Source organism: Aedes albopictus, chromosome 2 (genome assembly GCF_035046485.1).
Source record: "Aedes albopictus strain Foshan chromosome 2, AalbF5, whole genome shotgun sequence".
In the NCBI taxonomy this organism is placed as follows: Eukaryota; Metazoa; Arthropoda; class Insecta; order Diptera; family Culicidae; genus Aedes; species Aedes albopictus.
Window position 1 is genome coordinate 292,441,847 of NC_085137.1, and position 72,089 is coordinate 292,513,935.

Here is a 72,089-nt window from a genome sequence, read left to right on the forward strand (position 1 = left end):
TACGTTTATTTCACAATGAGATTGTTGTGGGTTCAATTTGTTCTAACAAATTTTCGCCAAGTTGTTTCATTTCGATTCGATTTGTGCCCTAACAACTATTCGACAAATTGAAGTTTTCAGGTGTTCAGTCGTCCAGTTTAGAAAAGTTGTCCTTTTCGGCAATTAGTTGATGACTGAGACGCTGTGTTATCTATTGTATGTTTGACAAATTATGTATCATTCAAATTACTTTATTTTTGATGGCCTTTCCACTTATTACAATATGTGTGGAACGCCTTTATGTTTAGCAAAATCACTAGACTTTCACACTTCCTATGGAGCGTTACGTAATTTATACATGGTGACTTACGTCATGGGATAGTTAATAAATATACGTTTTGCGTAACATTTTTTATGAAACATCATACTACAATGCGTAAAAACTGGCAATAGCAACAAAATTTCATCTTTTTTTACCGTTACGTAATTTTTAAACGTTCCCTGCCTCAAAAAATGAATAGAAAAGATGTAATCGTCACGTAGTTTTAACTATGTTTAAATTTTTGCTGAGGTGGCTTTCATTTCATCAATAAATTGAAGCTTAATTTGGTGGGCCAAAATATGTGCACTTGGTGGTCCAAAATAAAGTCAGGTGGTCCAAAATAGAAGCCCGAGATCCTTCAGGAGTTTTGATATTTCTTGTATTTACTACAACAATTTTGAGTTCTGTTTGGCCTTTTTCGACAGAAAACATGTTGCTCTACGTAATGCCTACTGAAATTATCCGTGTTCAAAAGTGGGGACCTTCTTTTTTCGCTGAATTGTTCATCCACTTCCTAAAGCGGTCCAAAATACCTCCCTTACCCTATGTGGTCACTCAGTCTCTGTTGTGAATATCACTACAGTTAACTACAGCTTTTTTCCGCATAGATAATCTGTGTGTGTATGCATTCTGCCGATCGAAATAGTTATGTACTAGCAAATTTTGTTAAAGTTAATAAAATATTCAGTTCAACAGCGAAACGAAGTGTTTTGATATCCCTTTGGATTTCCTGAACGCTCTGTGTTTGAAAACAAATTACTTCAAGTATTTATCAAAAGGTTTCTTTACAAATTTTATCGACAATTACACCAATGACTCATTATGGAAATGCTTTTTTCTATCCTTTTAAATATTCCTTCATAAATTCCTCTCCAAGGGAATATTCCTGCAAGAATTTGCGGTGGATATTGCTACTGAAACATTCACCACTTAAGCGCTAAAATACTACTGAAAAACTTTGCAGAAGGAATATCATTAATTAAAATAATAATGAAATAAAACATGCCAAATAACGCTTTAAACATTTAAATAAACGCTGGCGCAACTATTGCTTAGTTACACACTTTTCACTATATGGAAGTCATTAGCTATCTGTTCAACTTAGTTAATAACACGAAGATATAATTGCTATCAACTGTATTAAAACAGTTTCGTGTGACGTCCATTCGCGTAGGTACAGCGATGTGGGCTCCAGCTCCGAAGTAGTGAACGCTGGCTCTAGTGCACAACGAGCGCACACGACATTGAAGCTGAGGGACTAAATGGGCTGTAGTAACGCGCATGATGACGTCATAACTAGGTATGATGACGTCATAACTGGGTATGATGACGTCATACTTTCCCTCTCCGGTAAGTTGGATCAGCGAGTCTATTTATAGAGGAGCTACCAATATGAAGAACCATTTCAGCATATATCGCCCCTCACTACAAGTGCTGTGATGGCCTCACTGGTAAAAACGACGAGCTCCTGTTCTAGGTTCTAGTCGTCGTAGGTTCGAACCCCTGGGTTTTATGTATACTATATGGAGAAGTTTTTTGATGCCAGTTACTTTTTACTAAAAATAAAATTTCACTCTAAAAATTGATTACCCAAAAATGAGTTAATTTTTACACTATTTAATTTTTACCCAATATATTTATAACTGCTTTATAACAACATGTGATATAATTTAATTGATTTTTTATATCTCATTTTGTTATAAGCTTGTTATAATTGTATCAAGACCTGTTATAATTATGTTATGACTAGAGCAATTTCAGTTATAATTTTTGTTATGCGAATTTTATAACTCATTCTGTTATGAAAAATCTTTGAAATAAATAATTTAATCGGTTATAATTTTGTTATGCCTTTCTGATCGGGAATCTCCAGAAATTCCTTCTGAGATTTCTCCAATAATTTCTCCAGAGATTCCTCCAATAATTCCTCCGGAGATTCCTCCAAAAATTCTTCCAGAGATTCTTCCGTAGATTCCTGCGGCTGCAGTAATGTCTTCGGAGATTCCTCTAGACATTCCTTCAAAGATTCCTTCAGGAATTCCTACGGAGATTCCTCCAGAAATTCTTCCGGAGATTATTCCAGGAATTTCTCCCGAGATTCCTCCAGGAATTTCTCCGGAGATTCCTCCAGGAATTGCTTCGGAGATTCCTCCAGGAATTGCTTCGGAGATTCCTTCAGGAATTCCTTAGGCGGTTCCTCCGGAAATTCGTCCAGAGATTCCTCCAGGAATTCCCCCTAAGATTCCTGCAGTAAATTCTTCGGAGATTCTTGTTGGAAATCCTTCGTAGATTCCTTTAGGAATTCCCTCGGAGATCCCTCCGAGGAATCCTTGGAGGAATTCCTGTAAGAATCCTCAGAGGAGTTCCTGGAGGAATCCTCGGAGGAATTCCTCCGAGGAATTTCTGTAGGAATCTACGAAGAAACCTCCGGAGGAATTCTTGGAAGCATTTCTGAAGGAATCTCCGGAAGGTTTTCCCTGAGGAATTTCCGAAAAAGAATACTGCAGGAATCTCCGGAGGAATTTCTGGGGGAACTATTGGAGAAATCTCAGGAAGAATTTGGTAAAGTAAATCACGACCAGTCTTGTAAACATTCGACACTTTTTACTACCTTCATTTCGTTGCCGCAGTCGGGTGTCAGACGGCTTTGTTACATTCGTGCGCTATCGTTACCACCAGGGTGCCAGGCCGCCATTTTTAAGAATCCAACATCAGTATGTAAACATTTGTGTATCCACAATGGATTCCATTGTGGATACACGATAGATGTTGGCTCCTGTCAGATGCATTAGGTGGGATTAGGGTTGCCACATACGTGATCGTTACCTCTTACCTACACACAACACGAGCAGTAGAGCGAAGATCAATAAACATAAGAAAGGGTCAAATCAATGTCATCTGACACGATGACATGTGTCTAATTCTAGTTTTACGCATAGATTTTCAGATTATGAATGTTAATATTAGTTTATTATTGCATGTTGCATTGAATACGACACACAGATGGGCAACATAGCTCTTATTATGGAAGAAGACAGAAATAACAAAAGCCGAACCGTCTCCCGAAGCCGCTATCGTGGTGAAGTGCATTCGTTTGACATTTTTGTTTCGAACAGTAGTTTGATTGCTTGTGTTGCGAATGTCGGAGACAAAGGGGGCCGAATATTGACGAAAAGATTCAAATGACTGTGATCTCTAACAAGACTGATCACGACTTATCGACAACCTGATGGAAAAATAGGGTCAGACCACATTAGATTCCCGGTAGTGTTGCGGGTTCAGCTGTGGTTTCGAAAGTGGTTAGAAGTAAAAGTGAAGCAAACCCATTCATGCGATATATCAAATCGCGGTGATTAGGTAAAGGTGAATAAATAACAATAAAATATTCTCAGACCATAATTGGGACAACCGGTAGTGTCATGGTCCATGACTCATGGAATCAGATCCGGCTATCCCACTGGAAATTACCAAATATAAAAATTAACCAATGCACCGGGTCCTCAATGCGTTCTAGCACTGCTGTTTTATTGAAGTTGAACGAATGCCGTTCTTCCATATTGTGCACTGCTAAGCCAGATTTCGGATTCCGTTTTTTGCAATCGTTTTTGTGTTCGGCCATCCTCACCTCCAGCATTCGTTTCGTCTGGCCTACGTATACCTTCCCGTCTTTCGCGCCGCATGGTATGGAATACACCACATTTCTCTGCTTCCCTGGTGGTATTGGGTCCTTCATCTTGCTAAAGATTTTGTGTTTTATTTTATTTTTCCAATTGGAAGAAGTACTTACACTGAGTACAGCGCCTAAATTTATTCTATTCTAATTCTACTATATCGAACTGGTTAGTTGCCGTTGCGCTGCTTTCACTTTCTACCCACTTTCTACCCATGGTAGAATGATGAGCACGAGGATGTTGATGTGAGGATGTGGGTTGTTTCTTTTGCCAGATCGATCGGGGGATCCATTATGAGGTGCTGTTCGCCGATATCCGTGTATCCGGGTGCGTTTGAGCCATGGGCTCAGAAGAGGGTCAGTGTCAGCTGCTCTCAGGGAGAAAGAGCAACTGACGAAAGTGCCGATCCCATGACCATCTGCATACGAAGCAAACGTGTGACCGATTGCGCCACGGGCCCCGGGAAGTCTCATCATGACCTGCTTGAGTTCCTTACTGATGTTCGATTTCGAGGACACAGAGTTTATTAGGAGCCAAGCTGCTGCGTGTAAACAGTGTCCGTGATCAGTGGTGAAAACGTAGAAAATTAGTAGGAAACTAAAATCACCCCCAACTATTCACGCTAAAAATGTACGACAAGCCAACACACGATATATGTACCCAAACGTAAACGATAGACCTAATTTCCCTTAGAAGAAGGCTGCCAAGCCAAACACAACCGAAACGTCGGGCAGTTAACGCAAGGCTGAATAGCCGAAAATTGAGAATATCAGAATCTACATTAAAAAAAACATTTAACGTTTCAACCTACTTTTTTATTTTTTTTTCGGTCATCATTACAAAAATTCCGCCGCCCGTTCGTCTTCCAAGGCGGTGCTCTTAAAAGTAACGGTGTTTTTTCTTCAAAGAGGCTTGCCGTGTTTATGATTACGGCGCAACCAAAAGCACTGAAAAAAACATTAATAGAGGACCTTGTGGTGTCCTTGAACGATCGGGATAACCAAAAAAGTTTTATTTTGCATGAAAATTTTTACGAAAAATTTGGCGTACGATTTGAATAGGTCGTATTAACATAGGAATCCCAGCGAACCTACGACCTATTCAAATCGAACTCCAGAAATATTGATCGCTCAAGGACACTACACACATATAGCGAGCACTAAAAAAAAGGTTGAAATCGATTGAGAACTGATTTTGCAATCGTATCGACGTTTTTGAAAAAAATCTTGATTCCAAGATAATCAAGTTTGAAATTTCAAATATATACTGCGTGCCCATAAGGGAGTGAGGCGCTAAACGCTATATCTTTGCTTACTGCTTGAACGCAATTGCTGACAAATTTTGCACAGTTGTTTTGAACACTAGAAGGACTCGAAAAAGATTTGTGCTAAGAGATCTAACTTGTTGACCCAGTCTAGTACCTGAGATGTCCGTTCCCTTACTAAACATATTCGCTCTCATTTACTTCCTACTCAAAACAAAGCAATGAAGTGTTGTTTATTTTATTTTTGATTTTTTGTTGTTTATAAGTGAGCACAAATGATATTTTGGGCACTTTTCTGCAATTAATTTGAACCAATTTTGCCAAGCCAATTTTGAACCAATTGACATTGGAACGCGGTGAGTATAGTATCTAGCCGTGTACAAAATTTCAAGTCAATTGGTTTGGAATTGACTTAGTTATAGCGAAAAGTGCCCAAAATACCGGCCACTGCCCAAGTTGCACGCTACCCTACATTATGTATGTATTTCAGGTAAGGGAAGCGCGAAACAGCTGTGAATCTGTTATCTGCCTGGCGCCTCCATCAAACACCAGCAGTGATAGTGTAACAACACAAACAACCAGGCTGCCCCTTTAATAACAGTAGTGCTTGTGCGGTGCTCAGTACCTTTGGAGACATCTATGCGCAATAAGCGACGAACTCCATTGTTCGCTCCGGACTAAAGTCTGTTGGGCTATTGAGGGAAGGTCAGATTATTAATTTCTTCTAAACCTCATAAAGATTGGTGATGATTGACTGCTACTTTTTTGTGCGGATCTCAATCACGCTGAGTAAGCTGTTAGTTCACTCAACTAACGGTGTCGGCCTTGGGAGTAAGGAGCAAGAACTGTCCCATTGCGGACGCTCGATAATGAAAGAAACTCTTGAAATTTTGAAAATCTATCGAGTATCGTCCAAAATTTTGCATCTTACGTTGAGATTTATGAAACAGGAGTTTAATCCTGCGTTAAAAATAACAATGTTTCATGCAAAGTTTTCATGCAGTCATTTCCGACGGGTTCGTGACAGACAAGTTGGAGCCAATTATATACGACTTCGTCGAACAATATTGCCAAACAGCGAGCATTTCATCGACAGCGGAACGATAGGTACTTGTGTGGCCAACCATCACGCACCGGGTGGAAATCTTCTCCGAACGAGAAGCAGCTCCACTCCACATCCACATCCACAGTCAGAGTCCGCTCGTTCACACGCTGCGCCGTATGGCTAATGCTAATTGTGCCAACGAACGTTGTAAACATGCGAAAAGACTAATAGGGCACACGGTGCGCGCTGGAACCATCCCACGCCGCAACAATTACCGATAATTATGTTAAAATTGTGCAACATGCATACGCTTCAATTAACCCCATTCGATGATAGTGTGAATGGGTAAGGTTCAAGTGGGTTTGCTTGAGTAGGAGCCATATGTTGCTGATCCACGCTTTACACGTTCATTTTCCATAGTTTCCATACACTTTGATGAGTTTGCTGATTTTCTGATCAAAGCGGTTTTGTGTTTGGAGATTTTCTGACAGGATTCCTTGCATGGCGATCCAAAAGTATGGGAAACGTTTTCAGTACTGGAGCTGACTTCAACTCTACCGTCGATAGGGATGACATTGAGTCTGTGGGATGAGATTGCAGGTACACCACACTTGATTAGCACGAGCTCGATTTATAAAGTATGGTAACACTCAATTCAATATTGCATGCTATTAGAGATAAACTTTTCACAAAGCACGAGAATTTTGAAACTTTATTCTAGATTTCATATGCAATATTGACGATCCAGAATCTCCCTGGCCGAGATCACAGGGTTTGACGGTATTAAAGTGAAGGATGTTAATTGTAATTCTTGTAATGAAAATATCACCTTTAACACTTTAATGCGCCTCCAACGGTTCATTGCGAACCGGCTGCTACAGATGGAGTATGGCTGATTTATCAGAAATGCTCGATATACAGGAGGAACCTGCTGGGGCCTAGTAGTTTCTATACCCAGGAAACAGTTCCGGTCGATTGAGTCTAGGAGGGTACCGAGAGTCGTTGTGAATCATAATGAAAATATTTGTGTTTTGTGACGGGTCTCGGAATCTATTTTGAGTCAGCAGACTTTGAACTGTTGCATGGGCTTCCCACTATTTGGTTAATTTTAACAAATACACTAAAAAACTTCAATTCAAATATGAAATAATTAGTAGTATCTCGTGTATTCAATTTGCTAATACATAGGTCTCAACATTTGATGTGCTTTCGTGATTTAATTTTCTCTTTAATTATTTTTATATCTGATAGTTTTGTGAGTAAACCCTAATATGTTTCATGCCTAGTGCTTAATGATATTTTCAATTCAAAATAACTAAAAAACTAATAGTGGGAAGTGCAGCATTTAATAGTGCATGCTTATAGATTCGAAGCTAACGTGTGATCAAGACGAAATCGACAAAAACTGACTACTTAGACTTTGACTAACGTAGACTATTTATGACAAATTAGATTTTTTTTTACATTTTTCGGCTGTATGGAAGGTTTTCTTTAATTTTGACCTATTTGGACTTTTCTGATAGTGCTAGGGATGTGGACGAAATACAACTTGCAAAGATAAAAAAAAAAACAGTACTAAGATAAGGATCAACAAAAATGGACATAACAAACACATCGACCATCTAACAGATCATAGGCACACCAAATATTACTGAACTATATGGCAGACCATAAATTTGAACAATAACATTATTTATACCCAGACATGACAAAAAAACACAAATACAAAATCGACCAAATGACAATAAACCGAAACTTTCACACCTTCTACCGTAACCTTCTGAATCAGTACGCAACAGTGTCTTACTGGACGACATGTCCGTGCACGGCTGGTGAACTGCTTCTGAAGGAATACGTTCTCTATCCTATCCAAAGGCCTAGTGAACTGTCGTTGTCCGCGCAAACGCATCGTGCTCTTCCATATAGACGCGAGACGATTGTGCACACAGTGATGGGAGAGGTTTCTACGTCCCTCGGCGTCTCTCATTTTTATTCACACCATTTTTAACTCCGGAAAATTTTCACATGTTCCTGACCATATTGCTTGGATTGGGATCAAAAACTCTATAAAACTTGCAATATTGAATTGTACATCGCTATCTTGAATCATGAGCTCAAATCTGAGATTTTCTGATTATAACGTTTGATCTACGGATCAATGATCCAAATTGTACTATTAAAATTGTAGTTTGAACCCATGATAATCATGGGGGAATGATCTACTGGGGGTTTCAGAGGGTAACACACCTAAAACCCTCCGGAACCCCGAAAGCGTCTCTGAAACCCGCTGAAAATCATCCAGATCTTCTTAAAAATTCGGACCCCTTCTCACGCACCTGAGGCCCTCCGAAACCCCCGAAAACGTCTAAGTAACACCTTTGTAATATGTATATCTGAAACCCACCGAGAATTCTACAACTTATTTAAGGTTGAAGGATTCGTCATTGTCAATATCTTCTTCTTCTTCGTGGCGTAACGTCCTCACTGGGACAAAGCCTGCTTCTCAGCTTAGTGTTCTATGAGCACTTCCACAGTTATTAACTGAGAGCTTCCTCTGCCAATGACCATTTTGCATGTGTATATCGTGTGGCAGGCACGAAGATACTCTATGCCCAAGGAAGTCAAGGAAATTTCCTTTACGAAAAGATCCTGGACCGACCGGGAATCGAACCCGTCACCCTCAGCATGGTCATGCTGAATACCCGTGCGTTTACCGCCTCGGCTATATGGGCCCTCAATATCAATGTCAATATCGTCATCATTGAAAATGCAAAAGCAGTTTTCGCGCTCAAAACATAAATGTTTGCATTGAAAATGTATTCACTGTGCTCCATTCTCCACTCGAAACACAGTGAATACATTTCCACTGCGGAAATTTCAGATTTGAACGAGAAAACGGCTTACAAATTTTCGATGATGATGGTTATGTCAATGACGAATCCTCTCTCTCTCTCTCTCTTCTTGGCGTAACGTCCTCGTTGGGACAAAGCATGCTTCTCAGCTTAGTGTTCTATGAGCACTTCCACAGTTATTAACTGAGAGCTTCCTCTGCCAATGACCATTTTGCATGCGTATATCGTGGGGCAGGCACGAAGATACTCTATGCCCAAGGAAGTCAAGAATGACGAATCCTTCAACCTTAAATGCCTCTTAAAATAGAAAATCTTGCAAACCCCTTTCTGATTCCGTGTAACGTACCTGGGACCCTACAAACCCCGAAAACGATTCTGTAACGCCTCTGTACTGCCCATAATCGCATAGTTGACGTAAGTGCCACTATACTGCCGGTGGAAGCATAATTGTCCCATGTGCATTTTTGGCAATATTGAGATTTTGCAGCCCATGACCATGTGTCATGGGGTACTATCATATGGGGAAATAAAAATTGTTAGTTTGTTCCGAAAATTGTTGAAAAAATGCAAGGCCGATTTGTAACATTCTTAAAAGTGGACGCATAAGCGTCACGTTCCATTGGAAATCCTATGGAACTATAAAATCGCTCTAAAACAAAAATTAGTGCTCAAATTCAAAATTGGTTGATGTTAGAACACGATTCAGCACTTATACTTTATATTTGAGAGCATTTACTTTTTTCGAACTTTGGACGCGATTTTCTCGATTGTCTCTTTTTGCACATGGGACATTTATGCGTCCACCGGCAGTATAGTTTTCAACACAGTTTTGAAATTTTAACAATGATTAATGAAAAGTTTATGATTTTTTTCACGTTGATATCTAGCTAGTGATTAGATCTTGTGCTCTATTGAATAAAACTGGACACAATTATGCACATTTGATAGATATAAGCTTGTGAGTGCTGTCATTGTCAATGGTGGTTACGTCAACTATGCGATTATGGGCAGTGTAACGTCTCTGGAATCCGCCGAAAATCCTTTGAAGCATTTTGAAATGCCTCCGAAATCCCCTTTCGTGATCAATTGTCAAAGTTTCACAAATTTCCATTGAAAAACCGACTGAAATCCTAAAATTACGGATTTGAAATTGGATTCATAATGATAGTCATACGCATACTTATTTATGACTCCCTCAATGCAGAAAATTCTCGCTTTTCTGAGGTTGTGTCAATCATTTGCTACAAGCAAAACAATTTGGCATTGAGCGGTTTCACCGATATCGCAACTCCGGTAAGGTAGGTAATTGATGACCAAACCGTATCCGCAAAGCACATACTTCGGCACGGAGAATCGAACATCAGGCCAATGCACTTCCACTGCAGTCCGTCAGAGTAAAGGTAGCACAGTAGTTAGATATTGAATGCTGCCGAACATTAGAGTGGTCCAACCATGCTAATGGTCCATCCATGAGTGAAAACCCCTTAAGTTCCAAAAAATAAGGTTTCGTGCTCATAATGATCTTCTGACACTGATTGAAGCATAGAATTTCAAATTTTCTCTATTTTAGCCCACCCTATTGCAGCAAGCATGAGCACTTTCGTCGCAACTGACTTATTATTTGTGAGCCCAACCAAGCTTATAGAAGTTGTACCACGTGGACTGGTCAGCACATAGCATTGGCTTTCGCGCGTATTTGGTTGGTCGGTCGGCCGCTCCGTCGTCCATTCATTGATGTTTCAACAATCGCCAAAACTATGTTCTGCTCTACGCGAGGTTTGACTCTCGGCCGGCTGGGACAGTCAATCAGAATTGAGTTGAGTGGGTAAAGCTGTTTGTGGCTACAGTTGCGCTCGAAGTTAGGCGGCCGATGTTTAACCTTTCACAGCGATTTTGTTCTTTTGGCATACGCTGATTGATGCATTTTCACGGATATGTGGACAGTAGGGATGTTTTTTTAGAACTTTTGAATTTGTAGCAATGCATTAACCAGCAGCTTGCTCTGTTTGTGGTAAACAAAATGTATTTTAAGCGGCTTTAGCACACCGGATTGATTGATAATTGGAGTCCAAAAGTATTCTATTGGGGAGCGTCCATAATTTACGTCAGGCTTTTAGGGGGGAGGGTTCTATAAAGTGTGACGATCCATACAAAAATTTTCGAGCCTTCATACAAAAAGTGTGACAAAGATGGGAAAGGGGGGAGGGGGGTTGAAAATGTGTAATTTTTGCGTGACATAATTTATGGACGTTCCCTTAATGAATCACAGACTAGTAAACTTATACTTGAAATGGTCAATAGCATGAGACTAGGGACACACTTTTACGGAAAACATAAATTTTCCAGTCGACTTTTTGGATCCCTTTTAGGTGCCATATGAACTGTGCAAAATTTCAGCGCAATCGGTGAAACTATAATTTAGCGCAAGCGATTCAAAGTTTGCATGGAATTTACTATGGAGAAAGAACGCGTTCTAACGCTTTCCGAAAAAAAAAAATAATGCGAGGAACATGTCGGCGTAGGTGAAGGAGATAGCTACATAGGGAGGTCTTTGGGATAGAAGATCGAAGGTCAAATGGTTGAAGGACAAAAGGTCGAAGGACAATAGGTCGAATGGACAAAAGGTCGAATGGTACAAAAGGTCCAGTGGGACAAAAGGTCGAATGGGACAAAAGCTCGGATGAGCAAAAAATTTAGTAGACCAATTTACCAGCTGGTATGTCTCGTTTTTTTTACTTATTTGTTTATTTGGAAGGCTCGGGCGCCAAATGGGCATAACTGAGCCGAAATCTTTTGTTTTTACATTGATTTTAAATTTTACAATTTATTACTGCCTTAATACTATGCTAGTTTGGGAAGCCGAAGTACTCGCGGCTGTTTCGAGGTTAAGGATTGAAAAAAAAATAAAATAAAATTGGGAAGGTGGGATTTATGGGTTTAAAACTAAATTATTTGCTAACTTACACTAAACACATTGATGGGACAAATTGTCCATATCTGTATCGGAACCAAAAAGAAAGGACTTTATCGGTAGATAACGACAAGAAGCGGACAAACGGAAGGGGGCGACGTCAGACAGGGGCGAACAACAAAACCAAAAGGCGTACAACGAAAACAAGGAACGTACTACATCAAACTCTGACATCAACACGTTTCAAAAACTGATAAATCAGGTTCAAAAACTGGTAAATCAGGTTCCAAATCAAGTCCTGCCAACACTTCTCTAACGGGTTTTTGTTGTTTTCCTCGGACCCGGAGAATTTCATGCAGCTCAGATCTGACCTCACGATACTCATTGCATCCCCACACGACATGTTCGATATTTCCTTTTTTACAGCTCTCGTCGTAATTATCCAAATCCGTAAGCCTCGTTGGATAAATGTACGACTCGTGCTGTAAAAATCTTCATTATGCACCTTTTTGCGTAAACTACTATTACATGTTTTTTTTACACGGACCAATCAATCATTACCTTGACCTGATAAACAGTGTAAACTAGCAGGCTACCGTTAATAAAGTTACAATTAAAATTACACAAAATTTTGTGTAATGAAACATACATTTCGATTGTACGATATCATCTAGTGATTGCTATGTGTTTACCAATATTTCAGTTTGGCTCATTATTCTGAGATGTTCTCCATTCTATCAAGTGTTTATCATTTACAGCTTATTGCCGTCATTAAGAGCCAGATTAATATTTGAACTTCCCAATTCTATTGCAAGTGCCCATTGAGATTTTTAGTACCATTAAAACATCCAAATCCAACTTGGTCATCCCCACAGCCACTAGAAAAACCATTTAGTCATATCATTTCCAGTGGCGGCGGTCGGTGGTGGCGTTTCGACACCGCAATTCGTTGAGCCCTGGCTTAACCCTTTGGAGCCGGAGGGGTCATATATGACCCCGGCGATGAAACCGAGCATAACAAACGTGTTCGACACCAGCGAGGTTGCGTCGACAGCGGCGAAACAAATCGGCTCCAAAAGGTTAAGTTGGCTGGTCAGCGCTCAGTGCTCACTGCTAGTTAGGTAGAGGTAATGGCTGTGCGGCACAGTTGCTGGAGGTTTCTTTGCGCGGCTCGGCGGCGGTACTGGTTTCATCTACAACATTCGCGCAAACCTTTCAACCGGCATCATAAGCCAGCTAGCCAGCCAACCAATGTCCAATGATGAATGATGATGAGGGAGGGGAGCTCTCGGTAACGTGTGCTTGCGTTCGTGGCTCTGAAATGGCCCTAAATTTAGCATTTCAACTGCGTAAGCTCGGTTCAGTTTGTGTTTTGATCTCAACTTATTTGCACGTTTGACTTCCGTCGCGCACTGATTCGGTGACACGAGTTGATATCTTGGTTTACTTTTGGTGAAGCAATCACGCAGCATTTGAACTGCAAATTTGCACAGTGTTGCTCCGGAGTTAAGAAGGACTTTTGTGCCCTCTGCTGAATACACAGTCAAGTGAAAGTTACTCTTTCGTTCCATTCGAGTACAAACAGGACTCACCGTCGTGTCGTTCTACGAAAAAGAGAAGATTGGCAGCAACAGATCCATTCATAATGGCTTTCAACGATTATGTGAGTAGCAAAAAGTTGAACGTGTGAAATGCAGATGTGATACAAGGTTGTGTTTGATCAAAAGATGCTGAGCTTGGGGCCGAGTGCTGAAGTCGTTCGTTCACATGACGGCGGCGGTTGGATCATGATAAGTTTTTAATTCGTCTCGTTCTGCATGATTCCACTGCTGGAATAGTTTTCATTTCATTTGTGTGATTTAGGGTGCAGAAAGTAGCAAAAAAAGCCGTTGAAGTTGTTGAAGGACGTAAGGTATCATGATGTACTAAATAGAAACTGGAATGTGTATGTATTATGTTCGTTCATAAAAAGAACTGATTTTGAAGTGGGAGACTCGGTTTCGATGTGTATGATAAATTCAAACTTTAAACATTATTGAAATATTTCACTGAAATATTAACAAAACAAACAAGAAATTTGAATTACATATTGAAGTACCTTACATAAATAAACGGGTATTTTATACAGATGAATTGAATACCAACAAAAAAAAAAAGAAATTTGGAAATGCTTGAAGGAGTGGCATCATGTTATACGAGTCCTCACTGTATCATACAATGGAAACAGTGAAGAGAATTGTCAGACAAAAGAGGCACAAAACAAGCAACAAAGAAGGTGCGATGATTACTCTTTATCCCTACTGGTAGAGTAAAGTGGGGCAAAAGTTCGAGTGGGGCAAGAGTTTATTTTGAAGTTTTTGAGCTCAATTCAAATTATTTCTTTCGGGTGTCAATGTTGTTCGAAGCCTTTTTGAAAAAGAGTTTTTCACTCCAAAAATTATGAAAATTGATCAATATTTCGAAAAGTTATGACAAAATGTTGGTTTTTGATCAAAAAATTGTAATATGCGATGGTCCTTCCAACGCATGGAATTGAATTGTAATAAAATCGAATTCGATATTTTACTTTGGGGCGTAACTAGGTATATTTTGAAGATTCTTTAGCATGTATAACTTTTTGCAAAAAAGATTTGGAAATCATATTTTATACATAGTGGGGCAACAGTTCGAATTGTGGGGCAAGAGTTCGAGTCATGTGGCAACTTTAGGTAAAACCCTAAAATTCTGCAAAATGTACATATTATCTCATAAAATGATGGAATCAGTGAGAAAATTCGATCAAAGTTGGAAAAAATGTGGTTTTATCTGAATTTGGCGGAAACTACTAATTTTTGGTTGAGTAAATTTAACCCTGATTTGGGTAATATCCAGATCTAACTTTAAAGTGTATTCCAGTTCCAACATCAATTAATAATTGGTTTTAGGTATTACCAAAGTGTCGAAATAGTGTGCGACGGTTAGCGAAGTACCACAAACACTAGATTCGAACTTTTGCCCCAGTGGTGGGGCAAGAGTTCGAATTAGACACACACATACAAAAAGTGTTGTAACTCAAAATTGAAAAGACATATGGCATAACTTTGTTCAGCAAAATGTTAGCTCATAGGTGGTAGAATCACCACACGGTACTCATTTATTTGTATCTGCTTCGATTTACTGGAAAAACTTGTAATTAGGAGGCACGAAATGTTGCTAAATTGACAAATTGAGAGATGAAATTTGTGAAAAAAATCGCGTATGTTTCAGACATACCAGCTAATCTGGTAAAATGCCAGTAAAATGGGCAATATGTATCATTGTACTGCTTCGATTTCTTGAAAAAAGTTGAATTTTCAACTAGGGTCGAACTTTTGCCCCACCTTACTCTAACAGACAAGTAAGTAACACAGTAACACAAGTAACACACTTGTCACCGAAGAGTCACGGCGGCGCAGGTTTTTTCTAGCAAGTCAGTGTTTATTTGTTAGAAGTAAGTCACAGTGACTTATGCGCAACAAAAACCTGCGCCGCCGTAACTCTTCGGTGACAAGTGTGTTACTTGGGATGATCTCGATTTTTTTTTGTTGCAGACAAAACGGAAACTGAATTTGTTGCGTACTTTTCAACTCGTGAATAATCAATTATTGCTAACCCAAAGTCGAAACTGGTTGATGATAGAGCTTCACCAGAGTTGCAGTGTTTACCGACTCGAAGTTACCGTTCGAAAATCGCAATGCAAGGCTCAACAATCTCTAAACTCGTGGTGTACGATGTTAATCCCATTATTTTCAAGTTGGGACAAACTTATGTCGCATGGGTTTGTTTGTCGCAACAAATACAGGTTGCGACATTGTCATTATTGTTGCGCGATGGTTGAGATTTGATTCACTGAATGAAAATAATAATATTCTACAAAAAAAAAACGAGATTTTTTTCATCTAGAAGAGGTTTTCAAATATTGCCAACTCAGGAACCCGTCTTCCGTAAAGCGCAGCAAGCTAGAGGATCATCCTTTGCGGACATACACATTCTTCATTGAGCATAGGCCAAGACTCATGTCTTTATACAAGTAAGTACTTAGGTTTTATGAGTGCTTTGTACATGGTGAGGCTAATCGATCGATGTTTTTTTTTTCGAAACCCCATAGTACAGAGACGGGTAGACATGACTAACACCGATGATGCTTCGTATTTCATGGCTATCAATCTTGTCGGTTGATAGGAAACTCCGGTGCATGTCATATTTGATTTATTAAAAAGTAATAAAAATAACATGTAACCATCATATATTTACCTTGATGTCTACGTGGCCCCCAGCGCCGAGCAAATGATTGAGCTCCTTCGTTTTGAGTCTTGAGCAAAGTTCTTCCAGTTTCCTCGAAAGTTTAAAGTCAACACATACAGTGATAGACATTCGTTTAGCCGAGGCCAAAAAATTTCAAAAAAGTATCAGGAAACTCATACAAATGATTTTATGATAAAACTTTTTTATAGTAGTGATAGTATATCTAGTACTGTTTTAAAAAAATGTTATGCATCATACTTACATATACACTGAAACAAAAGCGAGGGTAAAAACCCTTCAAATGTCATTTTTTGCCTAGACATTCGTTTAGCCGAATTGTACAATTTTTAGAATTCCATAATAAAAAATTAACAAATTTCGAAAAATATCCATCAAAACATTTTGTATGGTGACCTGCATAATAGATCGGCTTGTAAATCATGAATTTGATCGTTTTCGGAAGTGTTGCCATATTAATTTTACATGCATCTAATGAAAGTTCCATGGCGAGTGCAGGTTGAAAATTTACGAAAAACAAGGTTTTTTAACAGAAAAAATAACGCAAACCATCAAACCATTGTTTTGATGAAATATGATGGTTTCACTTGCATAAATCACAGCGTTTACTACTATTACGTCTTCTAATAGCTCCCAATATGCGGGCTTCGTGGCCGTGCGGTTAGCGGCGGCAGCCGTCTAGGCGTATCGTAAGCCTCGGAGTGTGGGTTCGTTTCCTGCTCCAGTCGGTGGAAACTTTTCGTCAAACGAAAAATTCATCACTGGGCCACTGGGTGTTCTGTGTGTTGTCCGTTGTCTAGTGTAAGTAATGTGTTCAGTCTGTGCAGCCTCTGGCTGAAGACGGTTTGATTTGTCTTTTAATATCATCTAAAACAGCGATTCTCAAACTATGGGTCGCGACCCACTGGTGGGTCGCGGGCTGAATTTTGGTGGGTCACGAAATCTTTATTAACTTATGTCAAATATTATTGCTAGCCATTTTCTGATTTTCAAATACTGTCTTCGAGAATTTCTAATTTTTTGGTTTCTCCTTAATTCTGTTCAAAATTTTGTACTATCTCTCTTGTATACTCTAGTATTGAATATTGAAACTACTGTCTGCGATCTGATATCAATTCTAAAAGCATGAGTTTTCAATCGGACGTTTCTAGATTAGATTTTACTTGTGTTCTGGAAAATACGAGTTCAAGTTGTTGCTTGCTGTAAGCATTTTCTATTAGACTTACACGCCTATTTTAGCAGTTAAAATATCAACAAATTTGGAAATCCCAAAAACCAGACAAAATATCAAACTTCGACAAGAAACCGTACCTTTACCGAACTTCAGTAAAGTAAAACTTCTGTGTAATTCAGTTCAATGTCGATAATCTGAGCTTTAATGGAATAACTGAAAAGTAATTTCAATAAAATGGATATAAAATAAGTGGGTATGAAGGATATCTTTAAAAATTTCAAGATGACTCATGTACTGCAGTACTGTAATTACAGCAGTACTGTAATCCTAAAAAAAAACTACTTGATGTTCACCCACTCGCTGTGAATATGTATAGCGCTTTTAACCGATATTTAAAGTAGACTTTAAAGTTCAGCAAAAGCATAAACTATATCTGAAGCCAGACTGGTTAAATATATTAGAAACTTATCTCAAATGTTTAAGACTAAGAGTTAACCTGATGCTGCAAAATTGGACACCTTAACCTTTCTTAGACTTTTCCCAAAAGCTAAAAAAGCAGTATGAATTTAAAAAAAAAACTTGCTTTTCAGTTTGAGGGCTACGTCATTTGAGTTTATCATAACCTATGAAAGTGATAAAATGTGTTTTATAATGTAAAAGGGAGTCCAAATTTGCAAAAAAAAAATATTTTATGAACTTTCGTGCTGGTGGGTCCCCAAATTCTTTGAAAATCAAAAATGGGTCACTAGCTGAAAAAGTTTGAGAACCCCTGATCTAAAATGTATTCTGTTTCTGGCTGAAATAACATACATTGGACGGCTCACATTTCGAGAAATGGCACCAAAAGTATTCAAATTTCAAGCATGAACTATTAGTTCCATAATTTAGACATTCTTTTCTAACAATAATTCTGTGCCATATTTTCAAAACTGCTAATCTTGCTTACGTTTGAGTGTTTAAAGAAGTCGTTTTTCTTAAATAAATTTGTTCATCATCGCTTCTCCTTATCGGGACATTTTTTTATAATGTTTATCTGAATTTCGGCTCCACCCCATTACCCCGAACGCCATTACCCCGAACGCCACTGCCCCGAATGCCATTACCCCGAATAGGCCACTACCCCGAAAGCCATTACCCCGAATGGGTCATTACCCCGAAAGCCATTTCCCCGAAAGCCATTACCCCGAAAGCCACTACCCCGAAAGGGCCATTACCCCGAATCGTTCAGGAGATCACCAAAAAAGTGGTGACCGATTAGAAGTTGATGAAGGTGGTTATAAGTTAGAAAAGGGTTATCAGTAACTAGTGTATGTATGAATACTCTTCTCCATCCTATGCCCCTATGTTAATTCTATTCTTAAACAGACGATTTAGGTACCGATTTTTTCCGTTTTCTTTTTGTAACGAGTAAAAACAAATATAAAAATAAAACACAAATCAAATAGCTCTTATTTACTTCGTTTTAGCTAGCATGACAATGGGAGCACGTTGTTTAAGATAGGTTCCGTTTCCCTTAGGTTTCCGTATGTTGTACTTCATGCAAAAGTAAGGTTCGTGAAAACGAAAGCAGCAAATGCAATGAAATTAAGAAGACAAGTAAAGACAAATTTTCCATATTTTAAACTAGCTGCTCTTTTGAACTTAAGGCTATGGATATAAAAACTACAAGTATTTCAAACTGACATTTTCCCTTCTTTTAAAAGTTGGTTGGCCTCAAGCACGATTGTAACTGGTGGCAAACGATTGTGCTGGTTATCAAACTACACTTCTTCAAATATTTGCCTTCTTTTAAAAATAGGCTGTTCTTTTGAGTTTGCAGTTTCCAACCGTGTACTATTGCAGAATTGTTTGGTAGCCAAACTGTTAATTTCGCTATAGAAATGTTTTCTTCTTTTCATCAGAAGCTGTTCTTTCGAGTTTGAGTGTTACGCAGTTTATTTGCAGACAAATAACTAACTCCATACCCAAGCAACACGACTTGTTGCTAACTCAGTAACAGCAACCTTAGTGCAATTTGTTCACTGTCCGTATTACGGACGACAGAACACAATTGCTTCTTCTTTGAAACCCAAAAAGCGCAGATTCTTAATTCTTATGCAACATAAACCAGGAGGAATGATAAAAAAGATGGGAAAAGATATTGTCCAAACTCGAACCATGGACACCAGGAGTATTATCTACTCACCTTACATACTACACCAAAAGCTCTGTGAGAGAATCGATGCTCAACACACCATAAAAGCTACTGAAGTTACTTGTTACTTTATTGCACCTTCTTTGTCACAAGTTAGAGAACTGTCAAAATGAAAAGACGTTCAAGTTTTCTGTAACGCAAATGGAACCTAATCTGAACAAACAAACTAGAGTTAGATGTTTTATGCATGTTACATAACACATTTAATGTAAGCTGACTGTATTATCACTTGCGAGCAATACGTAAGCTCCGCCTCCACAGATCGATGTCAAACACGTGGTAATTTGTGATTTCTATGAAACAAAGCCGCAACTTTACGGATTTCGGAGTTTAAATGCAACCCAATTGACAAGATGGAAGTTTCGTGTGCTTCTAGTGCAACTCATTTAGACCAAAGCATAGAAAGCCACAATCTGCATGATATTGCAGGTGCTGCTTGGGTAGCGGATTTGTTCTTCTTTGAATAATAGGCTGTTCTTTGAAGTATTTTTTTTTTTTCAGAATTGACTTGCGGCCAAACTGGCAACTAGATTTCTTTTGATTTTCTTTTGATTTTGATGATCAGTTTCCAGAACATCAAGCCTTAAAATTGTTTTCTGAATATTTTTTTCAAGGTAGTACTGGACTGGATTTTAGATACTCAGTTCAGTTCACTTAGCAAGGTTCCAGGATCGTTGGACCAAATTAACTATTTTTTTCTGGTGACTAAACTGTAGCTTTTCTTATCATGAAAGGCTGTTCTTCTAGCTGCACTTAAGTTTACTGGGAGTGTAAGCTGCTTACTGTATATGAGATTTGCCCTTCTTTAATTTATAGGCTGTTCTTTCTAGTTACGTCGTTACCGTGTTGATTGGCGACATATCTCTATTAATTCCATCTGGTGTTTTTCCTTCTTTTAAAGTTGGGCTGTTCTATCGACTTATATTGTTACAGAGTTGTTTGGTAGCCATGTTGCCCTTTGCAGATTTATGTATAGGGGCCGTGCATAAACTATGTAAGTAGCAGAGGGTCTATCCAAATTCTAAGCTCTATACAAATTTACAAATGTTTGTATGAACAAATCGTGGACTTCGTGGCCGAGCGGTTAGCGGCGTTAGTCGTTTAGGTATCCCGCATGCCTCGGAGTGTGGGTTCGATTCCCGCACCGGTCAAGGAAAACTTTTCGTCAAAACAGAAAATACTCCACTGGGCCACTGAGTGTTATACGTGTTGTCCTTTGTCTAATGTTAGTAATGTACAGTCTGTGCGGCCTCTGGCCGAAGACGGTGTAATTGTTGTGAGGAGGGGGAGAGGACCAAGGTGACCAAAATTCGGTCTACGTAGTTTATGAATGGTCCCATAGGAGATTTGCCCTTCTTTAATTTATATGCTGTTCTTTCTAGTTATATCCTTGCAGACCTTATTGGCGGCCAACCTATCAATCACATTTTTTCACATTTAAGGAATGTTTTTTTTTTAAGTTACACTGTTATTGAGTTTTATTACCAAATCGTCTATTCTTCCTTAAAAGATTTTTTCTTTTTCTAACTATAAAATGTTCTTTCCGGGCCTATTTTGCAATTTGTATTATTTGATCTCGCCTAATGATCAGTAGACTTATTAGTGATACTTTGACGAAATGTCTTTTCGGCCTAATGAGCCAATATCTATAGCCAGTATTTGAAGGACCTTTGCTGACAGCTCTATCTCATACAAGATCATCTCTAATACGTTTTATTCCATTATTTTGTTTTAAGGTTATTCTTTACAATGATATCTTCTGGTATTAAAGCTGTCAGTAATGTTATTAAATTAATAAAAATATAAAATACCCCCAGGGGGTGGAAGCTCAGGTAAAATATTATCTCCTGGGCGCCCATTAAAAACACCACCCCCGGCGAAGACTGGCGCTCGAGCCTAGCTATTTAGCACTGTAGTTGGAGGAAATGCCAATGCAGAACCCGTAGCTTCCGGGAAGGTAAGCCCAGCTCCCTGGGTTAGTGGGTTGGTGTCAGGCCCTGCGAGCCAGCCGTAAAAAAGACTAGCACCGGAAAATCAACAAGAGAAGAATGCGAACCGATACCAATGGCGACGACCACAGCGACGAAAAGGGACTTGCGATTGGAAGCTCGGTACGTGGAACTGCAGATCTTTCAACTTCATCGGGAGCACCCGCATACTCGCCGATATACTGAAGGACCGCGGGTTCGGAATCGTAGCGCTGCAGGAGGTGTGTTGGACAGGATCTATGGTGCGAACGTTTAGAGGTAATCATACCATCTACCAGAGTTGCGGCAACACACGTGAGCTGGGAACAGCTTTTATAGTGATGGGCGACATGCAGAGGTGCGTGATCGGTTGGTGGCCGATCGACGAAAGAATGTGCAGGTTGAGAATCAAGGGCCGATTCTTCAACATTAGCATAATAAACGTGCACAGCCCTCACTCCGGAAGCACTGATGATGACAAAGACGCATTTTACGCGCAGCTCGAACGCGAGTACGACCGCTGCCCAAACCACGACGTCAAGATCATCATAGGGGATCTAAACGCTCAGGTAGGCCAGGAGGAGGAATTCAGACCGACGATTGGAAAGTTCAGCGCCCACCAGCTGACGAACGAAAATGGCCTACGCCTCATCGATTTCGCCGCCTCCAAGAACATGGCCATTCGTAGCACCTTCTTCCAGCACAGCCTCCCGTATCGTTACACCTGGAGATCACCACAACAAACGGAATCGCAAATCGACCACGTTCTGATTGATGGACGGCACTTCTCCGACATTATCGACGTCAGGACCTATCGTGGCGCTAATATCGACTCCGATCACTACCTGGTGATGGTTAAACTGCGCCCAAAACTCTCCGTTATTAACAACGTACATTACCGGCGGCCGCCCCGGTACGATCTAGAGCGACTGAAGCAACCAGATGTCGCCACCGCATACGCGCAGAATCTCGAGGCAGCGTTGCCGGACGAGGGTGTGCTCGATGTGGCCCCTCTAGAGGACTGCTGGAGTACAGTGAAAGCAGCCATCAACAACGCAGCCGAGAGCACAATCGGGTACGTAGAACGGAGTCGACGAAACGATTGGTTCGACGAGGAGTGCAGAGCGGTTCTGGAGGAGAAGGATGCAGCGCGGGCGGTAATGCTGCAGCATGGAACCCGACAGAATGTGGAGCGATACAGACAGAAACGGAAGCAGCAGACCCGTCTCTTCCGGGAGAAAAAGCGCCGCCTGGAAGAAGCGGAGTGCGAGGAAATGGAACTGCTGTGCCGTTCACAGGAAACACGCAAGTTCTACTAGAAGCTCAACGCATCCCGCAAAGGCTACGTGCCGCAAGCCGAAATATGCAGGGATAAGGAAGGGAGCCTCCTGACGGACAAACGTGAGGTGATCGAAAGGTGGAAGCAGCACTTCGACGAGCACCTGAATGGCGAAGAGAATGTAGGCACGGAGGACCAAGGCAGCGGAGGAAATGACTATGTTGGTGCAGCAGAGGACGGGAACGAACCAACTCCCACGCTGAGGGAAGTTAAGGATGCCATCCACCAGCTCAAAAACAACAAAGCGGCTGGTAAGGACGGTATCGCAGCAGAACTCATCAAGATGGGCCCGGAAAAGTTGGCCACCTGTCTGCACCAGTTAGTAGCCAAGATCTGGGAAACCGAACAGCTACCGGAGGAGTGGAAGGAAGGGATAATCTGTCCCATCCACAAGAAAGGCGACAAGTTAATGTGTGAGAACTTTCGAGCGATCACCGTTTTGAATGCCGCCTACAAAGTGCTATCCCAGATCATCTTCCGTCGTCTTTCACCTAAAGTAAATGAGTTCGTGGGAAGTTACCAAGCCGGTTTCATCGACGGCCGGTCGACAACGGACCAGATCTTCACCGTACGGCAAATCCTCCAGAAATGCCGTGAATACCAGGTCCCAACGCACCACCTGTTCATCGACTTCAAAGCGGCATACGACAGTATCGACCGCACAGAGCTATGGAAAATTATGGACGAGAACAGCTTTCCCGGGAAGCTGACTAGACTGATAAGAGCAACGATGGACGGTGTGCAGAACAGCGTAAGGATTTCGGGTGAGCTATCCAGTTCATTTGAATCTCGACGGGGACTACGACAAGGTGATGGACTATCCTGCCTACTATTCAACATCGCCCTGGAAGGTGTTATGCGACGAGCCGGGCTCAACAGCCGGGGTACGATCTTCACGAAATCCAGCCAATTTGTCTGTTTTGCGGATGACATGGATATTATTGCCAGTACATTTGGAACGGTGGCAGAACTGTACACCCGCCTGAAACGTGAAGCAGCAAAGGTCGGACTGGTGGTGAATGCGGCTAAGACAAAGTACATGCTGGTAGGTGGGACTGAGCGAGACAGGACAAGCCTTGGCAGCAATGTTACGATAGACGGGGATACTTTCGAGGTGGTAGAAGAATTCGTCTACCTCGGTTCCTTGCTAACGGCTGACAATAACGTAAGCCGTGAAATACGAAGGCGCATCATCAGTGGAAGTCGTGCCTACTATGGGCTCCAGAAGAAACTGCGGTCAAAAAAGATTCACCCCCGCACCAAATGTACCATGTACAACACGTTAATAAGACCGGTGGTTCTCTACGGACACGAGACATGGACGATGCTCGAGGAGGACCTGCAAGCACTCGGAGTTTTCGAGCGACGGGTGCTAAGGACGATCTTCGGCGGTGTGCAGGAGAACGGTGTGTGGCGGAGAAGAATGAACCACGAGCTCGCTGCACTTTACGGCGAACCCAGCATCCAGAAGGTGGCCAAAGCCGGAAGGATACGGTGGGCAGGGCATGTTGCAAGAATTCCGGACAACAACCCTGCAAAGCTGGTGTTTGCAACTGATCCGGTTGGCACAAGAAGGCGTGGAGCGCAGAGAGCACGATGGGCGGACCAGGTGGAGCGTGATCTGGCGAGTGTTGGGCGTGACCGAGGATGGAGAGCTGCAGCTGCAAATCGAGTATTATGGCGGCAAATTGTTGATTCAGTATTATCATGAATTTGATGTGAACTAAATAAATGAATGAATAAAATACCCATCATCAGAATAACCCATCTAAAAATATGCTTTCGGGGTAATGGCGTTCGGGGTAGTGGCCCATTCGGGGTAGTGGCGTTCGGGGTAATGGCCCATTCGGGGTAACGGCTTTCGGGGTAATGGCCCATTCGGGGTAATGGCTTTCGGGGTAGTGGCGTTCGGGGTAATGGCGTTCGGGGTAGTGGCATTCGGGGTAATGGGGTAGAACCATCCTCGAAATATACTCACGAAATTGCAAAAAATCTATTGAAAACCAATTTTTCATTTAGCTCGGCTAAACGAATTTCTAGGCAAAAAATTACATTTGAAGGGTTTTCCCCCTCGTTTTGTTTCAGTGTATATGTAAGTGTGAGGTATCACATTTTTATAAAACAGTTCTAGATATACTATCACTACGATAATAGTTATTTATGTAACGAGTTGCAAAAAGTTGATTTTTTCAGCACGAGTCGTACATTTATAATAATACGAAGAGTGCTGAAAAAATTGAGTTTTGCAACGAGTTCCATACAAAATTTTATGCAATGATTTGCAAATGAGTTGCATTATGAACATTATACAACTATTTTTCATTATACAACTCATTTCAGTTGCATAATGAACCAGTTCGGAAAAGTTGGCCATTATGATACCAAAATGAGTTATATAAAATATAAATTATGATACTAAATTGCATAAAAAAGTTTTATCATAAAATCTTTTGTGTGAGTTTCCTGACACTTTTTTGAAAATTTTTTGGCCTCGGCTAAACGAATGTCTATATCACTGTATTCTCGCGAAGTTTTCCACATCTCTCTGATATCTTCGCGTCTGCGATATCTTTGCCAATACTTTACCGATTGTAATGAAATTTTCATGGCATCATCTACACATACTATAGGTACGGTAACTGTTCAAAAAATCAGCTGTTTAGATGCGTTCAATCAAAAGCTATACGCTATTTTCTGTGGTGCATTTTTTTTTTCGAGTACAGATCGTATTAGCCAGTGCAGTGTCTGCAGGCAACCACCTTTTCCGGACCGATCTTTATGAGTTCCAGCTCTGATGCCATCCTTACCAGCTGTATTATTGTTATTGAGTTGCTGGATAGCATCCTTAACTTCCCTTAAGCCTTGAGCAGACGCGTCTTCGACCACCTTCAGAGACACCACGCTCACGATGTGTGTCACAAAGCGTGCATTTTTCATGGTGCGTGTACTCAGTACACGACGCGATCGCTCCCACGTGGGAGTTGGCTCGTTGTTTTCCCCTGATGTACTGGCGTAGTCATTTCTTCCGTGACCTTCATGTCTGCGCTCTCCATGCAATTCAAGTGTTCGTCTTAGTACTGCTTCCACCTTTCGATCACGTCCCGTCTGTCAAGATGGTCCTGTCCTTATCCCACATTTCGGCTCGCGGCACGAAGTCTTCGTGAGATGCGTTGAGCTTCTGGTAGAGCTTTCGAGTTTCTTGTGAGCAGCACAGCAGTTCCATTTCATCGCACTCCGCTTCTTCCAGGCGACGCTTCCAGAGTCTGCTGTTTTTGTGTTCTTTTATATCGTTCCACGTTCTGCCGAGTCCTGAGCTGCAACATTATCGCTCTCGTTATCAATCTCGTATCAATCGTTCTTTCGGCTCCGTTCCGTATACTCAACGTTAGGGTCGACTGCGTTGTAGATAACTGTTTTTATCGTACTGTAGCAGTCCTCGAGAGGGGCTTCACTGAGCTTGACCTCGTCCGGCAACGCTGCTCCGAGATTCCATGCATATGTGGGGCGACACACGGTAGATCCTGACGTCGATAATGTTAGAGTGCGGAATTCTGCTGTGGCGATCTCCATGTGTAACAACAAGGGATTCTGTGCTGGAATTAGGTGCTACGTAAGACCATGTTCTTAAAGGCCACCAAGCAATCAATCGTAAGCCGTTCTCGCTGGTGGGCGCTGAACTTCTCAGTTGTCAGTCTCAATTCCGCCTCCTGAATAACCTGAATGTTTAAGTCTCCTAAGATGATCTTGACGTGGCATTTTGGGCAGCTATCGTACTCGCGTTCGAGCTGCGCATGGAATCCGTCTATGTCATCATCAGAGCTTCCAGTTTGGGCTGTGCATGCTGAAGTTGAAGAATCGACCCTTGCTCCTTAACTTATGCATGCTTTGGTTGATCGGGCACTGACCGATCACGCGCTCCTGAATATCACGCATCACTATAAAAGATGATTTCAACTCGCTTGTATTGCCGCAGCTCTGGTAGAAGGTAAGATTACCTCAAAAGTTCATACAGTTGGTCTTGTCAAACACACCTCCTGCAGCGCTACGATGCCGAACCCGCGGTCATTCAGTATATCGGCAAGTATGCGGATGCTCCCGATGAAACTAAGAGATCAGCAGTTCCACGTACCGAGTTTCCAACCGTTTTTTTTGTTCACTGCGGTTGTTGCCGTTGGTCTCGGTTGGAACTTATTCTCTTGTTGATTATTCGCTGTTTGTTTTTTACGGCCGGCTAACACCAACAATCCCTGGTTAACTGTCTGGAGCGACCCAGTTGGTTTGACAAAGCAAAATTGAAGTCCCTGTCCGCATTTGACCAAAGTTTCTACCAGGCTTGGTTACCCGATCTTCCCTAAGGTTACTCGTATACCGGCCAGTGCCACGCGAAGGTAGGGATCGTAGTTGTATGACAGACGCTGAAGGACTTTATAAGAGGTCTGAGTTACATTGCCGGCCTTTACCGAAGCCATTATATGGGCTTCGTGGCCGTACAGTTAGGGGCTTCAGTCGTCTTGCCGTTTCGTAAGCCTTGGAGTGTGGGTTCTCCACATGATCGCATTTCCTGTTGAACAAGATGCTAAAGTGGAGGAAATATGCGTACACATTACACGCGGTTAAATGGAAGTAAATATGTACGCCGTATGGCCTCCACTTTAGCATCCTTTTCAACATCATATGCGACTTCTTGTTGGCTAGGTCGATTCCCTGCTCCAGTTGATTAATGACACTTTTCGTCAAACGGTAAGGGAGCGTCCATAAATTACGTCACGCAAAAATTGCCCATTTCCAACCCCCCCTCCTTCCCCCGTGTCACACGTTTTGTATGAGACCTCTGAAATTTTTGTATGGATTGTCACACTTGACTGAAACCAACCACCCCCCACCCCCTAAAACCGTGACCGAATTCATGGACGTTCCTTACATGAATACCACAGTTATTAACTTAGAGCTTCCTCTGTCAATGGCATTTTGCATGTGTATATCGTGTGGCGGGCACGAAGACACTCTATGCTCAAGCAAGTCAAAGAAGTACCTGGACCGACCCGAAATCGAACCCGTCTCCCTCAGCCTTGATCGTACCGAATATCCATGCGCTTATCGCATCTGCCATATGGGCCCCATTTGCCATCGCTAGTACTAATTTGCACTGAATTATTATTATTTTTTAACTTAAGCATACTATTTTGGAGAATTTTTCGGTTTAAGGACAAACGTCTTGAAATCCCGCTTCGACAGTGCATCAGAACTTCAGACGCACAAATCTCAAGAAGCAAGCTTCAAACAACAGTGCGTTTTATTATTCTGTTCTTGCTCACTTGTAATTAGAAGAAGATCAGGTGCGCTGGTTTTGTTTACGAAGAGATTTGTGCCTTTAAAATCGTGAGTAGGTCCCAGAGTCGGCCATTGTGGCGGCCATATTGGGATTCTAACAAGTCTGTCCTTAAATGATATTTCGGTGGGTTTAATTACGTTAAAGAAAAAATGTATGCTTCAACAACCCGCTTTATTTATAATGAACGTCTGTTTATGATTCACGCTCTGCAAATGCCTGTTTTGTGTTTGTATTCACATCTGCCGATTTCCCAACCATATAAGACTTATATTTTAGGAACCACATCTCCTAGCTCATTAAAATAATTTCCATTCGTTTGTTTGGCTGTGCATTTCAGGCTTTCACCGGCTCGATTAATTTCCGTCTGACGTGTTTGGCGGTCTTTGTCACAGCGCTGTTGGTCACCCTTCCCGGATCGTCGCAGGCCGCAATAAACGATAATGAAGCGGTAATGGCTAATAGATCAGTATATTTAAATCAAGTTTACTCAGGCTGTCTGTCGTCTCATCGTGGGCTGCTTTGGCAGCGTTTGGCGCTAGGGGAACTGCGGCCATAACGCCCATAGGGGGCAAGTTGCGCCACCCTTGTTTTAGGCAAACCACGTTATGTTCAGTACTTTTTTTCAATTGCAATCGCTAAAATAAGAATAAAAATGTTTCTTTACATTTGAGTTTACATATTTTTACTAAAAAAATTGTACAAAAACTTCGAAAAAAGATTTTGGTTACTTTTAATGTAATTTTAGCCTGTCAAATGTTTGCACTTTTTTACATCATTTAAAAGATTTTTTTTCTCGCTATCCCCACAAGCTGTTTTGCACACTTCCAATTTTTGTGTACCAAGCGGAATAAGTATCGAATTTGATCCTTAGAACTTTTTACAAGGGTCCAAACTTCTGAGGCATGTGTGGGGTAAAATGCCCACCCCTAGTGATTTACATTAAAATAACGATTTAGATCCAAATTCTGGCACAAATTATGTAGAACACAAGTTGGAACCAAGCAACAGCACATTTTTACTATAAAGAAGTTCACTAATCACACGGCCATGCGTTATTTTGTAGCAATTACTGATAAAATAGCTCACTATGACGTTTACATGGAATTGACCCATAATTACAGGTGATCCATAATTATGTAATGACTGTATACCATTCACGAACAATAACAGTTGACAATAAACCAGGCGCGCAAGTATATGTACACAATTTGCCATCCTGACGTTAGCTGTGACTAGTGGCGCGTTTTACCCCGCATTAAGGCCGGACGGGACGGTGGTTAAATCGTCCGCCATTGCTCTGTTGTTAGTAAGATGCAAACCTCAACTGCTACTTCAAATTATTGACTAGAAATTTGATCGTTCATTTGCTCACTTGCGGTGCACAATCGACTAAAGTTTCATCTACGTCAGTGTAGTGGAAATTGATATTTGCATCTTCTAAATCGTGAGGCAAATTGTTAGAAAGAGAAGGAAGATAGGAAAAAATACACGTCGTCCCGTGCGGCCTTAAAACTAAAATTCTGAAAAACAAACTTTTTTCAAATTTGATTTTTTCAGTAGTAAAACATAAAACTAGTTTATGGTTTCTTCCATTTGGAAGAAAACATGTTGGTGCTTCATGTTAGTGCCAAAAAAATGAGTATTATAAAGTGTTTCGTGGTTAAAATTGGACTCTTCCTTAACGTGGGCGTCTTACCCCCAGTTCCCCTACACACTATGCTCAATTTCGTCCGAAACCGCAGCTGGAACCTAAGGGGCTGTCCATAAACCACGTGGTCATTTTTTTGGGACTTCTCAACCCCCCCCCCCCCCCCCGCGTGGTCATTAGTTCATACAAATTTTTTTATTCGTCCATACAAAACGGTCATTGGCCGAACCCCCCCCCCCCCCCCCTCATGACCACGTGGTTTATGGACAGCCCCTAAGCACCGTGGCGGCCGCGACGGATGGTTGCTACGCGCCGAGCCATGCAGTTCGGCAGACAGACAGACCTCGGTGGTCACCATTTCATGCCTTGTTTCAGGCTCCATACTGGTCCTATCTTTCCCATTCCATTTTAGTGCTGAATATTTCCTGCCATGTTTTGCTGTAGACAGTGGTCCTGAGGTTAAGGATCATAATGTAATTTCCCGATATTCAGAAGAACACTCGTCCAAATCAGAAACCAGTATAGATGATTGTGTTCTTGCAGTATGTAACTTTAAATTGTTAAGCACACTGTGTTAAAAACTGGAAAAAAATATTGCAGGCTTAGACAGCCATTTCTGAACCAGGCTTTAAAAAAATATTAAAGTTTTAATATCAACTTGCCCACGATTCTCCTCGCTCAGAACCACTGCGTATCAATTTAACATTAGTGCCCCCACCAACTAACGCAGCAATTTGTGTTTTCTCAATTCGACAGCAGCAAATAGACGGGAAAATTGTTAACCAAGGCGGTGGATCCGAACAGAAGGCGGATGGATCCCGTTCCAGCATCTTGGACAACATCTTCAACGTAAGTTTCTGTGCCATGTTCTTCCATGATGTAACTCAGTGGATAGGTGGTTGCTACAACGAGTTGGTTACGAACTGGGATTAACGAAAAATGTCAACAGTTCATTTACAGTTTATTTGTTGTGTAGTTTATTGTTCGCTGAGTTTTCTTGATGAATTCTGTTTCAGAGATAACCAAAATCATTAGCTAGAGCCCGATTCAACCCTGTCGCTATTTTAGCAGTTTGCTTTAGTATGGTTCATGTATTGGGAACGTAGTTTACGAACTATTTCTGGTCTTGTCCGTCCAAATGTCGTTGCGGTCTGATGCCGACAGGCGAGCCAAATCTGAATAAATAAAGTTTCAACATACAACTCAAAAGGGAGCCAATCAGTTACAGTTCAATTAGTTGCTCTTTGTACCAACTGGTGTTTCGACATCAAACTCAAAACACTCCACACAGCAAGGGATTTCTTGTTTTCAGTTCATTTCGACCTTGATCTTGTAATTAAAGTTGGTTTTATTATGTTCGTTCCTCTTTATAGATTCCGATTCAAACGTTGAAGGCAGTGAATGATTTGGTGCAGAGTATCGCCGGTAACCTCCAAGCGGCCGGTTCTGGTAGCTATTTTCGCAGCAAGAACGATCTCAACAGGAACATCAACGTCAACATCGACGACGATGACAAAGACAAAAAAGACAAGCATTGAGTCGCTGCGCTGAAACCCCGAAGGTGGGCGCTGTGCAATGGATTAGAAATAAATAATTATGCACCGGAGGCTTCGGTCAAGGGGTGGTACTTTAGGTTGCATGATGGCGATGATGACAAAAGAGTTTTGTTTAGTAGCTGTGATGTAAAGTAGATAAGGCTTGCTGTATTTTTACTTGTGAATAGTTTGTACTTGTTCTAGCTGTAAATGAATTACTTTATCAGTAGAAACATCTTTACTGCGTTTTATTGGAAAACTATTCAATACATATGAAATAATTAAAAATAATCAGGTTTGATGTATTCACTACTGTCAAAGTGAACTCATTTATTTCGTACTAAAAAGTGAAATATTGTCGTTTTTCAAAAAGAACACTAAAATCTGAACTAAATCTGATCACATAACGGCAAGCGTTTTGAGCGTTTGAGCAATCTTACAACTCTGGTTCTCATACAAAAAATCTTGATGTTGACTCCAACATCCTGCTGGGGTTGATGATTTCAATTTCAGTACATCAGAGATGCATTGTAATCATTAGAGTGGCCAGGCCTAGTGTGCAGCGTAAACAAAATGAACGGAATTAATCGGTGCCGTAATTGCTTGTTCTCAAATAGGATGAATATGGGAGCGTGAGATTACTACGGTGAAAATCGGTGGGGAGACGTTGCTAAGAAGGTAAATGCCACCCCTTGGTCCTTCCTGGGATAGAACATAGATATCAGGTATCAAGAAGCCCTGCATAAGAGGTATAATATGTACCGAAAATATCTGGAGTGTATTATGTGCATAACATGTGAATAATGACATCAGGTATAGGTATATCATAGGGGGATTAGACACTCTAAGCAAATGAGTAAGTTATGCCGTTAAAAAAACTTAGCATATTATCAGTTGGCTTATAACTTTAGCCTGTGTGGAGGTTAGTAGAACATAAGACTATCACGCCAAGGACCTGGGATCGAATCCCACTCCCGACATACTCACAAAATGTGGGTTCTTCCTTCGGAAGGGAAGTAAAGCGTGGGTCCCGAGATGAACTAGCCTAGGGTTAAAATTCTCGTTAATACAGATAAAAAAAAATCACAGCGGGTGGAATGTCTTAATTGTGAAGAAATAATGAATTGTGAATCGTTTATTTTTTAGGGTTCGCAGAAAAGGTACGGGGCATATTTTATGCTAATTCTTTGATTACATCGACCAGGTAAAGTGTAGTACGTAGATTAATACTACAGATTTGATACTCCATCTTCGATGAGTTTGCATAACTGAATCGACTACAACATTAAAATTGCTGTTTTGAGCAAATTCTGAGCAAAAATAAAATACTTCATCTGTTGCTGAATCTGCGTATACATGCAGATAAGGTTTCAATCCATATTTTTAAGGTGGACACACTCAAACGCTTGTAATACCTTATTTGCTGCTGTCTCAAAATTATAAGAATTTTACCATATGAAAAACATATTTTAATTTCAATGATATTTTGGAGAAATATAAATTAATGGTACTTTTGAAAAACCCAGATTAATCCACCTAGTGGTGATAGCGCCTTTCTCGTCGAATATATACTCTAAGATATTTCCGTCGCCATAAGCCGAAGTGTTCCTGAAAAATATTCTAGAATGGAACAAATATCATTTTCTTCTTCTGTCACAGTGCTCGTTCGTCAATGAGGGGGTGGAGTTGATAAATAATAAATGTATTTGATGAAAAAAATTCTCAAACAATTAAGAAAAACCGCTCAATTCATCGGGTTTGGTAAGAAATTTTCTGGAGGACTCTTCACCTTAAAATTTAAAAAAAATATTGGTTTATTCATTTGTGCCCTTCCTCACAATGTTGAATTCCGACCCAAAATTTCCAAGGGGAGGACCCCTCTTGACTTAAGAGAAAATCGAAATTTGTGTCAGTCTTGTTCAGAAAAGCAAGAACCTTATCAAAGCCATAATCGAATTTGGAAACTTATTGATGGCTCATATTCCTATGTTATGTTAAACGTATAAGCAGAGCAGGAAAATATTAAACCTCTCAGTTGACTGTTTGACCACCTTCACTAGCACTGGATGCCGAACATTATCCAGACATTTCAGCATTTTTTTTTCTGCACAGTTTAGCCTTAACTTTATTATCATTGGTTATACTGCCGTTCTACGCATGATTATCCCATGTTATATGGGATTCCCATATAACATGGGACAATTGGGCGTGGAACGGCAGTATAAGATTCATGTAAAATTTGACAAAAAAGTGCAAGCAAGTAAAATTTCCTATAATAAAATTTCAAATTTCAAATTTCAAATTTCAAATTTCAACCGTGTTACAGAGCGCGATGGCTCAACCAGTTGCATCAAAATTGTGCGCAGTTATTTTTTTTATTCTTAACCACTTAACCTTTTTTACAGCTCTTTTGTCCACTAGGCACTACGTGATTGATTCCAATTGGCGGCTGCACTTACACTTGTACAGTGCTTAAATGTATTCTATTATATTCTTATTCAACTATATCGAACTGGTTTGCCTTTGTGCTGCTTTCACTATTCTACCCTGCCCTCGGTAGAATGATGAGCACGATGATGAAATGATGTATGGCTGTTGCTCCTTTTCCAGTCCGATTGGGAGTCGTCCATTATGGGTTGCCGTTCATCGATATCCAATTATCCGGGTTCGTTTGAGCTATGAGAGCTCAGAAGAGGGTCAAATGCCAGCCGCTCTCGGGGGGAAGAGCAACTGACGAAGTGCCGGGGCTGGGATCCAACCCATGACCATCCGCTTATGAAGCGAACGTGTAGCCACTGCGCCACGGGCCCCGGCAATCAAAAGAAAATTGCTATAAAATTAAAATTTTCCCATACAACGTTGATCCATCCTACTGTATAATTACGCCTCAGGAAAATGGTGGGATTTGACAAGATCGCTTAAATTTTTATCAAGATTTTGTTCGTTTACGCATATGTATCGCTTGAATCGATTTTGTTTTGTTGTAATTTCAGCGATGCATCTAATCCTGATTCTGCAACACTGCCGGTAATCTTAGGTGTGGTCAGAGCTTGGGTCAAAGACTATTTTACTGCTACCCGTTTATCTGGTTATCGAGCTTCCGGCGGGACACCTGGAACCGGTTCCGGAACACAACCGGTTCAGATATGGACTGAAACTATCTTACTGCTTACCGTTCATCTGGTTATCGAAAAAGCCGCTCTTTGATGTGTTGCATGCAAAGATTTGGTTCACTTTTTTAGTTGGCCACTTCCGGCGGGAAACCTGGAACCAGTTCCGGTACACAACCGGTTCAGATATGGTCTGAAACTATTTTCCTGCTTGTCGTTCATCTTGTTACCGAAAAAGCCGCTGTTCGATGTGTCGCATGCATGGGTTTGGTTCGCTTTTTGAGTTAGCCACTTCCAGCGGGATACCTGGAATCGGTTCTAAAACGCTACTGGTTCAAATATAGTCTAAAACTACTTTCCTGCTTACCGTTCATCAGGTTATTGCAAAAGCCACAGTTGGATGTGTCGCATGCCTGGGTTTGGTTGTTTTTTTTATTTGGCTACTTCCAGCGGAACAGCTGGAACCGGTTCCGGAACACAACCGGTTCAGATATGGTCTGAAACTATTTTGCTGCTTACCGTTCATCTGGTTATCGATACAACCGCTATTTGGTGTGTCGCATGCCTGGGTTTGGTTCACTTTTTTAATTGGCCACTTCCGGCAGGACACCTGGAACCGGTTCCTGAACACAACCGGTTTAGATATGGGCTGAAACTATTTTACTGCTTACCGTTCATTTTGTTATCGAAAAAAGCCGCTGTTTGATGTGTCACATGCATGGATTTGGTTCACTTTTTTAGTTGGCCACTTCCGGCGGGACACCTGGAACCAGTTCTGAAACACTACCGGTTCTAATATAGTCTGAAACTACTTTCTTGCTTACCGTTCATCAGGTTATCGCAAAAGCCGCAATTCAATGTGTCGCATGCCTGGGTTTGTTTTTTTTAATTGGCTACTTCCAGCGGGACACCTGGAACCGGTTCTGGAACACAACCGGTTCAGATATGTGCTGAAACCGTTCATCTGGTTATCGATACAGTCGCTATTTGGTGTGTCGCATGCATGGGTTTGGTTCACTTTTTTAGTTGGCCACTTCCGGCGGGACACCTGGAACCGGTTCTGGAACACTACCGGTTCAAATATAGTCTAAAACTACTTTCCTGCTCACCATTCAACTGGTTATCGAAAACGCCGCTATTTGACGTGTCGCATGCATGGGTTATGTTCACTTTTATATATGGCCACTTCCGGCGGGACACCCGGAACCGGTTCCGAAACACTACCGATTCAGATATAGTCTGAGACTATTTTTCTACTTCCCGTTCATCAGATAATCGAAAATTCAGTGGTTTGATGGGTCGCATGCATGGGTTTGTTGCATTTTCATATCTGGCCCCTTCCTGGGGTACCGGTCCGGAACACCTAAATGGCTATAACTCCGGAACGGCTGGACCGATCTGAACCAATTTCAATAGGAGACAATGGGGCAATTTACCGCTTCGAATGAACCATCGGTCGTTGAAATCGGTTCATATTTACTATCTAAAAAAGAGGTGACCTTTCTGTACACATACACACACACATACATACACACACACACACATACATACACACAGACATCATCTCAACTCGTCGAGCTGAGTCGATTGGTATATAACACTTGACCCCTCCGGGGGTTCTATCAAATTTTCGTTTTTGGAGTGAACATATAGCCTTTCGGTACACCTTGGTGTACGAGAAAGGCAAAAATGAAACAATATTAACATGTTCCTTTACACTTATGCAGTAAAAGTTTAACATAAAAATCAACGGTTTTGCCGCGGATGTCCATTATGCCCCGATCTCCCCTAAACAGTTAAAATTACGTTCGGAAATGCAGACATTGTCAAAAAATACGTCAGAGGATATTACAAATTCATTTGCTGTGTATATTTTGCATGGGAAATATGTCAAGATTAAAAAAATGATAACTAGAATATCTATATCATGCCTCAATGTTGAAGTCAGCGATTGTTTTCTAAAGTTTATTCCCTGAAACCATGAAAAATGGTTCTTCTTGGTAAGTTGGAGAAGATAACCGGAATTATAAAAATCCACAATTGAAATTTCGATCATGTTCATATAAAATGTACTCTTATTGAGTGGACTTAATTTGTCATTTGTGTTTTTGTTGATCATTATCCTTGCTAGTTGGAATAATTAGGGGTTTTTTTTTTATAATATCCTTGTTTTGACCAATTCAATTGTCGATTCATGATTTTCTTTTAGAGGGGTTCAGAGGTGTTACGGAGGAGTTTTCGGGGGTTTCGAAGCGTCTCAGGTGCGGTACTGAGGTCCGAGGGAGTTTTAGGGGGATCTTTCAGACATTTCAGCATGCTTCAGTGCATTTCCGGCGAGATTCAGAGGCGTTACACAGGCGTTTCCGGGGATTTCGGAGGGTCTTTCGCCCTTGAAATGCCTTTTGATTTAAGGATGTTTTTGAAACGATCCTGACCTGAAATGCCTCGAAACGCCCCTGAATCTTCCGTTATCTAATTGAAACGCCTTTGGAATTATCACAATTAATTTGAAATGCCTCTGAAATCCCTTTGAATGCCTTCAATAGATTTCAGAAATCTCCTGAAATGCAGCTGGATACCCCATGAAACGCCCCTGATATGCTATCATACGCTCCTAAAGCCTTTAGGAACGTCCTCAAAATATTCCTGAATCCCCCTCAAACCTCTAAAATGCTTTGAAACACCCCTCAAACCCCTTGTAACGCCCTTTGAAGTCTCCAAAGATGCTCCTAGAGCCCCTTGGAATGAACATGAAACCCCCTTTCTGGACAAATTCCTGGCGGAATCCTTAGTGAAATCCTTGAGCAATTCCAAGATGAATCTGTGTTGAAATACCTGGAAGAACTCCTGTAGGAATTCCTGGAGGAGACCCTAGAGCACTTCCTAGAGGAATCCATGAAGAAATTCCTGGAGCCATGCGGGTAGGAATTCCTGGAGGAACCTCTAGAAGAATTTCTGGAAGGAATCCCTGGTTGGAATCCCTGTGCGAATTCCTGAAGGAATTCCTGGGCGAATCCCTGATGGAATTCCTGGGGTAATCACTGGAAGAATCCCTGGAGTAATTTTTTTTTATTTGTATTAATGAGATTTTTAGCCCTAGGCTAGTTCATCTCGGGACCCACGCTTTACTTCCCTTCCGAAGGAAGAACTCACGTTTTGAGAGCATGTCGGGAGTGGGATTCGATCCCAGGTCCTCGGCGTGATAGTCAAGTATTCTAACCATCACACCAGGTCCGTTCCACCCTGGAGTAATTCCTGAAGGAACCCCTGGAGGAGTTCCTGGAAGAACGTCAAGAAGAATTCTTGTAGAAATCTCTATAGGAATTCCTGAAGGATTGTTTAGAATAATCTCTGTATGAATCTGTGGAGGAATCTTTGGAACCCAAGTAACCCACTTGTCTTGGAAGAGTCACGGCAGCGCAAGTTTTTAGTTGCGCAGAAGTCACTGTGACTTACTTCTAGCAAGTCAGTGCTTATTTGTTAGAAGTAAGTCACAGTGACCACTGCGCAACAAAAACCTGCGCCGCCGTGACTCTTCCGTGACAAGTTTGTTACTTGGGAAGTATCCTAGGAGGATTTTCTGAAGAAATCTCAGGAGTAAGTGCTGAAGAAATCGCTGAAGGATTTCTTGGAAAAATCCTGAAGGAAACCCGAAAAAAAACTTCTGAGGCATCCCTGTAGCAGTTCCTAAAGGAATGCCGAAAGCAATCCCCAGAGGTATTCCTAAGGGATTTCCTTAACAATTCCTGTAGAATCCCAAAGAATATATAGAGACGAACCAGCCAAGGGCTGAGAGTCTCTTTAATAAAGACAAATCAATCAATCAATCAAAGAATATATGGAAAACACACCGGAAAAAAATCTCTGAAGGAAGATTTGCAGAAATATCTATGGTGAAACTTCTTTGAGAATCTCTGGAGAAAATCCTGAATATATCCCCCCAAAAAAAAACACCGAAACAATCACTCAATGAACCTTTCAAGTTATTCCAGGAGCAATTCCCGAAGGAATTTGTGGTAAAATCCTTGAAGGAATTCTTCAAAGAATTTCTATCCATGATGAAGCTACGGAAGGAAACTATGGGAAAATTCCTGAAGGAATTCCTTGATGCACCATTGCTGAAGTATCTGTAAAACATTCTGAAAGAAAAAGTGGGGGAATTCCTGAAGCATGTCATGAAATAAGCCCTGGAACACTTACTCTCGGAACCCCGCAAGACTTTCATGTAGGTTTTCACGAAGGAGAAATTCCTTGAGCAATTCATGAAGTAATTCCGGGAGAAGTTCTTGAAGAAATAGCTGAAAGAATCTCAGCAAATTTCCCTGAGAACTTCATGAAGAAATTTCAGGGTTTTTTTTTCCAGGTGCCAGCCGCTCTCGGGGGGAAAAGCAACTGACGAAAAATTGCAAGTGCCGGAGCTGGGATCGAATCCATGACCATCCACTCTTGAAGTGAACGTGCCACTACGCTACGAGCCCGGCATAAACCAATTTTATCTGTATTAACGAGATTTTATAGCTATAGCCGTAGGCTAGTTCATCTCGGGACCCATCAGGTATCAGGTATCAGAAGGCCGGCTCCAGAGGCACGTTATCCTCCATTTGGGACATTTGTGCCATCGCCAAAATAACAGCCTATTTCATCATCTACCTGAGGGAAAAGGAAGGAAAAAGGATTTGGATGGGGATAGGGACAGGTAGGGAAATAGGAAAAATACCCTGGAAGAGGGTACTAACGCACAAGCGTACCACAATGGGTTCAAACAGCGCCCCGAAAAGGGCACTGTAATAACGCATAAAGCGAAAGAGAGCCTATAGCTCATTACCACAGCGGGTTAAGAACAACAGAATATCCTGAAGATTCAGGTTTCTGAAGTCAGTTTCACTTAATAAGTGTTTACCGAATACTCGGAAACGCAGTTGCGCGAAAACTGGACAGTTACATATCAAATGATACGAAGTTCCATAATCGGATTCACAGCTATCACAGGCAAATGAATCAGCTTGCTGAATATTCGCCATGTGATAGCTGAGTCGGCAGTGGCCAGTCAATGCTTTGACCAGCATGCTGCAATTCTGCTTAGACAGATTAGTTAGATACTTCGCCACCCGTAGAGATGGCTCAGCACTATACAATTTGGTTTGACGACATGACTCCAAACTATTCCAGTATTGTTTGTGCTGAGCGGCAGCCCAGATGTCAATCTGAAGCTTTACCCAACACTTGGATACCGGAATAGCTGGCTCAGGGCCAATGAAGTCATGTGATGCTCCAGTGCGAGCTAACTCATCAGCCAATTCATTTCCAGCGATGGAAGAATGGCCAGGTACCCATACAAGGTGAACAGCGTTTGCTGAATTCAGCTCCTCGATTTGAGTTCGACAAGCGATAACTATCTTCGACCTGGAGTTGGCCGAAGCAAGTGCTTTAATAGCAGCCTGGCTATCTGAACAGAAGTATATTACTTTGCCCATTACGTGCTGCTGAAGTGCTGATTGCACTCCACACATAAGAGCAAAGATTTCGGCCTGAAAAACGGTGCAGTGTCTACCAAGTGAATAAGACTGATACAGCCTTAGCTCACGAGAATAAACACCAGCACCTGCTCGACCTTCGAGAAGGGAGCCATCAGTGTAACATACGATGCCGTCTGAAATACTTCTTTCCAGATAACCAGATGTCCACTCTTCCCGGGAAGGGAATTTCGTGGAAAATGTCCTATATGGAAAATTACAAGCAATTGTAAGATCACTTGGAGCAAGGACAATTTTGTCCCAATTCACTAAAAGTGGAAACAACGAGGTGTGTGTTGATGTGCGGTTCACAGGAGTTTCCTCTAGTAGACCGAGTACCCGTAACCGGTAAGTGCAAGAAAGGGCTTCTTGTTTGAGATGAATGTGTAGTGGGGCAACGTCAAAGAGAACTTCGAGCGCTGCCGTAGGAGTTGAAGAGAACGCCCCAGACATCGCCATTAAGCACATCCTTTGGAGATGGCCTAATTTTGATTGGACCGTTCTCACTTCACCCTTTTGCCACCACACAAGACATCCATAAGCCAATATTGGCCGAACCACAGTTGTGAAGATCCATTTGATATACTTGGGTTTTAGACCCCAAGTTGTACCAAAAGTACGCCGGCATTGCCCAAAGGCCATACAAGCTTTCTTGATTCTGAACTCAATGTGAGGTGTCCAGGAAAGCTTGGAATCAAGAATGACTCCAACGTACTTTACCTGTTCAGTCACATCGATTTCAGAATCAAAGAGACGCAAAGGTCGAACGCCATTACGGTTTCGCCTTTCCGTGAAAAGAACAATAGATGTTTTACTCGGATTAACCGAAAGGCCATATTGGCGACACCAACCCTCAACTACCTGAAGGGCGTTTTGCATCAGGTCGAAAAGGGTGCTGATGCACATACCAACTAACAATGTTAGGTAGTCGTCGGCAAAACCATAAGTAGGAAAACCGCTATTATTGAGTTGCCTCAATAGCGTATCTGCTACGAGATTCCACAAAAGCGGTGATAAGACTCCCCCTTGGGGGCATCCACAAACACTCAATTTCCTAATCCCTGCTAGACGCAATGTCGAGAAGAGATATCGGTTTTTGAGCATTTGGTGAATCCAATTGGAAATCATTGGAGATATACCATGACTCCGTGCGGCTTCCAATATGGCATCGAAAGGCACGTTGTCAAAGGCACCTTCGATATCTAAGAAAACACCCAAACAAGATTGCTTTTGAGCGAATGCTTTCTCGATATCGTAAACAACCTTGTGTAAAAGAGTCACAGTGGACTTACCAGATTGGTAGGCATGTTGGTTCACATGAAGAGGCACGTTGGCCAGATGAACATCACGGATGTGATGATCCACAATGCGTTCTAAGCATTTCAGAAGGAAAGAGGTCAAACTGATAGGTCTGAAACTCTTTGCTTCTTCATACGACGCACGACCCACTTTCGGAATAAACTTTACAGTAATATCCCTCCAGGATTTGGGAATATACCCTGTAGCAAAACTGCAAACAAGTAGTTTTTTCAAAACATGTTTGAAATAATCAAATCCCTTCTGAAGCAAAATAGGATAAATCCCATCTGCCCCAGGAGATTTGAAAGGAGCAAAGCTATTAAGAGCCCACTCAATCGATTCTATAGTTACAATACTCCGAGCCGAAGCTAAAGAATCATAACTACAAGAAAAGACATCAGGATCATCCGAAGATGTAATATCTACACATCCAGGGAAGTGTGTGCTGAATAAGCATTCCAGAACTTCCTCATCAGAGGAAGTCAGATCGCCATTTGGCAAACGAAGTTCGTTCACCCGGAAATCCTTAGATTTCGCAAGGATTTTGTTTAACCGACTGACTTCACTCAAGCTGGAAACATTTGTACAAAGGTTTTTCCAGCCGGATCGTTCAGCAGACCGGAGAGCTTTCCTGTAGGCCATGCGAGCCGACCTGAAAGCCTCCGAACCAGCCGAACGTCGTCTGTTCCAACTCTTTCTACATTGTTTCCTGAGTTTCGCCAGATCAGAGTTCCACCAAGGGGTTCCTCTTGTGATCTTCACAGACCGTAGAGGGCATGCTTCTTCAAAAGCTTCCATGATGAAGGTCGTTGTAGTATCAACGGCATCATCTAAATCACTTGGAGTGTCAATGGATGGTGAATATCCATGAAATTTGGCTGCAACCAAATCAGTATAAAGATCCCAGTTTGTTGACCGAGGATTCCTGAAACGCAATGTTTGCGAAGTAACATTTAAATGTTCAAAAAAGATGTAGCGATGGTCAGATAAAGATTCTTCATCTGATACATGCCAGTTGGTCAGCTCGTGACTAATTCTGCTAGAGCACAGCGTTATATCTAACACTTCCTCTCTAGCAGATACCATGAAGGTTGGGCGGTTGCCTATGTTAAGTAATGCAAGATCTGTACTACTTAAGTACTCCATCAAACTGGAGCCTCTCAAGTTAATGTCTGAGCTGCCCCAGATGATATGGTGAGCATTAGCATCACTGCCAACAATTAGCGGAAGGCCTTTTGAAGTGCAGTATGTGATGACTTGTTTGAAAGCATCCGTAGGGGATGGTTCATCATGCGGTAAATACACAGAACAATAGACGTATTTCCTGTTGAGGTTTCCAACAGATACATCAATTGTGATAGCACATACATCTCTGGTGGTTAGTTCAGAGATGAGTGTAGCAACTATTGCGTTGTTGACAAGCACACAGGCTCGAGGCATGACACGCGAGTTTGCCATTTCATGTTTACTGAAAGTGGCAAACACCGGGTTCACAAGGTTTCCTAGATAGAAATTTCCCTTACGAAAGTAAGGTTCTTGTACCAAGGCCACTTGGGCTGTACCATTTTGCATAAGTCTGCAAAGATTGATCGTTGCTGTTCTTTTATGCTGAAGATTGATCTGAGCTATCTTAACCGTAGCCACTACCCAAACTAGGTAAGATTAAACTCTTCGCAACAACAGCACAACAAAGAACAGCAACAATAAAACCAAATCGGTATCGATTGGAAAACGCCAAAGGCGAGGATACACAGAATACACTGTGTAAATCGCATAATGCGAAACCATATAGGTGAAAATTTAAACTAATTAACAACATCTTCATAATCCCGCCCTTATTTAGCCTCAAGTGAGACTAAAGAAGGGCAGCTGATTGTCTCGGAGAAACACAAGGTCCACTGCACCATTGCTCCGGTTAGCGCAGTAAGGGCTACATACTGTGGAGGGCGCCCTGGTACTCCACAGGCTCCGTTAGCGGTTAGGTTTTTATTAGACCCCCCTAGCCATTCATTCCTAGGCACGGTAAGCATAAAGCCGCATCACACCATGAATTAGGGGTCACCTGTTGGTGGATTCTTACCACCGGAACAGGCGGTCCGTAGTGTTATTCTTAGCCAATTGAGACAATCGCTACCGACACTACACAGCTATCTAGGCTGATCGAGAAAAAGAAGTTAATATTGATGATCAACTTCATACGGACTCGAACAGCCGATAAAACGTGCCACTACGCTACGAGCCCGGCATAAACCAATTTTATCTGTATTAACGAGATTTTATAGCTATAGCCGTAGGCTAGTTCATCTCGGGACCCATGCTTCACTTTCCTTCCGAAGGAAGAACTCACATTTTGTGAGTTTGTCGAGAGTGGGATTCGATACCAGGTCCAAAATTAAGCCATTAACCAGTTCGAAACGAAAACGAACAATCAAACAGATGGCAAGGATGATATTTATTCCAGCTGAACTCATCAAGATGGGTTGAGAAAAGTTGACCATCTGCATGCACCGGTTGATAATCAGGACCGGAAAACCGAACAGCTACCGATGCAGTGGAAAGAAAGAATAGTCTACTATGTTCACATAACCATTTGGAATGCGTGGATTCCAGAGCGATCACTATTTTGAATGCCGCCTATAAAGTGCTATCCTAGTTCAGATTTTGTCATCTGTTGACTACACAACTAAGTTCGTGGAAAGTTACCAAGCCGGTTCCATCGACTGCCGCCCGAGCAAAGTCTAACAACAAAATGATAGTAAATCAAAAGTCAATTTATATTCAGCAGCAAATTGATAACACATTTCGATATTAGTTTGTATAGCATAGCATAGCATAGCATAGCCGACCGTACACATCCTGGGGTGGCTGTCGATTGAGTTGTTTAATGCGCCAGAAAAGTTGCCTGGGACTTGACAAACCTTTCATTTAACGAACTCTCTGTTCGACACCTGGCCAGGTCCTTACGATGAGCGGGGATGGGAAGGAAATGTTGATTAGATAACTACTCAGAATATGTCCAAGAACTTGGCCCACTTCATAGATATCTGGAGTTGAAAATTGGGTAGGATTTAATGGGGTGCTTTCCTTGGCGAAAAAGCGTATGAGAAATTGTTATGGTTTAATCATTTACCTGGTTACCGCTGAAAAGTGAATATAAGCATTAAGCAGGTCGCACAAATTTCGTAGCTAGTACAGCCTTAGACCAGTTATAAGGATTGCCTCTTTCCCGTCGGATACCAAATACAAAGATTGGAGACTTGTATCTGCCTTTTTGACAAGACTGACGCAATCCTTCAACAGTCGAGAGTTGTCCTGGCCTCGTCCTTGCGACTGCTGAGGAATATGAGGAATATGCAAGGATGGTTAGTTTTGGACACCTGCGAAAGATGTAGAAAGTTTTATGATCCATCAAGCCTTGGTGTCAAGGGGATATGAGTGTTGTAGTGGAAGAGTACTCCAAAGGATGCGGTTGGGAAATGTTCAGGCACACCATTATTAGACTGCTTCTAATAAGATATCTGCCCAATACGTCCTAGCTTCCTTGTCATCAGCTTTTATTTAAGTTACTTAATTTTTCGGTTGAGAATCTGAAATATTAGATAATATTGACATTGACGTCGAATAAACTACATATTACCCGGGTAGAGGAAAAGAGCTCAATCAGAGCATATTTTGATATGGAGATCGAAAAGTGATATTGGTTTGATTGACATAAGAGATAAAAGATCTAAAAATAATATCAAAAAATTACTCCCGGAACATCATCATCATATCATATTTAGATTTTGTAAGATCTAACCAATAGCAGCGAGCTATTCGATTGATCTTAAAATATCAAATTTTGATATTGTCCAGATGTTCCAGGAACATATTTTAGATATTATTTTCAGATCTTTTATCTCTTATATTAATCACAACAATATCACGTTTTGATCGTCAGTATTTCACCTCTACCCGGGTATTGATACGCTCGCCACAGTTATATATTTTTACAGTATTATTTGTATCATACAATAAATTTACCTGATTCCTGCTGAAATGCTGAAAAAAAAAAACGTTGATTAGCAGAGGAAATGGAAACAAAATATTACATAAACACCAAAAAGTGCAACAAACTTTGATCTAATTTCCGCACTTATTGTAAGAGATAGCAACATGATATGTTGCACCGGCGACGATGTATGAGCGATTCTGCTAGTCTCCGCGCAGCAATCTACGGCGAAAGGCGCAATATTGATCAGAGCTAATCAGGTATCAGAAGGCCGGCTCCAGAGGCACGTTATCCTCCATTTGGGACATTTGTGCCATCGCCAAAATAACAGCCTATTTCATCATCTACCTGAGGGAAAAGGAAGGAAAAAGGATTTGGATGGGGATAGGGACAGGTAGGGAAATAGGAAAAATACCCTGGAAGAGGGTACTAACGCACAAGCGTACAACAATGGGTTCAAACAGCGCCCTGAAAAGGGCACTGTAATAACGCATAAAGCGAAAGAGAGCCTATAGCTCTTTACCACAGCGGGTTAAGAACAACAGAATATCCTAAAGATTCAGGTTTCTGAAGTCAGTTTCACTTAATAAGTGTTTACCGAATACTCGGAAACGCAGTTGCGCGAAAACTGGACAGTTACATATCAAATGATACGAAGTTCCATAATCGGATTCACAGCTATCACAGGCAAATGAATCAGCTTGCTGAATATTCGCCATGTGATAGCTGAGTCGGCAGTGGCCAGTCAATGCTTTGACCAGCATGCTGCAATTCTGCTTAGACAGATTAGTTAGATACTTCGCCACCCGTAGAGATGGCTCAGCACTATACAATTTGGTTTGACGACATGACTCCAAACTATTCCAGTGTTGTTTGTGCTGAGTGGAAGCCCAGATGTCAATCTGAAGCTTTACCCAACACTTGGATACCGGAATAGCTGGCTCAGGGCCAATGAAGTCATGTGATGCTCCAGTGCGAGCTAACTCATCAGCCAATTCATTTCCAGCGATGGAAGAATGGCCAGGTACCCATACAAGGTGAACAGCGTTTGCTGAATTCAGCTCCTCGATTTGAGTTCGACAAGCGATAACTATCTTCGACCTGGAGTTGGCCGAAGCAAGTGCTTTAATAGCAGCCTGGCTATCTGAACAGAAGTATATTACTTTGCCCATTACGTGCTGCTGAAGTGCTGATTGCACTCCGCACATAAGAGCAAAGATTTCGGCCTGAAAAACGGTGCAGTGTCTACCAAGTGAGTAAGACTGATACAGCCTTAGCTCACGAGAATAAACACCAGCACCTGCTTGACCTTCGAGAAGGGAGCCATCAGTGTAACATACGATGCCGTCTGAAATACTTCTTTCCAGATAACCAGATGTCCACTCTTCCCGGGAAGGGAATTTCGTGGAAAATGTCCTATATGGAAAATTACAAGCAATTGTAAGATCACTTGGAGCAAGGACAATTTTGTCCCAATTCACTAAAAGTGGAAACAACGAGGTGTGTGTTGATGTGCGGTTCACAGGAGTTTCCTCTAGTAGACCGAGTACCCGTAACCGGTAAGTGCAAGAAAGGGCTTCTTGTTTGAGATGAATGTGTAGTGGGGCAACGTCAAAGAGAACTTCGAGCGCTGCCGTAGGAGTTGAAGAGAACGCCCCAGACATCGCCATTAAGCACATCCTTTGGAGATGGCCTAATTTTGATTGGACCGTTCTCACTTCACCCTTTTGCCACCACACAAGACATCCATAAGCCAATATTGGCCGAACCACAGTTGTGAAGATCCATTTGATATACTTGGGTTTTAGACCCCAAGTTGTACCAAAAGTACGCCGGCATTGCCCGAAGGCCATACAAGCTTTCTTGATTCTGAACTCAATGTGAGGTGTCCAGGAAAGCTTGGAATCAAGAATGACTCCAACGTACTTTACCTGTTCAGTCACATCGATTTCAGAATCAAAGAGACGCAAAGGTCGAACGCCATTACGGTTTCGCCTTTCCGTGAAAAGAACAATAGATGTTTTACTCGGATTAACCGAAAGGCCATATTGGCGACACCAACCCTCAACTACCTGAAGGGCGTTTTGCATCAGGTCGAAAAGGGTGCTGATGCACATACCAACTAACAATGTTAGGTAGTCGTCGGCAAAACCATAAGTAGGAAAACCGCTATTATTGAGTTGCCTCAATAGCGTATCTGCTACGAGATTCCACAAAAGCGGTGATAAGACTCCCCCTTGGGGGCATCCACAAACACTCAATTTCCTAATCCCTGCTAGACGCAATGTCGAGAAGAGATATCGGTTTTTGAGCATTTGGTGAATCCAATTGGAAATCATTGGAGATATACCATGACTCCGTGCGGCTTCCAATATGGCATCGAAAGGCACGTTGTCAAAGGCACCCTCGATATCTAAGAAAACACCCAAACACCCCTCCGCGCAGCAATCTACGGCGAAAGGCGCAATATTGATCAGAGCTAAGCTCGATGATGGCTGATCGGCCCTGTAGACACGCCCGTATGGTACTAAGGGCCGATTTCCTCACCCCGGCCCTTTCGGTGAGCCAGGCTTACCCATATAGTTAGACCTGCACTCAGAAATAAAAGTATACACGGAATTACTATTATTTATGCATTTTGTATCCGCATCTCTCTCATTCTCTTTCTGTTTTCATGCTATCTGCCGTTTGACCTGGGTTGAAGAGAAGTGTTTCGTCAACCCAGGCGAAGCACCAGATAGCATGAAAACAGAAAGAGAGTGAGAGAGATGCGGATACAAAATGCATAAATAATAGTAATTCCGTGTATACTTTTATTTCTGAGTGTGGCTTAACACTCAGGTTAAGGTGAATCCAAGCTACACTTGAAGATGGCTGGAGAGACATCCGATCCGCCATAGATAGTACCTCGGCTACTGCACTATATTTCGCGACTCAAAATCACAGAAGCGACTGGTACGACGGAGAATGTGAACAGTTAAAAACGAGAACCAGAGTTAAAAATATTCATTTTCAATGAGTGAAATTCAACGTGAATTTAGAAAATTCGGCACCAACATTTCAAAAGGGCGTAACTGCATTTGGAAGTAATACCTTCTTTCAAAGCTGTAGGTCGTACTGCCTCCCTTACACTCAAACCACCGTGGTTGTCGGAAAGAGGAGAGTTTTTCCCATCTGGTACTTGTTGTGAAAAACATGGAAATCATAACACATGATCCACAGCTTTAAAAGAAGGTGATGATTCCAAAAGCAGTTACGCCCTTTTGAAATGTTGGTGTCGAATTCTCAACTGAGGGATCAAAATAAAATTCATTTTGATGAGTAAATTTTTTCACTTATTCATTCGTTTTTCTGTCACTGACTATTTTCACTGAGAAACAAAACTTGACCATAACTCCCGATTAAACTTCCAATCATCTCAAAACTTGGGTAAAGCAATTAATTGGAATACTAATCATCTGTTCCATTTGTTCATTAAGTCGGATTGTGCGTCTGTTAACAAAAATTGGACATTAAACGACGTGTAAGAAAATATTCATGACAGAGAATTGAATGAAAAAAACAGAGGCATTCAGTTGACAATGAATGTGGCCAGACGCGAATGAGAAAAATAGAATGTCAATTTTCACTTTGGACTTTCGATTTTTTTACACTCTGGCTGCAACACCGTACGAAAACGAATGAGGCACGTTATAGACAGGCGCGGAACAGGCAGAACTTAGTCATCCGGCTGAAGAAGCGTCAGCAGGAAGAACGAGATCGTGAAGCGATGAAAAAGTTGTACCGCGCTAGGGACACACGGATGCTCTACGAGAAGCCGAACCGCTCGCGCAGAGGCTTTGTGCCATAAGCCGACATGTGCCGAAATAATCACGGGAGTATTCTCACGAGCGAGCGTGAGGTGGTCGAGAGGTTGCGGTAACATTACGATGAGCACCTCAATGTCGACGTTGCAAGTACCGAACGTGGCATGGTAACAGATCTAGGAGCATGCGCATAGGACGAAAGACAACCGGCCCCTGACCACCAAGAGATTGAGGAGGAGGTTAACCGGTTGGAAAACAACAAAGCCGCTGGAGCAGATTAACTACCAAGCGAGCTTCTACAATATGGTGGAGCAGCACTGGTGAGAGCACTACACTGATTTGGGAGGAGGAAGCATTGCCGGAGGAATGGATGGGAGGTTTCGTGTGTCCACTCTGCAAGAGGGGCGACATGTTGGATTGCGGAAACTACCGCGCGATCACACTATTGAGCGCTGCCTACAAGATACTCATTTATATATATATATTATATATACATAATTTGTGCCGCCGTTTATCACCGATTGCCAGAGAGTTTGAGGGCAATATCAGCCTGGATTCATGGGTGAACGCGCTACAACGGACCAGATGTTCGCCATCCGCCAGGTGTTGCAGAAATGCCGCGAATACAACGTCTCCACACATCACTTGTTCATCGATTTCAAATCGGCGTATGATACAATCGATGAAGAATAGCTATGGCAGATTTTTCACGAATACGGATTCCCGGATAAACTGATACGATTGATCAAGGCGACGATGGATCGAGTGATGTGCGTAGTTCGAGTATCAGGAACACTCTCAAGTCAAGGTGATGGTCTTTCGTGCTTGCTGTTCAGCATTGCTTTAGAGGGTGTAATTAGTACACGGGAAAAAAATCGTTGCCGGATCCATGACTAAAATGTTATGAAATCATAAAACTTGTCGCTTCATGATATTGTAACTACAAGTCATGATATCGTGACGTTAACAACGATTATCATGAATAATAATAACTGATTCCATCAACAAAATCCATGGCCGTCAAAAGCGTTATGAAAAAATTAAGCTCGTTTTCATAAATTGAATACCATAAGGCTGAGTCATGGTAGCAAGGCTCTGAGTCATAAAACTATGACGCTGAGTCATCTCAACCAGACGCTGAGTCGTATAAACATAACGCAGAGTCATAAAATCATGAATCACAACAAACGAATTTGGGCACTGTAAGCGTTACGCAAACCCTCGCGCAGAATCACCTACGCCATTTTTGTCACTTCTGTCAAGGCGCCTTTTGTGAGCGGCAGTGTTTTCCGGTGAGATTTTTTTTTTGGTTTTCGAGAAAGTGTAGTGAATTGTTCTTACTTAAATAGTAGTAAACTATATAATTATTGAACTACGTTCCAGAAGTTGAAAGTGGAATATTCCGGCACAAAACTCCGGCCAGCTTCATCAGCAGCAGAACAATCAAGCTCACGCACAATTCCGGCACAAAATTTTTGGCTAAATGCATGACGTAATCTATGGACGCCCCCTATGTCTATGGACCATTTTACGAGACGGTTCAGAACAACTGATCGCTCATTTTATGAATGAAAATTTGACAGTATGGAGCCAGATCATTTTGACAGATCTCACACGAGCAAGAAAAGGTCGGCAAACTGCAAGAAAATTGTTCGTCTCTTTTTTGCATGTGTGTGATCTATCAAAATGACCTGGCTAATGTCAAACATTTCGAGGTTAGGTTTCGTGGTGTAATGAAGAATAGACTTTGTTTTTTTTTCAGCCAAACAAGACAAAAGAAATCTCAAAAAGTGCAGCCAAACAAGCAAAGCTCGTAAGGAGCAAGCAGTGAGACAAGACAGAAAACGTGATGCCGTGCGAAAGAGAGCCTGTATTGTTTACGTTCGAATCCACTTTCGAAAGTATTTCGTGTGTATTGCCGTTTACGTTCAGGAACCTTGTTCATGATTTCAGAGTGCGTGCTTCACGATAACATGACCTTAAATGCCACTTTGCACCAATTAATCCGATAGTATAAATTACAAATACTAGAATCATGCATACTGCTTATGTTTTTATAACATTAGGTAATAAATTTAGAACATGCTTTATGATAACATGAACAGTACTACCATTTTTCGCAAATCGATCCAGTACCATAAATGACAAATACTTGCACCATGAGTAATGCTCAAGCTTTCATAAATTTAGTTCATAGTTTGAGTACGTACTTCATGATAATATGAACCGACTTACCAAATTTCGCTAATAAAACTGGAACCATAAATGACAACTACTAGTTCTATGAATACCGCTTCTGGTGTTATGAATCTAGTTAATAGTTCTGGTATTCATGGGCATGATATCATGACTTAACTTACAAATTTTTGTCAATAAATATGAAAAACGTAACGCCAAGGTGACGTTACGGCAACATGAGTCATGATAGTATGACCTTTTTTTGTGGTGTATATTTATAACATGAAAACACACATTTTACGCGAAATCATGACTTATTTAGCAGGTTTCCAGCAGCGGATTTTTTCCCGTGTAGAGCGGGGATAAACGCGAGTGGAACGATTTTCACAAAGTTCGTTCAGCTGCTTGGTTTCGCTGATGATATTGATATCATTGCTCGTGAATTTGAAACGATGGCGGATACGTACATCCGACTAAAGAGTGAAGCAAGGCGAATCGGATTAGGACATTCAGGGGCTGTCCATAAACCACGTGGTCATTTTTTTGGAACTTCTCAACCACCCCCCCGCCCCCCCGCAGAATTTTTTATTCGTCCATACAAAATGGTCATTGGCCGAACCCCCCCCCCCCCCCTCATGACCACGTGGTTTATGGACAGCCCCTTCATGTGTCGAAGACAAGTGCATGATGGCAAAGGGCTCCAGGGTGGAATCACCGCGCCCAGCACCCCGAATTTATATCGACGGTGATAAGATCAAGGCGGTTGAAGAATTCGTGTACTTGGGCTCACTGGTGACCGCCGACAACGACACCAGTAAAGAAATTCAGAGGCGCATTGTGGCAGAAAATCGTGCTTACTTTGGACTCCGCAGAGCTCTACGATCGAATAAAGTTCGCCGTAACACGAAGTTAACTATCAACAAAACGCTGATTAGACCGGTAGTCCTCTATGGGCACGAAACATGGACCCTACGTGCAGAGGATCACACATTTTGATATTAGTTTGCCTTGACAAAATTTGTTTTCAAATTTAGATTTCGTTTTGCTGTCACTTCGAACTATTGTAAAAAAAAAAGTTTTTAAGTTATTTTTAAACTTCTAGGCTGCCTTGTATAATAACTCTGAGAATGTACCATTAGTGTAATTATTTTAAGGCATTTAGGATTTTATATCAATCGAAAACCCATATTTTTGACGATTTTTCCATTTTTTTTGTACTGATAGAAAAAAACAGTTCTCAATTTGCTATCACTGATAGTAGGAATTGTTTTCAACTTGCTGTTACGGGAACATTTTTCTGCTCTCATTTTTTATGTTTTAACCGTTAAAACGACTAAAAAGACAACAACCTTAGTTATCACAATTTGCAATATCACAACATCAAAATTTGTTTTCAATTTGCTGTCAGACTTTGCTCGGGCGGTCAATACCGGGTAGAGCGAAATGGCAAATGAAGTGCAAATTTTATCATTAAAATAAAATGTTTGAATGGCAAAATTTGATGTTGTTAGTTTGAAATAAGATTCAAAATAACAAAAATAATTACTAAATATCTATGGCATAACAACTAAAGAATAACTGATTTTGCTATTGTAATAACAAAATAATAGCAAAAAGAATGTCAAAATAATAACAAATTGTAATATGATAGTGAATTATGTTATTGTTTTGATATTATGGCTGATTGTATGATAGTAATATTTGTTATTATTATGTTATTATACTATTCAATAATAACTCGCCAATTACACACACTTAATCTCCAAATTTGATCTCGGTAAAAACGAATAACGAACTCAATCGGTAAAGCTTATTTTTACTGAAATGTCGTTAAAATTTGACAGTTTATCAAAAATAACTTGTCAAAAATAACGAAATTCGGTAGTGTACGTTCATTACTGATTATCGGCAAACTTTTTTGCCACAGCAATCGGCAATCTAATCATTTCGCTGAATTTCGGTAAAGCGCATCTGTCAAACATAGGAACGGGAGCGTTGTCGTCTGGGTGCCATCTTCAAAAAAAAAAACGAAACAAGGATTTTTTGTAGCGAATCTTTTTCTTCGCTGGAATTATTAACTCGTAAGTAAAGCAATTAAATTCACTTTAAGCGGTGTATACTTCTGATATGAATATTTACTAATGAATAGGTTTCTCTTTTAATTATCTTTTCAGCTCGTTGTTTTGGTGATGGAGCGCTAGAGGAGCAGTGTTTCCTGGTGCCTGTTTGTTTGCTGCCGGGATGCTACTTCAATCGTCATGAAGAAGGAAAGGCTCCCCGTAAGCATCTGCTCACAAAGGCCGCCCGCAAAAATGTTCCCGCGACCGGCGGAGTGTTAAAGCCGCATTGTTACCGGCCGGGAACGGTATAGCTCTGCGAGAAATCCGTCGCTACAAAAAGTTCATCGAGTTGCTGATGCGCAAGCAGCTGTCCCAGCGCTTGTTGCGTGAATTTGCGCAGGATTTCAAGATGGATCTGCGCTTCAAAAGTGTCGCCGTTTCTGCCCTGCAGGAAGTCAGCGAAACGTACCTGGCCGGATTGTTCAAGGACACCAATCTGTGCGCGATCCACGCTAAGCGTGTCACCATCATGCCGAAGGATATACAGCTGGCCCGGCACATCCGTTGCGAGGAGTAGAAGGAAAAAGTGATCCCGGGGAAAATGTGACGTTGTGTTTGCATAGTAAAGCCTGATTTGCATGAATTGAGAATAAAATTGTTACTCTAATTATCATTTTCGTTTTATTTTTCTTCTTATTGATAAGCATGAAAGAAAATAATCATTTACTGAATTTCGGTAATAATGTATGCCGAAATTGTCGGCAATGTGTTACCGAGCCGCTCGTTAAAGTTTGACAGTTGACGTTTGTGAAGTTTGCAGTCTACTCGGCAATTTGAACTTTTACCGAGATTTTTACCGAGCTCTCAGCTGTTGGATTCTCGGCGATTTATTTTGCCGGCCTCGGCAAATTAAATTAAGTGTGCAAGTTTTACGATGAAAGCATGTCATGTTATTTATATGTCATCCTGAGCTATCAAAAAAACTAAAGAATTGCAAATTTAGATATGATTACAAAATATGTTATTCATTAGTTATTGGTTTGTTATTCACCTCTACCCGGGTAATGAGTCAGATCTTCACCGTACAGCAATTGTCCTGATTATCAACATCAAGGCGACATACGAGAGTATTGATTACTCAGAGTTAGAGAAAATCATGGACTAGAACACTTTACCTCGGAAGCTTGTCAGACTGAGTGGGGCAACGATGGATGGTGCATGACGTTAGTTGAGCGATAGTTGGATGAATTGTTCCAATCTCGTTATTAATTGTGAACCCCATTTCCCAACCTAACAGTTCGTATTCATAGACACAGGTCTTTTGGTATGTCTGCCCATGGATGACCATAGGTGTGAAATAGTATCAGCAACAGAATTGGACTAATTAATTTTATAAATTGAAAAAATATGGTCCGTAGCATACGTTTATTGTGGCATAAAATCAAAACCTCAATCGAGCAAATGCGCTTGTAGCAAAAAATAAAGAAGAGAGGAAATACATACATAAAATTTAACCCACAGGACCGCCACATGATGCACAGCTTAGTGATGGCAAATCGTTCATTTGCACATAGAAAATATTAAACTATTTTGTCATTTTTGCCTTTCTCGTACACCAAGGTGTACCGAAAGGCTATATGTTCACTCCAAAAACGAAAATTTGATAGAGCCCCCGGAGGGGTCAAGTGTTATATACCAATCGACTCAGCTCGATGAGTTGAGATGATGTCTGTGTGTATGTATGTGTGTGTGTGTGTATGTATGTGTGTGTGTATGTGTACAAAAAGGTCACCTCATTTTTAGATAGTAAATATGAACCGATTTCAACGACCGATGGTTCATTCGACGCGGTACATTGCCCCATTGTTTCCTATTGAAATTGGTTCAGATCGGTCCAGCCGTTCCGGAGTTATGGCCATTTAGGTGTTCCGGACCGGTACCCCAGGAAGGGGCCAGATATGAAAATGCAACAAACTCATGCATGCGACCCATCAAACCACTGCATTTTCGATTATCTGATGAACGGGAAGTAGGAAAATAGTCTCAGACTATATCTGAACCGGTAGTGCTTCGGAACCGGTTCTGGGTGTCCCTCCGGAAGTGGCCAAATATAAAAGTGAACATAACCCATGCATGCGACACGTCAAATAGCGACATTTTCGATAACCAGTTGAATGGTGAGCAGGAAAGTAGTTTCAGACTATATTTGAACCGGTTGTGTTCCAGAACCGGTTCCAGGTGTCCCTCCGGAAGTGGCCATCTAAAAAAGTGAACCAAACCCATGCATGCGACACATCCAACAGTGGCTTTTTCGATAGCCTGATGAACGGTAAGCAGGAGAATAGTTTCAGACCATATCTGAACCGGTTGTGTTCCAGAACCGGTTCCAGGTGTCCCGCCGGAAGAGGCCAATTAAAAAAGTTAACCAAACCCAGGCATGCAACATACCAAATAGCGGTTGTATTGATAATCAGATGAACGGTAAGCAGGAAAATAGTTTCAGACCATATCTGGACCGGTTGTGCTCCGGAACCGGTTCCAGGTGTCCCGCTGGAAGTGGCCAATTAAAAAAAAACAAACCCAGGCATGCGACACATCGAATTGCGGCTCTTGCGATAACCTGATGAACGGTAAGCAGGAAAGTAGTTTCAGACTATGTTTGAACTGGTAGTGTTTCAGAACCGGTTCTAGGTGTCCCGCCGGAAGTAGCCAACTAAAAAAATGAACCAAACCCATGCATGCGACACATCGAAGAGCGGCTTTTCGATAACCAGATGAACGGTAAGCAGTAAGATAGTTTTAGTCCATATCTGAACCGGTTGTGTGTGTGTTCCGGAATCGGTTCCAGGTGTCCCGCCGGAAGTGGCCAACTATAAGAGTGTACCAAACGCATGCATGCGACGCATCAAAGAGCGACTTTTTTGATAACCAGATGAACGGTAAGCAGGAAAAAAAGTTTCAAACTATATCTGAACCGGTTGTGTTCCGGAACCGGTTTCAGGTGTCCCGCTGGAAGTGGCCAATTAAAAAAGTGAACCGAACCCAGACATGCGACACACCAAATAGCGGCTTTATCGATAATCAGATGAACGGTAAGCAGGAAAACAGTTTCAGACCATGTCTTAATCGCTAATATAGTAAACTGACGAAGTTGAAGGGATGAATCCTGCTGAATGCGTCTGATGATGACCGAAGAATTGTAGGTCGAAACGCTTAACGCTAAACAAGCTGTTCATCACCGATAATCACCAATCAATCCTCTAAATAAAATATCTGAACCGGTTGTGTTCCGGAACCGTTTCCAGATGTCGCGCCGGAAGTGGCCAGTTTAAAAAGTGAACCAAACCCATGCATGCGAAATATCAAATCATCAAAAATATTCGATAACCAGATAAACGGGCAGCAGGAAAATAGTCTTTGACCCAAGCACTGACCACACCTAAGATTACCGGCAGTGTTGCATAATCAGGATTAAATGCATCGCTGAAATTACAACAAAACAAAATCGATGCAAGCGATATATATGCGTAAAAGAACAAAATCTTGATAAAAATTTAAGCGATTTAGTCAAATCCCACCATTTTCCTAAGTTGTAATTATACAGTAGGATGGATCAACGTTGTATGAAAAAAATATAATTTTATAGCATCAATCCCCTTTTGCGACTTAAATTACTGCGCACAATTTTGATGTAACTGGTTGAGCTATCGCGCTCTGTAACACGGTTGACATTTGAATGGGTTTTATTATGGGAAATTTTACTTGCACTTTTTTTTGTCAAATTTTACATGAATCTTATACTGCCGTTCCACGCCCAATTGTCCCATGTTATGGGAATCCCATATAACATGGGATAATCATGCGTATAACGGCAATATAACCAATGATAACAAAGTAAAGGCCAAACTGTGCAGAAAAAAAATTGCTGAAATGTCTTGATAATGTTCGACATCCAGTGCTAGTGAAGGTGGTCAAGCAGTCAACTGAGAGGTTTAATATTTTTCAGCTCTGCTTATACGTTTAACATAACATAGGAATATGAGCCATCAATAAGTTTCCAAATTCGATAATGGCTTTGATAAGATTCTTGCTTTTCTGAACAAGGCTGACACAAATTCCGATTTTCTCTTAAGTCAAGAGGGCCCCCCCTTGGAAATATTGGGTCAAAATTCAACATTTTGTGGAAGGGCACAAATGAATAAACCAATAAATTTTTAAATTTTTGGGTGAAGAGTCCTCCAGAAAATTTCTTACCAAACTCGATGAGTTAAGCGGTTTTGCTTAATTGTTTGAGAATTTTTTTTCATCAAATACATTTATTATTTATGAACTCCACCCCCCTCTTTGACGAACGAGCACTGTGACAAAAGAAGAAAATGATATTTGCTCCGTTCTAGAGTATTTTCAGGATTCAAGAACACTTCGGCTTACGGCGACGGAAATATCTTAGAGTACATATTCGACGAGAAAGGCGCTATCACCACTAGGTGGATTAATCTGGGTTTTTGAATGTAAGTTTTATATTGTGGTGAACGTAAAGTGTGATCTATGTCAAAAAATATCATGGATTATGAAATATTCCTAAACCATATTTTTTGTTTATTGTAATGCTTATGCTTCCTATTATTACCTTAATGTTGAATGTTGAAGTATGTTTTCTAATGCATAGTGAAAAGTAGTCTTGATACAGCTAGAATTGATCAATGGAGATACATAATGAGTTTAGGACAAACGTCTTGAAATCCCGGTTCAACAGTACACCAGAACTTCAAATGCACAAATTTCAAGAAGGAAGCTTCGAACAACAGTGTAATTTTTATTTTGCTCTTGCTCACTTGTAATAGGCATAAAATAAGAAGATCAGGAGCGTTGGTTTTGATTTTCATGAGATTTGTGCGCTTAAAATCGTGAGTAGGTACAAAAGCCGGTCATTGTGGCGGCCATTTTGAGCTTCTAACAAGTCTGTCCTTAAAGTAACTTTTTCTTTTGTAGAACGTTATTTTTTTTCATCAACTCGTTTTTCGATTGGTTGAAAAGTCACTTTTAACGGAGCAATTTATCCCCTGCCGTTTTGTGGTAATTATCGATGACTGTAAATGTATCGCTTTTGGGTGCTTTGTGGTCTATCGGTTTGAGTGTAGATCTAATCAAATTCAACCAGAGGGGCAATGAAATAACTGTCGGCTGTGTGTTATCACTACTCTCCCCGGATCTGTACACTCTATTAATGAGATATGCTGCCTGCGGTCAGGGTGTTAATTAAGTATTTGGTTTGAATTATTCCACCGATTCAAAATCTGTAGCATAGGTTTTACAAAACTATTTTAAAATCAAGATATGTAGTTGCACTTGGTAAAATTGATATCAGCAAATCTAGTACATTACACCGACCCACATATGTAAGGCGTGAAAAAAAGAGTCAAAATCCATGGGGCACCCTCTAGAATTGTATCTTTGAGTGAGTAGTACACCCTGTGAAAGATTCGTCTCAATCGGTTAACAACAGAGCTGGCGCAAACGAAATGAAGTTTGTATAAGGTTTCCTGTTCAAATATAGGGAAATTTGATGACCGCCAGTCCAGCATTTAATTCGTCGGTTTGCGTTGCTCGAATTGGCCTAAAATGGAGAAAGCAGAAGTTGATACTTTTTGCATTAAATTTGTAAAAGATCATACGCTAAAATTTCATTCAATTGTAGTTTGCGCCAAAGGAAGGATCTGTACCCTCGTTTACTTTTTTTTATTATTAGAATCAGAAAATCTGCAACAGATACCCAAGAGGTGGTTCCTCGGGTGATGTGGGGATCGACCCACTAAAAACTCATTCTCTCTCTTCCTTACCATCGCGGTACGCCCGTTAGGGAAGACTTCGAGAAATCCTCGTTTACTCTAGGCTGTTGCAAGCAGTAAATGTTTGTCGTTCGAACCTTGTGGGCGAAATCGTTGGCGGCTAAGTTATCCTTCATTGCAATTGCTCACGTACGTGTACGAGTATCGAGACAGTGAAGAATAACAGAGCTGCAACAATCGAAATTAAACGAGGGTAGTATGGCACAGATCATCATCCTCCTTTCGTTGGCTAAAAACGCATTTGAATTATGTTTTTCGTGGTATGATCTTCTATAAACTGCTATTTTCTTCATTCCGAGCCAAATCGAGCACGGCAAACCGACTGATTTCCCGGAACAAATCAAACACTTAGAAAGGTTCGTGCAGCTTTTTGGTCCGTGTGCTCTTCTTTTTTAACCTTCGAGCGATCGCCCTGTTGTATTTTGTACAACACGTTGGGAAAATTTCGTTTTTTTTTGTATTCTGCATTATCGTGGTGCTTACAGTTGTAGCCAATCGCGCGAGTTACGGAAGGTTAAGGCGCCAAAAAGAGCCCGCTTTGCGGCGATTTGAAAGTAAAGGACATGTTCATAAATTGTGTCCCGGTTAACCCTTCTTGTGCATTAGGGTCATTTTTGTCCCAAACCGTCACTACGTCAGCGAGCTGATACCAATGTAATGCATTAGGAAGGTTAAAGAAATCCGATGCAAGCCCCCGGGGGCTCCTGTATGTTTACCGGACATATGGACCAGCCTGCCTTGCCTCCTTAGTTTAACAGACTTATGAACGTCCGGCACAGGTAGGCTTGGGCCGTGAAATGGGGAAACTGTTTTACGAACTAGCGGGATCAGATCCTACTAGACACTGGCCATGCTAGATGTCGATCTGGCTTATGTCGGAACCAAGAGTATATTTAGTCGGACGTAGTCTTTTGTAGTCCTGGCCTAACACTTACTTGATACTTGATACTTGATGGGCCACAACTCGTAGCGGTGAGTCTACGCCAAATGAAGTATCCGCCTCGGTCCTGGGCCTCGGTCCTGGGCCAATCGCTTCCAGTCGCCCTGAACGTTTAGAGTCCTTAGGTCCTCCTCAACTGCAAAAAGCCAACGTGTGCGCGGCCTCCCACGAAGCCGACGACCGCTTCCTGGTTCTCTGCTGAATGTAATTTTAGCTTGTCGTTCCTCCGGCATACAAGCTACGTGTCCAGCCCACCGCAGCCTGCCGTGTTGTATTCGCTTCACTATATCCATCTCTTTATATACCTGGCACAATTCGTAGTTCATGCGACGCCGCCAGATGCCGTCTTCCAGTTTACCGCAGAGTATTGTTCGCAGCACTTTACGTTCGAAGACTCCAAAGGCTCTCCGATCAACTTCTTTTAACGTCCACGTTTCATGACCGTATAAAGTGACCGGGAGAATCAGAGACTTGTACAACGCGAGTTTTGTCTTCGTTTGCAGCCTGCGGGACCTCAGCTGGTTTCGCAGACCGAAAAAAGCCCGATTTGCAGCCGCAATCCGTTTTTTACCTCGCGGGTAACATAATTATCGTATGTCACTGGAGTACCAAGATAAACAAATCCATCCACAACTTCAAACTTTTCCCCACCTAGCACCACTTCGTCACCACTACCACGGCCGGACCGACGTTGAACACCAGCAATCATGTACTTAGTCTTTGTGGTGTTGATCGTAAGTCCAATCCTCGCAGTCTCCCTCTTAAAAGGTACGAACGCCTCTTCCACGGCCCGACGGTCGATTCCGATGATGTCGATATCGTCCGCTCCTGTGCACACCAGCTGTCCTTATCGCTCCTTCCAGTGCTATGTTGAACAGTGAGTTCGAAAGAGCCACGCCCTGCTTCAGTCCGTCAAAGGTTACGAACGATGACGAAATTTCATCCACAATCCGTACACTTGATTTCGATCCGTCAAGCGTCGCACGAATCAGTCTAATCAGCTTCGCCGGAAAACCATGTTCGATCATAATCTGCCATAACTCGTTTCTCTTCACTGAATCGTACGCCGCCTTGAAATCAATAAACAGATGATGGGTCTGCAAGTTGTACTCTCGAAATTTATCGAGAATCTGCCGCAGGGTGAACATCTGGTCCGTCGTTGATCGGCAATCACGAAATCCTGCCTGATATTCGCCGACGAAGGACTCTTCAATCGGCCTCATCCTGTGGAACAGAACTCCGGACAAAATTTTGTACGCTAAATTGAGGAGTGTTATTCCTCTGTAATTCGCGCACTCCAGTCGATTCCCTTTCTTGAAAAGAGGGCAAATGAGACCATCCAACCAATTAGCAGTCAGTTCTTCCTCCTCCCATATCTTTAATATAATACGGTGTAAGAGTTGATACAGCTGCTCACTACCGTGCTTGAGAAGCTCGGCCGGGAGTTCGTCCTTCCCAGCAGCCTTGTTGTTCTTCAGTCCCCTAATGGCTGTCTTGACTTCGTCTAGCGTTGGTGGTTCCACAGCTTGTCCGTCGTCGTCGATTCGAATTCTGTCCGTCGCTCTTCCACACCCACCGTTCAACAATACCTCGAAGTGCTCTCTCCACCTGGCAGCCACCATTGTCTTGTCTGTCAACAAGTTTCCATTACGGTCGATGCACATGACGGGAGAAGGCGCTGTTTTTCTCCGCACGCGATTGACAGTTTCGTAAAATCTCCGCATATTATTCTGTTGCATACTCTCTTGCGCCTGAGCAATCACATTTTCTTCGTGCTCTTTTTTCTTTTTGCAGTGGATTCGTTTTTCGGCTACTCTTGCTTCCCTATATCGCTCCCTTTACAGGACCTGCTAGTATAAATGAAGTAAGCATTCTTATAAGTCAATTTGATATACAGAACATTCCAGCTGATTTTTGTAAAAGAAATTGTACCATATGAAGCATTGCTCTAATATCTAATAGTAGCATGGGGTCATGCTGCTAAATGTAAACTAAAAAAAACTTCAATCGTTGCAAAATAGGTGTTTAAACGTAATCTTTAATTTTCCACATTTATTCCCAACTATTGCGCTGTATAATCATTCAAACCACAAAGTTGTGGCAATATTTGCCTTGTTTTTTATTTCTGCTAAATTTTATTTCTATTTTCATAACGCTAAGCATGTTAACGAACTTATGAGGAGTAGTGCAACTACAAATTTAGGCCTAACGCGTATCACCAATTACGGACCATTAAAGTTCGAGTTATGTGGCAACTTCAGCTGAACACCTAAAACTCTTTTAAATGTACATTTTATCTCTAAAAATGAAGAAACTTGTGAGTTAATTCGGTCGAAGTTATAAAACAATGCCGTTTTATCTGGATTTGGCAAAAAATTACTAATTTTTGGAGTGATTAATTTAACCCTAATTTGGGTAAAATCCAGATCGAACTTTAAAGTGTACTCCACATCACTCATCAAATGTTAATTGCTTTCAGGTATTCCTATTACTAAAGTGTCAAAATATTGAGTTACGGCTAGCTATATCTACTCGATAAACACTAGATTCGAACTTTTGCCCCAGCGGTGGGCCAAGAGTTCGAATTGGACGCACACTTGCAATAGAGTAAGGTGGGGCAAAAGTTCGACCCTAGTTGAAAATTCAACCTATTTCATAAAATCGAAGCAGATAAAAATAAATAAATACCGTGTGGTGATTCTACCATCCATGAGCTAAAATTTTGCTGAACAAAGTTACGCCAAATGTCTTTTCAATTTTGAGTTACAACACTTTTTGTATGTGTGTGTTTTATTCGAACTCTTGCCCCACCACTGGGGCAAAAGTTCGAATCTAGTGTTTGTGGAGTTTCGCTAGCCGTAGCACACTATTTTGACACTTTGGTAATAGGCATATCTGAAACCACTTAATATTTGATGTTAGAACTGGAATACACTTTAAAATTGAATCTGGATTTTACCCAAATCAGGGTTAAATTTACTACACCAAAAATTAGTAGTTTTCCGCCAAATTCAGATAAAACAACATTTTTTTACAACTTTAATCGAATTTTCTCACTAATTCCATCACTCTTAGATATAATATGTACATTTTGCAGAATTTTAGGTTTATACCTGAAGTTTCCACATGACTCGAACTTTTGCCCCACAATTCGAACTTTTGCCCCACTATGTGTAAAATATGATTTCCAAATCTCTTTTGCAAAAAGTTATATATGCTAAAGCATCTTCAAAATATACCTAGTTACGCCCCAAAATAAAATATCGAATTCGATTTCATTACAATTCCATTCCATGCGTTGGAAGGACCATCGCATGTTACAATTTTTTGATCAAAAATCAACATTTTGTCATAACTTTTCGAAATATTGGTCAATTTTCATAATTTTTTGAGCGAAAGACTCTTTTTCAAAAAGGGTTCGAACAACCTTGACACGCGAAAGAAATAATTTGAATTGAGCTCAAAAACTTCAAAAGAAACTCTTGCCCCACTCGAACTTTTGCCCCACTCTACTCTACATGTTGTAACTTACAATGTAACATTCGACAATGTCCCAATGTTATTTATTTGTTTGTGAGGAGATAGGAATTTTGCATTGTATTAAATTATTTCAACCGCCCATCGGCACGCCGTCCGCTACCAATGATGCTGCTGATGTACACCGGCTACCACTGAAAATGCAGTTGCCATACATGGTGGGCAGGAACCGGGTCGAATGTGAGAGGCTGGGAGAGAAAATCTTCCAACTTGGGGTTTGGCGAAGCTAGAGTGCCACTGCTGTGCGGAGGCAGTTCCGTGCTAGCGAAGCGTACACAGGCGGTTGTGATACCAGCGAATCTGTCGAGTGACATCACCTTTAGTTTTGTGGGGCCTGGAAGGCCCATGCTAGTTTCGGGAGTAAGTAGTACCGCCTATGAATCATATAGTGTGTCGAAACACTATAAAGAAATCCCGTCGGATTGGAGAACGAGTGTCGATTTCGATGGTTTGGGACCGGATGAGCTGCAGGTGCCCGAGCTGCGAAAATATCCAGTGAAAATCCGTAGTGAACCACGTTTTTCCCAAATCCGCGTGTCTAAATGTCTTAATATCTAAACGGAATCCGAAAAATTTCGAGTGTCCAGATACCCGTAAAACCCGCGAGTGACAAATACCATACGGACGCAGATTCCCGCCAATTCCGTCGAGACGCGTATGCTCTTCCCCGTGTGCTCAGACACCGATCCTTTGTGTCGGTACCTCCGACGTTCCTACTTCCATCGGCGGCGGTGTGATCGCTGAGAGCGGAACGGCGCGGGCCCATCATAAATTACACTCTTGAACGGCAGAGTAGGCAGCCCCTGAGTCAAGGTAAGTGGCATGTAAGAAACTTAATGTTATAACAATTGAAATCACATTTGGCGTAACTTTGTTCAGAAAAGTTTTAGCTAATGGAAGGTGGAATCACCAAACGGTATTTATTTATTTTTATCAGTTTTCGTTTTTAAAAATATTGAATTTTTAACTTGGGTCGAACTTTTGCCCCACCTTACTCTAATAAAGAAAATTTATGAAAGTGCTCTTTTTTAATGAAATCTTCGTTTTATTCGAAGTAGACTATCAATTCCTTAAGCCACTGCGGATCTTTTGGAGTCATTCACGGGTTAGAGGATTTTAATCCTAAAATATCTAAAAAATACATTACTTGTAAGATTTTGGACACTATATTTGAAATCAGTGTCCCCAATTTTAGTAAATAAGGATACACAAACGAAAATTGACGAAAATTAGATTAAAAAGCCTATATCAACATGTTTTAAAGATTCAAAATACTTATTCGTGTAGCTGAGCACATACTCAGATATCCAGCACTTGTTTTAAAAATATAAAACTTGTAACGTTTGCTTTAACAAGAGAATTATTCAAGAAAGATCGAAAATTTTGATCAATGTTACCCCGGATTATGGTACTAGCTACTATAAAATTTATCGATATTGCCATTGAGTAAATATGTACACTAAATATTAGAAGCAATCCCTTTCCTCCATGGTGAGCGATTGAGTTTTTGGTTTTGTTTGTCTCTCCCACACCATCCCCGTTCAGCGTCCGTGGGGAGAGAGGAGACGGGATGGATGAAAGGATATGCAATGCATAATATTATAAACACTTTGACGAACTGTTTTTGCGCTGCTTGTTGAATAGAAGGATTAGTTAGTTGCCATTGTTTGATCGTTTGATTCTATAATATTCAATGCTGTGAACAGCATAAGACAGTTGCAGAGGTTTGTTTAAAGCGCATATTTTGGTCATTGCAGAGTGGTCAAACAAAGAGCAAATATTCGAAAAATAGTGGGGAACACCACGATGTCTAATATTTATCTTTGCTGCATATGCCAAATACATTTCATTGACCCAGGAAATATCAAGAAACTTGATAGATACCCACAAGAATAATTGATCCGATCATGGAGGAGTTAAGCACTGAATTCATGTTTAAACCACAATTGTATCGCCCCAAACAAACTTTTTACATGGATTGAATTGAAAATAGTAAAATCCATCCTTAATCTACGGTAAAATATCGAAATATTGCCACTTTGATGTTGTTATGAGCATTTTATTCGTTTTTATCTGAAAGAACATTGTGTTCCTAATGGTCCCGTAACGTGGGTAGATCACCTTAGAACGGTGCGTTACGGTGTAAGATCTACCACATTGCATCAAATTTTAATCTTGATATTTTCCTGCCTAAAGTGGTAGCATTGCAGATAAAAATTTGATGTATTTTTTGTTATGTTTATGTTTTGTTTATAACTGCTAATAATCCTTTTGTTTTAGGGAGATTCAGTTAATTTTACTGTATAATTTTGAAAATAGTAACTGTAACGAGCGTATTAATTATATCTTATCCAGTATTTATTTATTAATCCTTTATTCTCTTTTCAGTGAATCTTACCATCATAGCTGGCGCACTAATAAATTTATTTAGCAAATCACCGTACACATCATCATATTGATACATGCGAACATGTTTAAATATCTATATCGTTCTGGAAGCGTTTGGTACGGGAGGTCCACGCTTCCATCTTTCCCCTCGATTTCAAGGTGTAGAATGTTTTCAAATATTGATTATGTTGAAATCGTTCTATCCCTTGGAATCTTCTCTGCGGCACATGCTGCGCAGTTGGCCTGGCCATTAGACAAGAAAAATGATAGACTTGAAAAGTCTTCATTTTCCAGGATGCATTCAAGTAATGGCTGCGTTAGTGTGAGATTAGATTAGATTAGATTAGAAGCAATCCCTTTCATCCATGCCCTTGTTGATACATAGTATGTACAAACATTCTAAAATGAAATGGATGGCTGATACATAGTATCAATATTAATACGTAAATGGTAACAGTACTTGTTATCAACTTCTTTTAATATATTTTGAAAGAATGAACATACAACATATTATTTTGTTCCGTATTCCTTCCTCCAAATATTATTCGGGTTCTCACTATCGAATCCCACACAAACAGTACGTCCGTTTTTGTTTTCCCTGAGTTACAACCGCTTGGTTTGTTATGAATGAAATGAACATGCAGCACGCGACCGGAACTCAACGCTCTTGGAGCATGCTTTCCCAAGCTCTCTCGCGCCAAATCCGTAAGCTCTTCTCAGCACCCCAGGATTCAAGATTCTGTCTCTGTTCCAGCATGGACCACAGCCACGTTCCACGCGGTTTACAGCTTTGTTGATGTAACACAAACAGCGTGCAGTACCACGCAGTTGGTCCTTTCGTCGATTTTTCTCTCCCGTAGTAGGAGTAAGTTCAACTCCCACGATGTCGATGACTCTCTTGCTTGGCTCGGGATGGATGCCCTGCCACCCGCCCGCGTGGCAAAGGTAAACTTGTGCTGTGATTCTACTACCACCGCAGACTTGATAGTGTCAGACAGCTTTGCAAATACGGCAGAGGTTGTCAACTGCGTGTTGCGTTAATATTAAAATACTTGAAAAAAAAAATTACTTCGATGAGTAACGGTGTATTGTTCAACCATTTCATGTTTAAATCAACATTAAATTACGATAATAATGAGTTTACAAATTACCACCATAACACTTCGTATGAAGCAGTAGCTTTTCAATGTGTCGGTCATGCCCAACGCTTGCCAGATTATGCTCTACCTGGCCCACTCATCCTCGGCACTTCTCGCCTTCTTTTTTCAACATCAGTAGCGAACATGAACTCTCAACATGCCTTGCCCTTCGAATCCGTTTCCGTCCAGTTTTATCCTCTTTCAAGATGCTTCAGGGCCCCTAGAGCTACAGCTGTAAATGTGTGGGAATTCAGCGAGACCATGATGAGGGCGACAAGTTTTATTGCTGGTTGGTCTAGGAACTTTTCGTAAAGGAAATTTTCTTGAATCTCTTGGGCTTATAGTATCTGCGTGCCTGCCATACGGTATAAGAACTGTATCGTTAATTATAAGTACACGTTTGAGGCTCTATATTAAAAAGACTGCCTCATTTTGACAACTGCTCTGTGTGTATGTGTTGCTAATGTTGTGAACAAACAATAACCTTCATTAAAAGTTAAAGTTTTTCCACGAGCAGAAGAATGCGAAGGTTTACGGAAGAGAAGCGAAAATCGATTGTGACCAGGTACTGCAATGAAAAATGATAATCGCTAAGAAAATTAGCAAAAGTTGAATGTGTTAGGGTTTTTGTTGTCCAAAATGCTACAAACGACTCGGTATGCATAACACACTGAAAGACTCATCCGGACGCGACAAAAAAACAAGTGCATCCAAGTCAAGTTTGAACAGTAAAATTTGCAAAATCGTTAAAGGAAAATAGAAGGTATTCATCAGAAATTGCGCAAAAAAGTGTGGAACGACTGTTGGTATGGTTCAGCGCGCCAAGGAGCGTAATTCCCTAAAGACCTACCCAAAACAGAAATGTCCAAAACGCACTTAAATTCTGGTGGATTATGTGAAAAGTCGTGCTTGGAAACTGTACGACGATGTTTTGAGTAAACATTTCATGTGCATAATCTTGGATGATGAAACGTATGTCAAATTGGACTACAAGGCACTTCCAGGGGCACAGTTTTTCACTGTGAAGCGTGGCACGGATGTTATAAACTAGGAGAAATCGATTTTTTGCGAAAAAAATGGGAAAATGTGTTGGTTTGGCAAACAATTTGTCAATGTGGTATGAAATCGCCACCTTTCTTCACCGTCCATGAACGTCGAAATATACCGGAAGGAATGTCTCCAGAAACTTTTACTGCCACTCATCTGACAGCACAAAGGTCCTACATTATTTTGGCTAGATTTGGCATCCTACCACTATGCGCGTGACACCTTTGACTCCTCTCCTCTTCTTGGCGTAACGTCCTCACTGGGACAAAGCCTGCTTCTCAGCTTAGTGTTCTATGAGCACTTCCACAGTTTTTAACTGAGAGCTTCCTCTGCCAATGACCATTTTGCATGTGTATATCGTGTGGCAGGCACGAAGATACTTTATGCCCAAGGAAGTCAAGGAAATTTCCTTTACGAAAAGATCCTGGACCGACCGGGAATCGAACCCGTCACCCTCAGCATGGTCATGCTGAATACCCGTGCGTTTACCGCCTCGGCTATATGGGCCCTAACTGCCCTCGGCTATATGGGCCCTTTGACTGGTATGAAGAAAAAAAAATATTCAATTTGTGGAAAAGGCAATGAATCCTCTAAATTTCCCGCAAATAAGGCCCGTTGAGAAATAGCTAACATTGATGAAAGGCAGAGGACCAAATTCAAGAAAAACTTGGCCAACTCAAGCAAAACCATCGTCGGAACGGGTGTCCAAAATCTTATGAAGAACACCAAGAAGAAAGTGCAAAAGGGGGCAAGATCCATGAAAAGTTAAATATACAATGATGTCATGGGCTTTTCTGATGGCCAATAAACAACGCTATTTTATTTAGTTTACAAAATCAATGAATCATTTATAAATACAGCAATTTTGTCACCAAATGTACTCATAATTAACGATAGATGAAAAATGCATGTAAAATGATCATTGGCAAAGGAAGCTCTCAGTTAATAACAGTGGAAATGGCGTACCGTGCCGTTAAAGGTCGTGACCATTGAACTTAGAAGGTGGCTTTGACTCAGTGGGGACGTTACACCAAGAAGAAAAGAAGAAGAAGATGTTTTTTTATCTGTATTAACGAGATTTTAGGCCCTAGGCTAGTTCGTCTCGGTACCCACGCTTTACTTCCCTTCCGTAGGAAGAACTCACATTTTGCGAGTTTGTCGGGAGTGGGATTCGATCCCAGGTCCTCGGCTTGGTAGTCAAGTGTTCTAACCATCACACCAGGTCCACTTCACAGAAGAAGATGTTGTATCCATCGTGAAGTGCAGTATGTTCGTGGTTTATCCTCCACCGCCACACACCGTCGTTGAAGATCAATCTGAGCGAGTGCCGCTAGAAAAATCTGAGTGTTTATAACTCAACTTGCTGTTAGTCAGCCCGTTATGCTCTTTGTAGGTCGCCTTAATGGCTATGCTCGGAATATCATCTGAACCCGCTGCCTTTGTTAACCTTAAACGACTTTTACGGTGCAATGAGTACTTCGTTTACCACCGTTTGGTAACCTGGCTTTGGCCATTAGAGATGATAGTCCAAGGTGTTTCGTGGCGCCGGAACAAGATCAGAGGTTTTGTTGCTTACTTCAGGTTCCGCACAGACTTTTAATGGAGACTTGACAGCCGGTTCAGCGCCAATAAGGACCCAAGCAACATACATGATTACAAAACAGTCACGGCAGCGCATGTAATCGTTGCGCAGTAAGTCACAGTGACTTCTGTGCAACCCTTACATGCGCTGCCGTGACTGCACGCAGAAAAATATCGTTAGGTAGAACCTAAAATCTCTTTGCTTAGAATCTACCATTTTTGTGCGAATCAAATCAATTCATTTAATTATTTGTTTCTACTCTGGTAAATTTTTGAAACAACAAATTTTCTAATTGAACATGACAGCAGTTGTTGATTTTCATTTCAACAAATGGCTCTTATTGATTCTATTACATGATTTTGTAGAATCAACAATATTCATGTATTGAGGTCACCATTTTAATATCTTAGATAAACAGTAAACATTTGATGTTTTCTTTTAAGCTTAAAAAAGGACTTGTCGGAGAATTAGTGATAAAGCAAGGTGAAATAATCCAGTTTATTACGAAGCTGTTGCTTTGTTTTCTTTTTGCTAGGTAAGTTTATAATTTCTGTATCTCATTGTGCATTGTAATTTTAGTTAAATGTATTCCTTCATTTTAGCTAATTGATATTGAAGAAGTGGAAAAGTATTCTTTTCGACGAAACGGAATAAACTGGCTAAAAAAAGACAAAGGTAACTATTAGCATGCATGATTGGTTAGAGTGTTTGATTAACTGATTTGTTTATTTATCGCAGAATCTAGCAGATTTTGTTCGGATTGAACGTTAACCACGATGATGGCACCAGCTGCAGAGATTCGTTTTAGAATACCGCACCACAAACCACAGACCGGAACCAAATATCATATAGTGATATACATTTTCACTTGGACTCAACTTAGGTGTAATTTGATGTACATAATGAATAAATTTGTTTAGAAAGTTATTTTTAGGTTCTACTCATATGTATGTAAACAAAACAATTCATAAAACCGCTTTTTACATCAATGGACTAGCATTGTTGAAACAACAAATAACATTTTTCATTTTAATATGGCTCCTTTTATTATTTCAATACACTGTATTTGTAGCTTCCAAAAATCTTATTTTTGTTTCTAAAAAAAATCTATTTTGTTTTTGACAGGCCCATGTTTTTGGCATTTTTAGAAACAACAATGTCCATTGTTGGAATCAAATTTGTAAATTTATTGAATCAACAAAAATTACTGGTAAGCGCTGAGTCTACAAAAATATTTGTTGAATCTATGCAGAATTGTTTTGGCTTTACAATATATTTTTCTGCGTGTGTTTTGTAATTTTGTGTTTTGCTTGGGGAGTGATCAACTCAACTGAATTTGCAGCAAAATGATGAGCCGATAAGAAGAGCTCAGACATAGCTCTGGTCCTCACAAGTTCCTACCTCATGCTTCGACGAATCAAGCGATGACAAAGACCACCAGTTAAAAGTTGTGTGCTTAGCTGGTAGTGCAGCCTGGGCACTGTTTTCTTTAATTTGTATTAACGATTCTTAGTCCTAGGCTAGTTCATGTCGGGACCCACGTTTTATTATGCCTCTCAAGAAAAATCAGAATATGGCGATTATCTGCCTCTGGCTTCCGATATTAGCGCGACAGTCACTAATCATAACAGCGTCACCAGATTTAAAAGTATATAATTCCATTATATGGGGTTTGACAGCAAGAACACTCATTCCACTGAGCCACTCTTGTCGTTCGTCACAAATACATTCAAAAACATCTGTCACTTCGCGAAACCCACGTGCTTTTGTTTTTGGCGGGAACACTTTTTCTTTTGTTTTGCCTTGCGACTGTCATGCGGCGGTATGCCTTGCGAGCGTACGACCGCCGCAGGACTCTAATAAAAGATAAGCACGACAATACTTCCCTTCCGAAGGAAGAACCCACATTTTGTGAGTTTGTCGGGAGTGGGATCTGGGCACTGTTGTCCTTCTGACTTCAGCTAGATTGAGGATGTACGTCTCGAGCGTCTGTTCACCAAGGAGATGCGGCTCAAACAGCATCTGTTCTGGCATCCAGCGGCTGAGTATGAAAAGCTTCTCCAGCGGAAGCTGTACCTAAGGTGGCAGCCCCACCACGGTGGATAGGGGACCTTAGGCCAACAACCTACTGTTTCC

The 72,089-nt window shown here is 41.2% G+C and overlaps 1 protein-coding gene and 1 pseudogene across 2 annotated transcripts; both read left to right on the top strand.

Moving 5' to 3' along the window:
- Positions 1-13,130: 13,130 nt before the first annotated feature.
- LOC109414279 (uncharacterized) lies at positions 13,131-35,279 on the top strand. 2 transcript variants are annotated; one of them, XM_019688098.3, is made up of 4 exons: positions 13,131-13,707; positions 28,669-28,779; positions 30,736-30,828; positions 31,353-35,279. In XM_019688098.3, the coding sequence occupies exons 1-4, from the start codon at positions 13,690-13,692 to the stop codon at positions 31,515-31,517; spliced, it is 387 nt and encodes a 128-aa protein (XP_019543643.1). In that variant the 5' UTR covers positions 13,131-13,689; the 3' UTR covers positions 31,518-35,279. The 2 variants fall into 2 exon arrangements, with proteins under 2 accessions (XP_019543643.1, XP_019543645.1); XM_019688100.3 differs by having other exon boundaries at positions 13,132-13,707; positions 30,739-30,828; positions 31,353-35,278.
- A 12,639-nt stretch (positions 35,280-47,918) lies between these two features.
- LOC134286635 (histone H3-like) lies at positions 47,919-54,138 on the top strand (annotated as a pseudogene).
- Positions 54,139-72,089: the final 17,951 nt, after the last annotated feature.

Bases quoted from the DNA above. Each gene is read 5' to 3' on its own strand.
- LOC109414279 (XM_019688098.3), top strand. The intron at 28,780-30,735 runs GTAATGGCTAAT...TCAATTCGACAG, and splicing joins CAATAAACGATAATGAAGCG to CAGCAAATAGACGGGAAAAT. The intron at 30,829-31,352 runs GTAAGTTTCTGT...TCCTCTTTATAG, and splicing joins TCTTGGACAACATCTTCAAC to ATTCCGATTCAAACGTTGAA.